At 39.2% G+C, this 60,948-nt stretch overlaps 2 protein-coding genes across 2 annotated transcripts; one reads left to right on the forward strand and one right to left on the reverse strand.

Annotated features, from left to right (window-relative positions):
- Positions 1-350: 350 nt before the first annotated feature.
- Positions 351-4,264, reverse strand: LOC123841643 (olfactory receptor 2C1-like). The gene is given in 3 exon segments (XM_045871198.2): positions 351-934; positions 937-1,134; positions 4,183-4,264. Coding segments are annotated over 3 exon segments (864 nt in total).
- Positions 4,265-49,018: 44,754 nt separating this feature from the next.
- On the forward strand, positions 49,019-49,963 carry LOC123852001 (putative olfactory receptor 2W6). Its single transcript, XM_045886176.1, has one exon. The coding sequence runs from the start codon at positions 49,019-49,021 to the stop codon at positions 49,961-49,963; it is 945 nt and encodes a 314-aa protein (XP_045742132.1).
- Positions 49,964-60,948: the final 10,985 nt, after the last annotated feature.

Here is a 60,948-nt window from a genome sequence, read left to right on the forward strand (position 1 = left end):
CTGTCTGTATTCATCCTTTCTGATGGCTGAGTAATATTCCATTGTATATATGGACCACATCTTTATCCAATCATCTGTTGAAGGGCGTCTTGGCTCTTTCCATGGTTTGGCTATTGTGGACATTGATGCTATGAACATTGGGGTGCAGGTGCCCCTTTTTTTCAGTATATCTGTGTCTTTGGGGTAAATACCCAGTAGTGCAATTGCTGAGTCATAGGGTATATCTGTTTTTAATTTTTTGTTGAACCTTCATTTGGAAAGAGACTTGCCCATATTTACTGAGTTGTGCATGTGGTTGGCCCAGGAGACAAACAGAGATTACCTGTCTTTTTTATGACTTCTATCCTTTTTCAGGATTTTACCTCACTCTGGGGTTGTAGGATCCTCTTGCATGCTCTCTTCACATCTTTGTTTCTCAGGGTGTAGATGAGTGGGTTGAGCAGTGGGGTGATAACACAGTAGAAGAAGGCCATGAATCTGGCCTGGGTGCTATTGGCAGGGGGCTGGAGGTACATGTAGGTGGCTGGTCCAAAGTACATGATGACAACCTCCAAGTGGGAGCTGCAGGTGCTGAGGGCCTTGTACCTTCTGTCAGCTGAAGGTAACTTCAACACATCCTTGGCAATGAATGTGTAGGAGACTAGCACAAGCCGAGGAGCCTTCAGTGCAAAAAGGATGGCTCCCAGAGCCAGGGACTGGTCATTAGCAGTGATGTCACCACAGGCCAGCCTGATCAGGACAGGTACTTCGCAGAAGAAGTGGTTGAGTGTATGGTGACCACAGTGGTGGAGCTGGAGAATGAGTGTAGCTTGGAGCATTGAGTTGGCCCGGCCGCTGGACCAGGCAGCAGTTGCCAGTTGCAAACACACCCGGGGCCTCATGATGAGAGTGTACTGGAGGGGCCGACAGATAGCCATGTAGCGATCAAAAGCCTTACCTCCAGTACAGCACATTCAGTGCATCCTGTCCAGTGGAAGGGGTAGGCCTGGGTGATGCGGCCCCAGGAAGCAATGGTCTTCTCTGCCCCCCAGAGGTTGGCCAGCAGCTGGGGTACAATGGTGCAGGTGACACAAAGGTCCAGCACAGAGAGATTGTCCAGGAAGAAGTACATGGGAGTCTGGAGTCTGGGCTCCACTATGCAAAGAAAGATGATGGAGGGCGCCTGGGTGGCTCAGTCGGTTGAGCGACTGCCTTCGGCTCAGGTCATGATCCCAGGGTCCTGGGATCGAGTCCCGCATCGGGCTCCCTGCTCTGCGGGGAGCCTGCTTCTCCCTCTCCCACTCCCCCTGCTTGTGTTCCCTCTCTCGCTGTGTGTGTGTCAAATAAATAAATAAAATCTTTAAAAAAAAAAAAAAAAGAAAGATGATGGAGCTGTTCCCCATCAGGATGAGGATGTAAGAGACCAGGGCCACTCCAAAGAGCGGCATTTCTTAGCCATGGATAATCTGAGAAGCACAGCAACACAATTGTGCTGGGGAAACTCACATTTTCTCTTTCCATGGTACCCACCATATGTATGGCTGGAAAGAGAGAGACCCAGTTTAGAGGGTTAAGTGTGACTTTTGTATTTTTTAAAAATTTTGGATCTGTACTTTATTTGACACTTATTAAAGCTGTATAAAAACCATGCAGTTTATTTATAATTTTGTACCTTAACTATATTTGAAGACTACACAAAAATTTCACAAAACTTTCTTAGATGGAAAGACATGTGAAATAGGAGGCTTTAAAAATTTTTAGGTACAGAATTTTGCAAAGATTATTTTGGTTTCTAGGGTTATGAGCACTAGCTTGAAATAAGACTGACAAAAATGTGCAAATGAGTAGAATTTCAACAAATGAAAAACTACAAATGCTTAGCTAAAAGCTAAAATATCTTGAAATACTATTATGTAGCAATGGGAATTTATAAAACAGAAAAAAAGGTTATTTTTAAAAACTCTTTCATGAATAACAGGCTCTCAGTAATATTGTATAAAAACATTCAGGAATAAAGTTTCTCAAATTCTGTTCATCATCAAAATTATGTTTCCAGTAGTGACTGAAGGTGTGATTTGTAAATAATTGCTTATTGTCCTACATGGGAAGTCTCAATGTCCCCCTTTGGGGAGAGGGGGAGAAGAAAATCAATTGTCAAATTTAAATTCAAGTAAAAGATCCTGGTACTGATATCATGAACACAGAGTAGAGTGTTGCAATAATGTACAAGTCCACATACTTTTAATTGTACCTCTAAAATGGAAATGTAAACTTTAGGTTTGTTCAGTTTAAGATCTTCTATTGGGAAGTGAGTACCTCATCCTTCAAAGTTCAGGAAAATATCAATATGGATTTTTTCTTCTCCAGTGATGACTTTTGATATTCAATAAACACCATCCTGAAACCTTCAACTATGTTGATGGGATAATCCTCATAATTGTATGAGAAGTTTTTAAAAGATGGGTCTGATTCTGTATAAATACTGCCTTAGCAGTTGGTACTGAAGTAGGGATAGAGCTGGAATATCCTAAATATGATGAGAAACTCTTCTTTGAACCCAGTCAGCCCAAGTCTTTGTGACATCCTTCACTCATGTCATAAAGAATGTGGCATGCAATCTTTTGAATCTGGCATATTTCTTTCAAAAAAAATAAAGGAAACACTATCTGTTTGTTTTTTTTTTTTCAGTCCAGTTAGGTTAATTTTCTCTGTCCTCAACTCTGTTGTTGTATAGTGTAGTGGTTGGGTGCAGTGAGTGCTGAACTTGGGTCTCAATCACTTGTGACATGGACAGTCAACCTCTCCACATTTTGATTTCCTCATTTAAAAAGTGAGAATAAAAATAGTCCTTATCTTACATGGTTATTTGAAAAACTTAAAAGAATTTTTCTATAAATCTGCCTCTATCTATCTATCATCTATTTATCATGTGTCTATCATCTATCTATCATCTATCTATCTATCATTTATCTATCATCTATCATCTATCTATCAATCATCTATCATCTATCTATCATCTCTCTCTATCATCTATCTATCATCTACCTATCTATCTATCATTATCTAACATCTATCATCTATCTATCTATCTATCTATCTATCTATCTATCATCTATCATCTACCTATATCTATCATTATCTATCATCTGTCTATCTATCAATCATCTATCATCTATCTATCTATCTATCTATCTATCTATCTATCTATCTATCTATCTATCATCTATCTATCATCTATCTATCTATCATCTGTCATCTATCATCATCATCTATCATCTATTTATCTATTATCTATCAATCATCTATCACCTATCTATCATCTATCTATCTATCAACTATCTATCCATTATCATCTGTCAATCCAATATCTACCATCTCTTTTTCATCATCATCATCTATCACACAATGAGGCCTATTTAAGTGTTAGCTACTGTTATAGAACCTCCGTCTATATCTATGCCTACTCTTCCTTTCACCCTCTTCTCGCTCCTGTTTTCCCTTCTCCTCTTAGTCTCTCTCATTCTCTGTGTGTGTCTGTCTCTCCCTTCCCACATCTCTGTTTCTCTCTTAGTCCACTCATAAAATGCACTGCTGTCATGCCATCAAGAATGGAGCATGTAATCCTTTGAATGTGGCACATTTCTCTCAGAAAAGTCTTTAAAGGAACCACTGCATCATGTTTCCTTTTAGTCCAGTCCAGTTAAGGACCCGTGGATACTTGGATAGACAAGATAGAGGTTGGAGGGCAATCACAGCTATGTAACAGTACAGACTTTTTCTCTGGGGAAGAGGCCATCAGCTCCTTTTTTGTTTGTTTGTTTTGTGCAACTGTGTTCCTTTTGTCTTTTGTCTAACTCTGGTCTTCCTAATTTTCACTAATTTTATTTTCTCCTTATTCTTTCATTTATCTCTCCCTTATTTCATCTTTTCCTTCTTTTCAACTCATCTTTTAAATTTTCCTCTGTGTTCCCCCACATTCTTTCCAAAATGGCATGATCTCTGATCTTATTTGTAGGCTGTGAATTTTCAAGACGCATTATTTCATTTTCCTCTCAAATCCCTACCTCTTACAAGACATTTCTTTTTTCTGGAATGTTCTAATATCCAAAATTTAGCACCTCTCAAATTCAGCCTACCATTACTCAGTTGTGAGGTGAACTTCCCCCTCAATTCCTTTATCCAATGCCATCATGATTGTTTTACCCTTCGACAAATTACAGTTATCCCCAGGATAGGTCAGAGAGGCAGGTACAGTGTAGTGTAGCTCAAAAGCCCTGAGTGCCATGTTGCTCCAGTACTTTCCTCTCACTAATCTGTTCCTACTTCTCAAACTACCTAATTTTTATTTTATGGTGCAAAATTTTACTAGGATGACTCATGAAACAGAGTTGTCACATAACAATTGCAAGTATTATAGAAGTTTATTAGAATAATTCTTTTTGGAAGATTCATGACCTTTTTTGGAAATAGGATAAATTAGATTGGAGAGGGGAAGAGACCCTGAAAAAGGTGGATAGATTCCTTTTTCTGAAGTCAAAGTTTGGGTGATTGTCTTTAGTTGCATCCTGAATTAATCTTTCTTTCCTTGTGGTTCCAGCTTTGGTATTTAAATAGGAAATGTCTACCAATGAGTCTTCAGTATTAGTGAAGAACATTGAAACTATTAATAGTGACTACATATTTCTATATATCACCTTCCTTATTCTACCAGCCCTAGGTTTTATTTATTTATATTTTTAGTTACCATTTGTGTGTGTGTGTGTGTGTGTGTGATGAGAACTTTTAAGATCTATCCTCTTGGAAAGTTTCAAGTATATAATTGTTAAGTATATATTGTTAAGTATAATCACAATGCTGCATATCACAACCCCAAAACTTACTCATCTTCTAAATGGAAATTTGTACTTTTTGACCAACATCTCCCCATTTTCCCCATCCCCAGCTCCTGGACGCCACCATTCTACTCCCTGTTACAACAAGTTTCATTTTGTAAAGTAAGATAATACAGTAATTTTCTTTGGCAAATTTCACTGAGCATAATGCCTTCAAGTTTCATCTATGTTGTCACAAATGGCTGGATTTTCTTTTTGCTGGCTGAATAATATTCCATTTTATTTATTTATTTTTTTTACAAAAGTATACATATATATGAATTTATACATAACATATGATTTATATCACATTTTCTTTATCCATTCATCTGTCGATGGACATCTTGGCTCTTTCCACAGTTTGGCTATTGTGGACATTGCTGCTATAAACATTGGGGTGCACATACCCTTTCGGATCCCTACCTTTGTATCTTTGGGGTAAATACCCAGTAGTGCAATTGCTGGATTGTATGGTAGCTCTATTTTCAACTTTTTGAGGAACCGCCATACTGTTTTCCAGAGTGGCTGCACCAGCTTGCATTTCCACCAACAGTGTAGGAAGGTTCCCCTTTCTCCACATCCCGGCCAACATCTGTCATTTCCTGACTTGTTAATTTTAGCCATTCTGACTGGTGTGAGGTGGTATCTCATTGAGGTTTTGATTTGGATTTCCCTGATGCCAAGCAATGTTGAGCACTTTTTCTTGTGTCTGTTGGCCATTTGGATGTCTTCTTTGGAAAAGTGTCTGTTCATGTCTTCTGCCCATTTCTTGATTGGATTCTTTATTCTTTGGGTGTTGAATTTGATAAGTTCTTTTTTTTTAAGAGAGAGGGAGTACAAGCAGGGGGAGCGGTAGAGGGAGAGGGAGAAGCAGGCTATCCACTGAGCAGGGAGCCCGACGTGGGGCTCGATCCCAGAACTCCAGGATCATGACCTGAGCTGAAGGCAGATGCTTAATAGACTGAGCCACCCAGGTGCCCCTGATAAGTTCTTTATAGATTTTGGATACTAGCCCTTTATCTGATATGTCATTTGCAAATATCTTCTCCCATTCTGTCAGTTGTATTTTGGTTTTGACTGTTTCCTTTGCTTTGCAAAAGCTTTTTATCTTGATGAAGTCCCAATAGTTCATTTTTGCCCTTGCTTCCCTTGCCTTTGGCAATGTTTCTAGGAAGAAGTTGCTTCGGCTGAGGTCGAAGAGGTTGCTGCCTGTGTTCTTCTTTAGGATGTTGATGGACTCCTGTCTCACATTGAGGTCTTTCACCCATTTGGAGTCTATTTTTGTGTGTGGTGTAAGGAAATGGTCCAGTTTCATTCTTCTGCATGTGGCTGTCCAATGTTCCCAACACCATTTGTTGAAGAGACTGTCTTTTTTCCATTGGACGTTCTTTCCTGCTTTGTCAAAGATGAGTTGACCATAGAGTTGAGGGTCCATTTCCGGGCTCTCTATTCTGTTCCATTGATCTATGTGTCTGTTTTTGTGCCAGTACCATACTGTCTTGATGATGACAGCTTTGTAATAGAGCTGGAAGTCCGAAATTGTGATGCCGCCAGCTTTGCTCTTCTTTTTCAACATTCCTTGGCTATTCGGGGTCTTTTCTGGTTCCATACAAACTTTAGGATTATTGGTTCCATTTCTTTGAAAAAAGTGGATGGTATTTTGATGGTGATTGCATTGAATGTGTAGATTGCTCTAGGTAGCATTGACATCTTCACAATATTTGTTCTTCCAATCCATGAGCATGGAATGTTTTTCCATTTCTTTGTGTCTTCCTCAATTTCTTTCATGAGTATTTTATAGTTATCTGAGTACAGATCCTTTGCCTCCTTGGTTAGATTTATTCCTAGGTATCTTATGGTTTTGGGTGCAATTGTAAGTGGGATCAACTCCTTAATTTCTCTTTCTTCTGTCTTGTTGTTGGTGTATAGGAATGCTACTGATTTCTGTGCATTGATTTTATATCCTGCCACTTGACTGAATTCCTGTATGAGTTCTAGCAGAATTGGGGTGGAGTCTTTTGGGTTTTCCACATAAAGTATCATATCATCTGCCAAGAGTGAGAGTTTGACTTCTTCTTTGCTGATTTGGATGCCTTTTATTTCTTTTTGTTGTCTGATTGCTGTGGCTAGGACTTCCAATACTATGTTGAATAGCAGTGGTGATAGTGGACATCCCTGCTGCGTTCCTGACCTTAGGGGGAAAGCTCTCAGTTTTTCCCCATTGAGAATGACATTCGCTGTAGGTTTTTCATAGATGGCTTTTATGATATTGAGGTATGTACCCTCTATGCCTATACTCTGAAGAGTTTTGATCAAGAAAGGATGCTGTACTTTGTCAAAAGCTTTTTCTGCATCTATTGAGAGGATCATATGATTCTTGTTCTTTCTTTTGTTAATGTATTGTATCACGTTGATTGATTTGCGGATGTTGAATGAACCTTGCAGCCCAGGGATAAATCCCACTTGGTCGTGGTGAATAATCCTTTTAATGTACTGTTGGATCCTATTGGCTAGTATTTTGGTGAGATTTTTTGCATCCATGTTCATCAGGGATATTGGTCTGTAGTTCTCCTTTTTGATGGGGTCTTTGTCTGGTTTTGGGATCAAGGTAATGCTGGCCTCATAAAATGAGTTGGGAAGTTATCCTTCCATTTCTATTTTTTGGAACAGTTTCAGAAGAATAGGTATTAATTCTTCTTGAAATGTTTGGTAGAATTCCCCTGGGAAGCCATCTGGCCCTGGGCTTTTGTTTTTTGGGAGATTTTTGATGACTGCTTCAATTTCCTTAGTGGTTATAGGTCTGTTCAGGTTTTCTATTTCTTCCTGGTTCAGTTTTGGTAGTTGATACATCTCTAGGAATGCATCATTTCTTCCAGGTTATCTAATTTGCTGGCATAGAGTTGCTCATAATATGTTCTTAGAATTGTTTGTATTTCTTTGGTGTTGGTTGTGATCTCTCCTCTTTCATTCATGATTTTGTTGATTTGGGTCATTTCTCGTTTCTTTTTGATTAGTCTGGCCAGGGGTTTATCAATCTTGTTAATTGTTTCAAAGAACCAGCTCCTAGTTTCATTGATTTCTGCTGTGATCATTATTTCTCTTCTCCTGCTGGGGTTAGGCTTTATTTGCTATTCTTTCTCCAGCTCCTTTAGGTGTAGGGCTAGGTTGTGTACTTGAGACCTTTCTTGTTTATTGAGAAAGGCTTGTATTGCTATATACTTTCCTCTTAGGATTGCCTTTGTTGCATCCCAAAGATTTTGAACAGTTGTGTTTTCATTTTCATTGGTTTCCACGAATTTTTTTTAATTCTTCTTTAATTTCCTGGTTGACCCATTCATTCTGTAGTAGGATGCTCTTTAGCCTCCATGTATTTGAGTTCTTTCCGACTTTCCTCTTGTGATTGAGTTCTAGTTTCAAAGCACTGTGGTCTGAAAATAGGCCGGGAATGATCCCAGTCTTTTGGTACTGGTTGAGACCTGATTTATGACCTAGGATGTGTTTGATTCTGGAGAATGTTCCGTGGGCACTAGAGAAGAATGTGTTTTCTGTTGCTTTGGGATGGAATGTTCTGAATATGTCTGTGAAGTCCATTTGGTCCAGTGTGTCATTTAAAGTCTTTATTTCCTTGTTGATCTTTTGCTTAGACGATCTGTCCATTTCACTGAGGGGGGTTTTAAAGTCCCCCACTATTATTGTATTGTTGTCAATGTGTTTCTTTGCTTTTGTTATTAATTGCCTTATATAATTGGCTGCTCCCATGTTAGGGGCATAGATATTTGCAATTGTTAGATCTTCTCTTTAAGTAGGATATAGTGTCCTGCCTCATCTCTTATTACAGTCTTTGGTTTAAAATCTAATTTGTCTGATATAAGGATTGCCACCCCAGCTTTCTTTTGGTGTCCATTAGCATGGTAAATAGTTTTCCACCCCCTCACTTTCAATTTGGGGGTGTCTTTGGGCCTAAAATGAGTCTCTTGCAGACAGCATATTGATGGGTCTTGTTTTTTAATCCAATCTGATAGCCTGTGTCTTTTAATTGGGGCATTTAGCCCATTTACATTCAGGGTAACTATTGCAAGATATGAATTTAGTGCCATTGTATTGCCTGTAAGGTGACTGTTACTGTATATTGTCTGTGTTCCTTTCTGGTCTATGTTGCTTTCAGGCTCTCTCTTTGCTTAGAGGACCCCTTTCAATATTTCTTGTAGGGCTGGTTTCGTGTTTGCCAATTCCTTTAGTTTTTGTTTGTCCTGGAAGCTTTTCATCTCTCCTTCTATTTTCAATGACAGCCTAGCTGGATATAGTGTTCTTGGCTGCATTTTTTTCTCATTTAGTGCTCTGAATATAACCTGCCTGTCTTTTCCGGCCTGCCAGGTCTCTGTTGATAGGTCTGTTGCCAATCTAATGTTTCTACCATTGTAGGTTACATATCTCTTCTCCCGAGCTGCTTTCAGGATTTTCTCTTTGTCTCTGAGACTCGTAAATTTTACTATTAGATGTCGGGGTGTTGACCTATTTTTATTGATTTTGAGAGGGCTTCTCTGTGCCTCCTGGATTTTGATGCCTGTTTCCTTCCACAAATTAGGGAAGTTTTCTGTTATAATTTGCTCCATTATACTTTCTGCACCTCTCTCTCTTTCTTCTTCTTCTGGGATCCCAATTTTTCTAATGTTGTTTCGTCTTATGGTATCGCTTATCTCTCGAATTCTGCCCTCGTGATCCAGTAGTTGTTTATCTCTCCTTTTCTCAGCTTCTTTATTTTGCTTATTTGGTCTTCTATATCACTGATTCACTCTTCTGCTTAATTTATCGTAGCAGTTAGCACCCCCATATTTGATTGCACCTCATTAATAGCCTTTTTGATTTCTACTTGGTTAGATTTTCGTTCTTTTTCTTCTCCAGAAGGGTTTCTTTAATAACGTCCATGCTTTTTTCAAGCCCAGCTAGTATCTTTAAAGTGATGATTCTGAACTCTAGATCTGACATCGTACTAATGTCCGTATTGAGTAGGTCCCTGGCAGTCAGTAGTACCTCTTGTCTTTTTGTTGAGGTGATTTTTTTCCATCTTGTCATTTTGTCCAGAGGAGAATAGATTAATGAGAGAACAAAATGCTAACAGGGTAACAACGTTCCCAGAAAATATACTCTAAACAAATCAGAAAAGACCTGAAGCAGTGGGAAAAGAAAGGGAAAGAGAGAAAAAAGAAAAAGGAAAAAAAAAAGGAAAAGAAAAAGATAAAGATAAAAACAAACAAAAACAGAAAAAGACAACAACAAAAAAACAGAATGTGATCAAATATGATCAGGCTGGTATATAGATCAGTGCCACACCCTAGATTTTGGGTGTATTTGGTCTGTTAGAAGAAAGTGCCTCCCAAAATTTTAAAGAAAGAAAAACTTATATATGTACAAAAATAAGGGTTGATATGATGAAGGGATGGAATATGACTGTAAAGATGGAAATTATAAAAAATTTTATAAAAGGAATTGATAAGAAGTTGTTTGAAAAAAGAAAGAGGATTTAAAAAAAAAGAAAAAAAAAGGAGAGAATGTGATCAGGCAGGGGAGTAGAAAAAAACCATACAATGGAGATTTAGGGTATATTTTGATCTGTTAGAAGAAACGATCTCAAAATTTTAAAGAGAACAACTTATATATATATGCCAAAAATACGGGTACTATGAAGGGATAGGATATGACTCTAAAAATGAAAAATAAAAATGAAAAATAAATTTTTTTTTTAAATGGATTGATAAGATGTTGGTTGAAAAAGGAAAAAAAAAATTCAAAAAAAGACAGTTAAAAAAAAAAAAACTTTGAAAGACTAAAGAATCATGGTAAAAAAGCCCTGAATTCTATGTGCAGTATTCCCCTAGCGCTGGAGTTCTGCCGTTCTCATTGATCGGTAAACTTGGTCTTGGCTGGCTGTTCTCGCTGATCTTCTGGGGAGGGGCCTGTTGCATTGATTCTCAAATGTCTCTGCCGGAGGCGGAATTGCCCCGCCCTCGCCCCCTCCCGGCTAAGTCATCTGCTCGGGTTTGCTCTCCGGGGCTTTTGTTCCCTGCGAGCTTTCCGTCCAGCTTTGGAGGCGGAGAGTGAAAATGGCGGCCTCCCAATCTCTGCCCCGGAGGAGCCGAGAACTCGGGGCCCCGCTCCTCAGTGAGCCCCCAGAGAAAAGCCGTCAGTCACTCCCGTCTCCCCGGTCTCCAGCCACACTCCGTGCTCACCCGGCCTGTGACCGTGCGCCTCTATCTCTGGCACCCGACCCCGGGTGGAGTCTCCAAACCCAGCAGATCCCTGCGGTGCCCTCCCGCGCGGCTCCTCCCGGGGAAGAAGGTGAGTCTCCCCGGATCTGCCGCTTGTTGGGTCCCTGCTGGAGGAGCAGTGGCCCGACTGTGCCGCGGATCACGGTCAATGGCAACCCCGAGCTGAGAGCCCGCGCCTTGCCTCCGTCTCTGCAGCCGGCTTCCCCGCTCTGATACCTGGGAGCTCTGCCGCACTCAGGCACCCCCGGTCTTTCTGTGACCCCGAGGGTCCTGAGACCACACTGTCCCGGAGGGTTCCACCCCCCGCTTAGCCACAGGAGTGAGGTCCCTCAGAGGTGCAGACTTCTAAAAGTTCCGATTTTGTGCTCCGCGGCTCTATCACTTGCCAGAAGCGGCCGACAGAGACCCCTCCCCCGCCATCTATCCTCCGGAATATCGGCTCGGGTTCACTTCTCCGCACATCCTACCTTCCAGAAAGTGGTCGCTTTTCTGTTCAAAGAGTTGTTGCTCTTCTTTTCTTCGATCTCCTGTTGAGTTTGTAGGTGTTCAGATTGGTTTGATCCCTATCCAGCTGAATTCCTGAGAGGAGATGAAATCCAGGTCTCCTAGTCCTCCACCATCTTGTTCCGCCCCTGGTAATTGTATTTTTAACTTTTGAGGAACCTCCATACTGTTTTCCAGTGTGGCTGCACCAGTTTTCATTCCCACCAACAGTATAAGAAGGTTCCCTTTTCTCTGCATCCTCGCCAACATTTGTTGTTTCCTGACTTGTTAATTTGAGCCATTCTGACTGGTGTGAGGTGGTATCTCATTGTGGTTTTGATTTAAATTTCCCTGATGGCTAGTGATGCTGAGTACCTAGGTTTTATTTTGGATATGGCAGATTTGCTCTTTTATTCTCGTCTTCCAAACTGTGTCCCTTCTACTTTTACTTACTTTGCTTTTAAAAAATGAACTAACTAATTATAATGATTGGGAATTTCTTTGCTTCTCACATGGAGAATAATCTTTTTTTTTTTTTTTCCCTTTTGGATCTTGATCAAGACAATGTCTTAAAGAACGAACTTTTATCTTCCTTGCTTGGAAGTATCAAAGATTGCCTGGACAAAAAGCACTTCTCCATAGACAAAGCAGAGAACATTTTACAAACATGATCAGTGTATCTATTTGACAACAGTACTGTTATCATAATTGTTTGCTCTTCTCATGGTACTTTAGTTTTCCTCATGAAAATTCGCCTGACACAACCAATAAATTAACTTTGTCTAAATCATTATCACCTTTTTAAAATTTTGTCTCTCTCTCCCCTCCTTATTCTTTCTTTTATCCTTTTCAGCTCAAGTGGTTTTTGTTTTTGTTTTTGTTTTTGTTTTGTCTTTTACTATAGAATACAGTTTGGCTATACAGCAAATATTTTCATAAGCTTCCAAATTTCAAGGATATTTTATTCCACAAAAGATAAGAGTATACATAATCTGGGTTTAGTAAAACAAATACCATGAAGGTGAAATAAAGCTTTAATGAAGGATGGAAAATGAAAAACTGAGTGAAGGTTTTGGAAAATGCTAGAAGTTATAGTATTATTTCTATTTATGCTTAAAATGAAAATGGACAAAGGGGTAACAGAATCATTGTTAAATACAATCATTGTAATTGGAAAAATGAGTTCAAGTAGGGACTATTTCTGTACCATATTGTCAAGCAACTAGGAATGAGCACCTTGCATTTTGACATATGTTTAAATCTTTAGACTCATAGATATTACAGCTCAGTGTATCGAGTTAACTTGCAAATGCCCAAAGTTGTGGACAATTCTTGAGGATCAGAAAAAGTACCACCACATAGGACAGGCAAATGGAATGCCAAGTTTCAGGAGGAGAGAAAGCAGAATCTTGGGATTGAATATCATTAAGTGTGATGATAAACCCTGGAGATACCCAGAGGAGATCATTCTCTTTATTTAAAAATACTATTTTGTAAGCATTTCAAGAAAGTGTGTAATCAGTAGTAGCAAATATAGGTTAATTTTAATAAAACATGAAAAATACTGTGATTCAGGAAATTGGGCTTGGGATTCTGTTTCGGGGGTGGGCACTGTGTATAAGGTTGGAACACCCATTGTAGGGTGGTGAGCACAGTGTTTTTAACTGGAGTAAATATTTCTGAATCCACATTCTGCCTGTCACTATTCTGGTAGAATGAGGAACTGAGTGAACTGAGAACTTTGGGAGAGGAATATCAGCTCTTTGAACCTCAGCCTTCTTGCGTGAAAATGCAAAAAATAATGTTCACCCTTTAGGATTTGGAGAGGATCAAGTGCCCTAAAGGATGCATGGAAATAGAAGGTATACTGAAATAAATGATTTGCCCATTCTCAGAAATGATTATTTTACTAAATAATAATAATAATAATAAACAAACAAGAAGCAAAAGCACAACAGCACCCATTAAACTGTATGGGAAGAGCATAAATTTGTTATCATGGTTCAATTCCTGCTTCCTGTATTTTAACAACTAGAGAGCCCTCTACTATTTCCTCATCTCCAGATTGAGGATCACCACGCTTAATTTGCACACAATTTGCACAAAATAAATTGGTGCTAAATAACTGGTAAACATAAGTAGTAAATGGAAAAAAACTGAGGCACAGGGGATTATGAAACCTGCAGGAGAAATCAGAGCTCTTACAGGATAAAATCAGAGTCTACACCTGGAGCTCAGATGCCTGACCCTTTCACTCCTCTGCCTCATGAAAAACATGTAAATCTATGGTGATGCAAAGCTGTCAGCCATGCCTAATCCACCCTACCCCAACAGGCAAGAAGTTGATTCTGAATAAAAATATAGCACTTAAATAGAATTTTGCTTAAAAATTCAATGTCGACATTATAGGATGGGGGAAGGAACTTGGTTGAGAAATTTCTTATTTTGGAAAAATTCAGTCTTTAATAACATGCTTTAAATGAAGAAAAAATGGAAAAGTTATGAGAAAATTTAATAAATCAGCTTCATTAATGGAAATATGGGCCAGATTGTAAAAATCTAAAGGTACCATGCCTTTGAAGCTGCCAAACCACATCTATTTTTTGTTTGTTCAAACAACATTTTTTAAAATTGTGTCATTGATACACTGGGGTATTCTGCGGGGGAGGTTGAGTAGGAATCTAGAAATGTGCTATAGAAAAATCTATTTGAAGGATTTGTTATCGGTACAGTACTGTTATATAGGATAATATCTTTCCTTAAATGCATTCTTACTTGAAAAAGAAGTAGATATATACTGAGGTGTTTTTTGTTTTTTTCAGTAGGAAAACTATATCAAATATGGGAAAGTTACAGAGGGGTCACATTTGGATAAATAAAAGGAACTTTAAAAATACTTTTCTCCATGCAACAATACCATTGGAAGTAATTTGGTTGGGTCACTGGTTTTTGAGAATACTACAAAAAGAAGACATCTTCATGAAATTCAAGAATGAGTTAAAACGATCCACTGGATCCCCTTGTTGCCATATATTGAGACTTCCTATTAATAACTGAGATTGTTATATACAACCTAATCCATCCTTCATGCTGTTCTACCCAAGTAATATTCCTGGGAGTAATATCATCTTTGAGTAATATTTGGAAATTGCAATGTTTATTTATTTTTTCTCTCCGTTGCTTAAATCCTCAGAAACCCTCCAAACACCAGGTGTGCACCCAGTGTTATCTCTGTTCTGGTTTATCTGTCATCACATGCTTCCTCTCTCACCAACCTCACCCCCTTCATCATGTTTGAAAAACACCACCCCCTGGGGTGCCTGGGTGGCTCAGTCATTAAGCCTCTGCCTTTGGCTCAGGTCGTGATCCCAGGACCGATTGAGCCCCGCATTGGGCTCCCTGCTCCCAGGAAGCCTCCTTCTCCCTCTTCCACTCCCCCTGCTTGTGTTCCTTCTCTTGCTGTCTCTCTCTCTCTGTCAAATAAATAAATAAAATCTTAAAAAAAAAGAAAGAAAAGCACCACCCCAGCTTCTGTTCTTTTGCATGAGCTAACTTCTTTCTCTCCTACATTAACCTGTTGGGGTTCTGTTTATCCTATACAGCCTGGGTCAAGCATCATTTCTGGAAACGTCCGCTGATCTCCTCTTCTTTATGTCCATATTCATCTTCCTATTCTGCCACTACAGTAACTTGCTCTCCTTCAGCCTGAGAACATTTTAGGAGCTTGCCCTATGTTTGGATCACTTGCTTCTCCAGCACCTAGATTAGTTTTGGCCTTGGCCTGAAGCAAGTATTTAATAAATGTATAAAGGAATAGCTAGATTCTGTGCTTAATCAGAATGAGATATCTGCTTCCATAATGTCAATTTAATTCCATTTTCAACTCTTGTTCCACATAAATGCTCATGTTAGGCTGATATTGTTGACTTATTAAAACTTGGGTACAGTCACTGGAGACTCCATTCTCTTGTAAGTGATGTATCTTTCTCCCATCATAGTAATGTTTTTCTATTTCTTTTCTCAATTTCTTTTCTCAAATTCTACTCAACATTCTAGACTTGGTTCAAATTTTATTTTTTCCTAAGACATTTGTCTCTGCCGTCATGTAAGATATGAGGTGACAGAACTTTTATATCCTGTGCTCTTAATGTTTTTTCTGTAATGCCTTGTGCAATGTTTGATGCCTGACATGTGCTTGGATGATTATTCTTCTCTATCTTTCCTCTGGGGGTATTTTGGCTCTTGTCTTTTCCTCTGTCACTGACTTCTTGAAATATATACTTTCTCGAGCCTTAATGTGTTCCTGGCCCTGAAAATTATTGTGGTGATGGTGATAAGGAGGCCATCATTAGGTATGAGTGTACTATCTTCTTAATACTATTATTTGGGGTACTATGTGTTATTTCTTTTATTTATTCATTCATTTAATTATTTATTTGAGAGAGTGAGTGGGAGGAGGAGGAGAAGGAGAGGGGCAAGCAGGCTCCTCACTGAGTGCAGAGCCCCACACGGGGCTCCATCTCATGACTCAGAGATCATGACCTGAACTGAAATCAAGAGTCAGACGCTTAACCGACTGAGCCACCCAGGTGCCCCTCTGTGTTACTTCTTATCACCAAGAATAGCCCACCCTCACTGGGTATGTGAGATAACCTCCTTTTGAATCCTCTTTGAAATTCATCGGAAGAAAAATGAGTGCTAACATAAGTACTTAAACCTAACCTGGTCTCTCCCACTGATTTTACTGTGAGTTGAAGAAGGAAGGGGTGTAGAAAGGGGAGGAACTGGTGCTTGGATATTGAGACTGGGTTGGAAAGAGGCAGATTCTTTTTAGAGGGCTTGGCATTCAATGGAGAGAGGGATAGGATTAACCTGAATTCAGCCACAACAGCGAGAACTTGCTGACACTGGAGGGGGCCTCCTGTGATTTATTCTCTCAGATCCTCTGAGACCCAGGCTACAAAACATCATGTAGGTAATTAATTCAAGGGCTAAGTTTGTAAAAAGGAGCATTCTATAGGGATTTCTGCTCCTTCTAATTTATTGTCTTCAGAATATCTTCCCCCTGGAGAATATGCCTCAGTGAGCTGAGGGGAAGACCATGAAACAATAAAATTGTCCTAGAATAGGACTGAAATAAAGTCTGTGGCCACATTAGGGTATTTCTCTGGGCTGCTTAGGAAAGATGTGCAGAGGGGCAGACTGCTGCCCATCATAGTGGAGCTTTCTGTTATAAAATTTCACATGTGCAATTCAGTACATATTAAATATAAATTAATCAGTTCAGTAGAAAATCAAGTATCTCTAAATTTTAGATAAACATTTATATTTTCTTGCCATAGGGGAGCTTTATTACATCTTTATGAAATACCATATTTTACAATACAGTTTTTCTTGAAAAAAATTTTTTTTGTACAGTATAAACCCATGATTTCATTTCATTTCCCCCACATTGCTGTCATCATCACCCTTCAGAGAGCTCCAGAGAAGATAAACCTGACTGGCTTTGTTTTTGAACACCTTACTGATTGCAAAGATTTCCCACACCAAGAGATGCTGGTCATGAGCTGATGCAAATCCAGCTTGGAGAGAGAATTGTCACAAATTTTTGCACTTGGACCTTGCCCACATGGAAGAAGTATTTACCCATCTCCTTCTACATTCACCTTATTTCATTGAAAAATAACCCAGATTTGATTCACAAAAGAGGTCATTCTTCACGTCCCACGGATCTACAGCATCTTTCTAGCATTCTCTGGATCACATTCAGGTGGTTGGTTGTAAAGAGTACAGACAATTTTACACATGGAGGAATCTGGGCTCCTACCAGGGTATCAGTAATCACAGCTTTAGCAAGAAGGAATGACAAAAATAGATTTTGCAAATATATTGTTTGAGATGAAAGAACAAAAGAAAACTGTTAATGAAATGTATCATCTTGATAATGAAATCAGAAGCCTTTGAAAAAAAGAGTAAATTCTTCATTTTTCCAACAGTCTGCTGGATTTGCCAATTATCTTTCAGTAATAACTTTCTTAGTGTTAACAGTAAGCTTTTGTGGTATCAAAACTCCTCTGTATCCTGAAAATATTAATATCCCTGAAAGGCAATATTTTCACATTTCAGAAAGAGATGTAAGCTTGCTTCCAGAATTATTAAAGGACAAACATGTTTCTGCTCTGCTGTAGGTTGCATATTGTACACATGCATTATTTTATTTAGAATTTTAAAATAATCAGGGGACAGAATGTTTTACCAAGTTTTATTCTTCTAGGAATTTAGCCATTTCTTCCTGGTTATCCAATTAGTTGATATATATACTTGTTCAGAATAGTTTCTTATGACCCTGTGTATTTCTGTGATATCAGTTGTAATATCCCCACTTTCATTTCTGATTTTATGAGTCTTCTCTCTTTATTAAAAATTCAGATATAATCGATGTATAATATTGGTTTCAGGTATACAACATAATAATTTGATATTTGCATATATTGTGAAATGATTACCAGAATAACTCTAGTTAACATCCATCACCTTACATAGTTACATATATTTTTCTTGTGAATGAAAGCTTTTAGGTTTTACTCTTTTAGTAACATCCAAATATACAATTCAGTATTATTACCTAGCGTCACCATGCTGTACACTATATCCTTATGACTAATTTATTTTATAGCTGAAGTTTGTACTTTTTAACCTGCTTTCCATCTCATCTACCCTTGCCTCTGGAAACCAGCTATCTGTTCTCTGTCTCCATGAGCTCATTTTTGTTTTGTTTTGTTTTAGATTCCACAAATAAGCGAGACCATAAGGTATTTGTCTTTCTCTGTCTAACTTATTTCACTTAGCATAATGTCCTCAAGGTCCATCCATGTTGTTGCAAATGGTAAGATTTTATTCTTTTTTTTTTATGGCTAAATGGTATTCCATTGTGTGTATATATACCACATTTTCTTTATCCATTTATCCATTGGTGGACACTTAGGCTGTTTCCATATCTTGGTTATTATAAATTATATTGCTTTGAACATGGGGGTGCATATATACTTTTTGAGTTAGTGTTTTCATTTTCTTCAAATAAATAACAAGAAGTAGAATTGCTGGATCAAAAGATAGTTCTATTTTTCAATTTTTTGAGGAACCTCCACCCTGTTTTCCGCAGCAGCTGCACCAGTCTGCATTCCCACCAACAAGTTAAGAGGGTTCCCCTTTCTCCACATCCCCAGCAACATTTGTCATTTCCTGACTTGTTAATTTTAGCCATTCTGACTGGTGTGAGGTGGTATCTCATTGTGGTTTTGACTTGTATTTTGCCGATGATGAGTGATGTTGAGCATCTTTTCATGTTTCTGTTGGATATCTGTATATCTTCTTTGGAAAAAAAATGTCTATTCAGATTCTCTGCCAATTTTTTAATTGGATTTTTTTTTGCTATTGAATTAATTAGTGATGTTTATATATTTTAGATATTAACCCCTTATCAGATATGTGATTTGCAAATATTTGTTTTCCCATTTGTTAGGCTTGCTTTTCATCCTGTTAATGATTTCCTTTGCTGTGCAGAAGCTTTTTGTTTGATGTAGTCTCACTTGCTCATTCTTGCTTTTATTGTCAAATCCAAAAAATCATTGCCAAGACTGATGTCAAGCAGATTACTCCCTGATTTCTTCTAGAAGGTTTATGATTTCAGGTCTTATGTTAAGATTTTTGATCCATTTTGAGTTTATCTTTGTGTATGGTGTAAGAGAATGGCCCAGTTTTATTCTTCTGCATGTGGCTGTCCCATTTTCCCTGCACCATTTGTTGAAGAGATCGTCCTTTTCCCATTGGATATTCTTGGCTTTTTTCATAAATTAACTGACTGTATATGTGTGGGTTTATTCTGGGCTCTCTGTTCTGCCCCATTGATTTATGCATCTATTTTTAAGCCAGATCCATAGTGGTTTTTTTTTTTTATTACTGTAGTTTGTAATATAGCTTGAAATTAGGGAGCATGATGCCTCCAACTTTGTTCTTTTTCTCAAGATCATTTTGACTATTTGGGGTCTTCTATGGTTTCATACAAATTTTAGGATTATTCTGTTTCTGGGCTGAGTCTTCCCTTTTTTATTTAGTTTAGGTAAAGGTTTGTCAATTTTGTTTATCTTTTTCAAAAGCAGGTCTCAGTGTCATTCATTTGGGTTTTTAAAATTGTTTTTCTGCTATTTTTTTTTCTTTTTCTGTTCTGATCTGTGTTATTTCCTTTCTTCTGCTAACTTTGGGCTTAGTTTGTTCTTTTTTCAGTTCCTTGAGGACTAAAGTCAGGTTGTTTGCTTGAGATCTTTCTCTTATCTTAATATACATGTATTACTATAATTTCTCTCTAACAACTTTTTTTTTTTAAAGATTTTATTTATTTATTTGACAGAGAGAGAGGTAGTGAGAGAGGGAACACAAGCAGGGGGAGTGGGAGAGGGAGAAGCAGGCTTCCTGCTGAGCAGGGAGCCTGATGCGGGGCTCGATCCCAGAACCCTGGGATCATGACCTGAGCCGAAGGCAGACGCTTAACGACTGAGCCACCCAGGCACCCTTTTTTTTTTTTTTTAAAGATTTTATTTATTCTCTAACAACTTCTTTAGCAGTCCTAAGTTTTGACATATTGTGTTTTCATCTTCACTTGTTTTGAGATTAAAAAAAAATCCTTTCTGATTTCTTTGACCTATTGGTTGTTCAGGAGTGTGTTTTCTCCAAGTTTGTAAAATTTCCAGCTTTCCTCTGTTTGATTTCTAGTTTCATAGCATTGTGGCCAGAAAATACCTTTGACATGCTTACAGTCTTCTTATGTTTGATGAGACTTGTTTGGGGCCCTAGTATATGTTTTTTTATGGAGGATGTTCTGTGTGCACCTGAGAAGAATGTGTGTTCTGGTGCTGCTGACTGGAATGTTCTGCATGGGTCTGTGGGGTCTACTTGGTTTAATGTATGCTTCCTTGTTGAATTTCTGTCTGGAGACTGAGGTATTGAAGTCCCCTACTCTTATTGTATTGTGGACTATTTTCCCCCTCAAGTTTGCTTAATATATTCAGGTGCTCTGATGTTGGGTGCCTATATTAACAATTGTATCTTCTTGATTAGTTGTCCCTTTTAACATCTTACAATGACCTTCTTTTTCTCTTGTTCCTGTTTTTGGCTTATGGTTTATGTAGTCTGATATAAATGTTCTACCTCTGCGTTCACTTTGTTCTCACTTGCATGGGATGTTTGTTTTCGATCCCTGGATTTTCAGTCTATGTGCATACTTAAATTTGAGTAACTGTCTTATAGGCAGCATAATTTGGCTCTTTTTAAAATCCACCTAGTCACTCTGTGACTTTTGATTGGAGAATTCAATCCATTTGCATTTATAATAATAACTGTTTTGCATTTATAATAATCATTGATATGTAAGAACTTACTAATGCCATCTTCTTAATTGCTTTCTGGCTGTTTTTTATGTTCTTTTGTTTTTTTTTCCACCTACCATTATAGATGGATGATTTTCTGTGGTGGTATGTATGCTCTGATTTCCTGTCTTTGTATTTTGTAAGTCCACTCTAGGTTTTTGCTTTGTGGTTACCATGTGCCTTACATAAAATATCTTAATGATATAACAATTCATCATATGCTGATAGCTACTTTGATTTTTTTTTTACAAAGACTCTATATGTCTCTCCTATGTTATGTTTTTAATGGCACGACTTAACTCTTTTTGTATTGTGTATTTGTTAAGAAATTATAGTAGCTATAGTTATTTTTAATACTTTTTTCCTTTAACCTTTATAATATAGTTAAGTAGTTAACACATTATCATATTATAAAATTAAAGTTTTCTGAATTTATTTACCTTTACTAATGTGCTATGTGGGTTTTTTGTAAGTTTTCATGTTACTACTTCACTTCTTTTCATTTTACTTTGAAGAACTGCTTTCAGCATTTTTTATAAGGAAAGTCCAATGGTAATGGACTCTTTCCACCTTTGCTTTCTGGGAATGCCTTTATTGTTTCTTCATTTCTGAAAGATAACTTTGTCAGAGTATTCTATGCTAGATGTTTTTCTTTTTTTTGTTCTAACACTTTGAACGTGTTTTCCCACTCTCTCCTACCTTATAAGATTCCTGCTGAAAAATCTAATGGTAGGTCAGGACTTGCTTTACCATTCTCTCCTTGCCTTTGATTTTTGGCAGTTTCATTATCATGTGTCTTAGAGAAGATGAGATTGTTTTAATGTGAAATAATTAGGTGATCTATAATTTCATGAGCTTAGAGGTCCAATTTTGTCTCCAGGGTTGGGAAGTTTTCAGCCACTACTTCTTTAAATACTTTTCCCCCCCTTCTCCCACTCCTCCTTCTGGAACTCCAATGATTCTGGTATTGGTTCTTTTGATGGTATCTCATAGATTACATAGACTCTGCTCTTTTTCATTCTTTTTTCTCATTCTGCTATGAATGGGTTATTTCAAAGTTCTATATTCTAACTCACTGATTCTGTCTTCTACCTGATGTTGTCTGTTGTTGATACTTTGTTAATGCTTTTTATTTCATTCTTCATTTTATTCACTGAATTCAGTAGCTCCAGAATTTCTGATTGGTTCTTTTTTAAATGATTTCTATCTCTTTGTTATATTTCTCTTTTAGTTTGTGTATTTGTTTCCTGATATTGTTGACTTACCTGCTGGTGTTTTCTTGTAGCTCATGGGGTTTCCTCTGAACAACTATGCAACTATTTGAATTCTTTATTGGTTAGATAGCAGGATATATATATATATATATCTTATACATATATATAATATATTTTTTATATAATTTTTTCTTTTAATTTAATTTTATTATGTTATGTTAATCACCATACATTACATTATTAGTTTTTGATGTGGTGATCCACGATCCATTGTTTTTGTATAACACCCAGTGCTCCATGCAGTACATGCCTTCCTTAATACCCATCACCAGGCTAACCAATCCCTCCTCCCCCCTCCCCTCTAAAACCCTGTTTGTTTCTCAGAATCTATAGTCTCTCTTGTTTCATCTCTCCCTCCGATGCCCCCTCTCTTCACTTTCCCCTTCCTCCTCCTAATGTCCTCCATGCTATTCCTCATGTCCCACAAATAAGTGAAACCATATGATAATTGACTTTCTCTGCTTGACTTATTTCACTTATCATAATCTCCTCCAGTCCCATCCATGTTGATGTAAAAGTTGGGTATTCATCCTTTCTGATGGCTGAATAATATTCCATTGTATATATGGACCACATCTTTATCCATTCACCTGTTGAAGGGCATCTCGGCTCTTTCCACAGTTTGGCTATTGCGGACATTGCTGCTATGAACACTGGGGTGCATATGGCCCTTCTTTTCACTACATCTGTGTCTTTGGGGTAAATACCCGGAAGTGCAATTCCTGGGTCATAGGGTAGCTTTATTTTTAAATTTTTGAGGAACCTCCACACTGTTTTCCAAAGTGGCTGTACCAACTTGCATTCCCACCAACAGTGTAAGAGGGTTCCTCTTTCTCCACAACCTGTCCAACATTTGTTGTTTCTTTCCCTGTCCATTTTTGCCATACTAACTGGTGTAAGGTGGTATCTCAGTGTGGTTTTGATTTGGATTTCCCTGATAGCTAATGATGATGAACACTTTTTCATGTGTCTGTTAGCCATTTGTATGTCTTCTTCAGAGAAGTGTCTGTTTATGTCTTCTGCCCATTTTTTGACTTGATTATTTGTTTTTTGGGTGTTGAGTTTGAGAAGTTCTTTATAGATCTTGGATACCAGCCCTTTATCTGTAGTGTCCTTTGCAAATATCTTCTCCCATTCTGTGGGTTACCTCTTTGTTTTGTTGACCGTTTCCTTTGCCTTGCAGAAGATTTTTATCTTGATGAAGTCCCAAAAGTTCATTTTCGCTTTTGTGTCACTAGCTTTTGGAGATGTATCTTGAAAGAAGTTGCTGTGGCCGATGTCAAAGAGGTTACTGCCTGTGTTCTCCTCTAGGATTTTGATGGATTCCTGTCTCACATTGAGGTCTTTCATCCATTTTGAGTTTATCTTCATGTAAGGTGTTAGAGAATGGTTGAGTTTCATTCTTCTGCATGTGGCTGTCCAATTTTCCTAGTACCATTTATGGAAGAGACTGTCTTAATTCCATTGCATATTTTTTCCTGCTTTGTCAAAGATTATTTGACCATAGAGTTGAGGGTCCATATCTGGGCTCTCTATTCTGTTCCATTGGTCTATATGTCTGTTTTTGTGCCAGTACCAAGCTGTCTTGGTGATCACAGCTTTGTAATATAGCTTGAAATTGGGCAACGTGATGCCCCCAGCTTTGTTTTCTTTTTTCAACATTTCCTTGGTGATTCAGTGTCTTTCTGATTCCATACAAATTTTAGGATTGTTTGTTCCAGCACTTTGAAAAATGTCATTGGAACTTTGATCGGGATGGCATTGAAGGTATAGACTGCTCTGGGTAGCATAGACATTTTAACAATGTTTATTCTTCTGATCCATGAGCATGGAATATTTTGCCATCTTTTTGTGTCTTCTTCAATTTCTTTCATGAGTGTTCTGTAGTTCCTAGAGTGTCGATCCTTTACCTCTTTGGTTAGGTTTATTCCCAGGTATCTTCTGGGTTTTGGTGCTATTGTAAATGGAATCATTTCTTTAATTTCTCTTTCTACAGCTGAATTGTTAATGTATAAGAAAGCAACTGATTTCTGGGCATTGATTTTGTATCCTGCCACATTACTGAATTGCTGGATGAGTTCTAGTAATTTGGGGTGGAGTCTTTTGGGTTTTCCATATAAAGTATCATGTCGTCTGTGAAAAGAGAGAGTTTGACTTCTTCTTTGCCAATTTGAATACCTTCTATGTCCTTTTGTTGTCTAATTGCTGTTGCTAGGACTTCTAGTACTATGTTGAACAATACTGGTGAGAGTGGGCATCCTTGACGTGTTCCTGATCTTAAGGGAAAGGCTCTCAGCTTTTCCCCAGTGAGGATGATATTCGCTGTGGGTTTTCACAGATGGATTGTATGAACTTGAGGAATGTTCTATCCATCCCTATACTCTGAAGAGTTTTAATCAGGAAAGGCTGCTGTATTTTGTCAAATGCTTTTTCTGCATCAATTGAGAGGACCATGTTGTTATCTCTCCGCTTATTAATGTGGTCTGTCACATTGATTGATTTGCGAATGTTGAAGCAGCCTTGCATCCTGGGGATAAATCCCACTTGGTTGTGGTGGATGATCCTTTTAATGTATTGCTGGATCCTATTAGCTAGGATTTTGTTGAGGATTTGGAATCCATGTTCATGAGAGATATTGGATTGAAATTCTCCTTTTTGATTGGGTCTTTGCCTGGTTTGGTGATTAAGGTAATGCTGTCCTTATGGAATGAGTCTGGAAGCTTTCCTTCTGTTTTTATTTTTTTAAACAGCTTCAGTAGAATAGGTATTATTTCTCTGAATGTTTGGTAGAATTCCCCAGGGAATCCATCAGGCCCTGGACTCTTGTTTTTTGGGAGGTTTTTGATCACTGCTCTAATCTTGTTACTGGTTATTGGCCTATTCAGGTTGTCAATTTCTTCCTGTTTCAGCCTTGGCAGCTTATAGGTTTCCAGGAAGGCCTCCATTTCATCCAGATTGCTCAGTTTATTGGCATATAGTTGTTGATAATAATTTCTAATTATTGTTTCTATTTCCTTGGTGTTAGTCGTCATCTTTCCCCTTTCATTCATCATTTTATTAATTTGGGTCCTTTCTCATTTCTTTTGGGTAAGTCTGGCCAGTGGTTTATTGATCTTATTAATTCTTTCAAAGAACCAGGTTCTAGTTTTGTTGATCTGATCTACTGTGTTTCTGGTTTTTAATTCATTGATATCTGCTCTAATCTTAATTATTTCTCTTCTAATGTGTAGCTTAGGCATCGTTCGTTGCTTTTTCTCTAGTTCTTTAAGGTGTAGAGTTAGCTGGTGAATTAGGGATTTTTCTGTTTTTTTGAGTGAGGCTTGGATGGCTATGTATTTCTCCCCTAGGACCACCTTTGCAGTATCCCATAGGTTTTGGACCGATGTGCTTTCATTCTCATTGGTTTCCATGCAGGGTTTAAATTCTTTGTCGATTTCCTTATTGACCCAAACATTCTTGAGCAGAGTGTCTTTAGTTTCCAAATGTTTGAATTTCTGCTAAATTTTTTCTTGTGATTGAGTTCCAGTTTTAAAGCATTATGGTCTGAGAATATGCAGGGAATGATCTCAATCTTTTGGTTTCGGTTGAGACCTGATTTGTGACCCAGTATGTGGTCTATTCTGGAGAAAGTTCTATGTGCGCTCGAGAAGAATGAGTATTCTGTTATTTCAGGGTGCAATATTCTGTATATATCTATGAGGTCCATCTGGTCCGGTGTGTCATTCAAAGCTCTTGTTTCTTTGTTGATTTTCTGCTTAGATGATCTGCCCATTGCTGAGAGTGGAGTATTGAGGTCTCCTACAATTAATGTATTATTATCAATATGACTCTTTATTTTGGTTAACAGTTGGCTTATGTAGATGGCTCCTCCCATGTTGGGGGCATAGATAAATTTACAATTGTTAGATCTTCTTGTTGGATAGACCCTTTAAGAATGATATATTGTCCTTCTGTGTCTCTAACTACAGTCTTTAGTTTAAAATCTAATTTGTCTGATATAAACATTGCTACCCCAGCTTTCTTTTGAGGTCTGCTGGCATGGAAGATGGATCTCCATCCCTTCACTTTCAGTCTGGATGTATCTTTAGGTTCATAATGAGCCTCTTGAGGACAGCATATGGATGTGTCCTGTCTTTTTATCCAATCTGCAACCCTGTGCCGTTTTATGGGAGCATTTAGGCTGTTCACGTTAAAAGTGATTATTGAAAGATATGAATTAATTGTCATCATGTTGCCTGGGAAGACTTTTTAAAAAAATTATTATATTATGTTAATCACCATATATTACCTCATTAGTTTTTGATGTAGTGTTCCATGATTCATTGTTTGCATATAACACCCAGGGCTCCATGCAGAACGTGCCCTCTTTAATACCCATCACCAGGCTAACCCATCCTCCCACACCCCTCCCCTCTAGAATCTTCAGTTTGTTTTTCAGAGTCCATAGTCTCTCATGGTTCATTTCCCTAACCGATTCCCCCCCTTCATTCTTCCCCTCCTGCTATCTTCTTCTTCTTCTTCTTCTTTTAACATATAATGTATTATTTGTTTCAGAGGTACAGATCTGTGATTCATCAGTCTTACACAATTCACAATACTCACCATAGCACATACCCTCCCCAATGTCTATCAGCCAGGCATCCCAACCCTCACACCCCCCACCACTCCAGCAACCCTCAGTTTGTTTCCTGAGATTAAGAATTCTTCATATCAGTGAGTCACATGAAACATGTCTTTCTCTGACTGACTTATTTCTCTCAGCACAATACCCTACAGTTCCATCCACGTCATTGCAAATGGCAAGATTTCATTCTCTTTGATGGCTGCAAAATATTCCATTGTATATATATACCACCTCTTCTTTATCCATTCATCCGGGAAGACTTTGTTTTTTTGATTGTCCCTGTTGTATAAACTTCTATTGTATATCACTCTTGGGGTCTTTCTCCTTTCATAGAACACCCATTAATATTTCTTTTTTTTAAAAGTTTTTATTGTTTTGTTAATCACCATACATTACATCATTAGTTTTTGATGTAGTGTTCCATGATTCATTGTTTGCATATACACCCAGTGCTCCGTGCAGAACATGCCCTATTTAATACCCATCACCATGTCTTTCTCTGATTGACATATTTTGCTCAGCATAAAAACCTCCAGTTCCATCCATGTCGCTGCAAATGGAAAGATCTCATTCCTTTTGATGGCTGCATAATATTCCATTGTATATACATACCACCTCTTCTTTATCCATTCATCTGTCGATGGACATCTTTGCTCTTTCCACAGTTTAGCTATTGTGGACATTGCTGCTATAAATATCAGCGTGCACGTGCCCCTTCGGATCCCTACTTTTGTATCTCTGGGGTAAATACCCAGGAGTGCAATTGCTGGATTGTATGGTAGCTCTATTTTCAACTTTTTGAGGAACCTCCATCCTGTTTTCCAGAGTGGCTGCACCAGCTTGCATTCCCACCAACAGTGTAGGAGGGTTCCCCTTTCTCCGCATCCCCGCCAACATCTGTCGTTTCCTGACTTGTTAATTTTAGCCATTCTGACCGATGTGAGGTGGTATCTCATTGAGGTTTTGATTTGGATTTCCCTGATGCCGAGCGATGTTGAGCACTTTTTCATGTGTCTGTTGGCCATTTGGATGTCTTCTTTGGAAAAATGTCTGTTCATGTCATCTGTCCATTTCTTGATTGGATTATTGTTTTTCGTGTGTTGAATTTGATAAGTTCTTTACAGATTTTGGATACAAGCCCTTTATCTGATATATCATTTGCAAATATCTTCTCCCATTCTGTCGGTTGTTTTTTGGTTTTGTTGACTGTTTCTTTTGCTGTGCAAAAGCTTTTTATCTTGATGAAGTCCCAATAGTTCAATTTTGCCCTGCTTCCTTTGCCTTTGGCAATGTTTCTAGGAAGAAGTTGCTGCAGCTGAGGTCGAAGAGGTTGCTGCCTGTGTTCTCCTTTAGGATTTTGATGGACTCCTGTCTCACATTGAGGCCTTTCAACCATTTGGAGTCTATTTTTGTGTGTGGTGTAAGAAAATGGTCCAGTTTCATTCTTCTGCATGTGGCTATCCAATTTTCCCAACACCATTTGTTGAAGAAACTGTCTTTTTTCCATTGGACATTCCTTCCTGCTTTGTCGAAGATTAGTTGACTGTAGAGTTTAGGGTCCATTTCTGGGCTCTCCATTCTGTTCCATTGATCTATGTGTCTGTTTTTGTGCCAGTACCATACTGTCTTGATGATGACAGCTTTGTAATAGAGCTGGAAGTCTGGAATTGTGATGCCGCCAGCTTTGCTCTTCTTTTTCAACATTCCTCTGGCTATGCGGGGTCTTTTCTGGTTCCATACAAATTTTAGGATTATTTGTTCCATTTCTTTGAAAAAAGTGGATGGTATTTTGATGGTGATTGCATTGAATGTCTAGATTGCTCTAGGTAGCATTGATATCTTTACAATATTTGTTCTTCCAATCCATGAGCATGGAACGTTTTTCCATTTCTTTGTGTCTTCCTCAATTTCTTTCATGAGTATTTTATAGTTTTCTGAGTCTCTTTGGTTAGATTTATTCCTAGGTATCTTATGGTTTTGGGTGCAATTGTAAATGGGATCGACTCCTTAATTTCTCTTTCTTCTGTCTTGTTGTTGGTGTATAGGAATGCCACTGATTTCTGTGCATTGATTTTATATCCTGCCACTTGACTGAATTCCTGTATGAGTTCTAGCAGTTTTGGGGTGTGGTCTTTTGGGTTTTCCACATAAAGTATCATATCATCTGCAAAGCTTGAGAGTTTGACTTCTTTGCTGATTTTGATGCCTTTTATTTCTTTTTGTTGTCTGATTATTGTGGCTAGGACTTTTAAGACTATGTTGAGTAGCAGTGGTGATAGTGTACACCCCTGCTGTGTTCCTGACCTTAGGGGGAAAGCTCTCAGTTTTTCCCCATTGAGAATGATATTCACTGTGGGTTTTTCATAGATGGTTTTTATGATATTGAGGTATATACCCTCTATCCCTATACTCTGAAGAGTTTTGGTCAAGAAAGGATGCTGTACTTTATCAAATGCTTTTTCTGCATCTATTGAGAGGATCATATGGTCCTTGTTCTTTGTTTTGTTAATGTATTGTATCATGTTAATTGATTTGCGGATGTTGAGCCAAGCTTGCAGCCCAGGGATGAATCCCACTTGGTCGTTGTTAATAATTCTTTTAATGTACTGTTGGATCCTATTGGCTAGTATTTTGGTGAGAATTTTTGCATCCCTGTTCATCGGAGATATTGGTCTGTAATTCTCCTTTTTGATGGGGTCTTTGTCTGGTTTTGGGATCAAGGTAATGGTGGCCTCATAAAATGAGTTTGGAAGTTTTCCTTCCATTTCTATTTTGGAACAGTTTCAGTAGAATAGTATTAATTCTTCTTGAAATGTTTGGTAGAATTCCGCTGGGAAGCCATCTGGCCCTGGGGTTTTATTTGTTGGGAGATTTTTGATGACTGCTTCAATTTCCTTAGTGGCTATAGGTCTGTTCAGGTTTTCTATTTCTTCCTGGTTCAGTTTTGGTAGTTGATACATCTCTAGGAATGCATACATTTCTTCCAGGTTATCTAATTTGCTGGCATAGGGTTGCTCATAGTATGTTCTTATAATTGTTTGTATTTCTTTGGTGTTGGTTGTGATCTCTCCCTTTCATTCATGATTTTGTTGATTTGGGTCATTTCTCTTTTCCCATTGGTAAGTGTGGCCAGGGGTTTATCAATTTTGTTATTTCTTTCAAAGAACCAGCTCCTGGTTTTGTTGATCTGTTCTACTTTTTTTTTTTTTTTTTTTGGTTTCTATTTCATTCATTTCAGCTCTGATCTTTATTATTTCTCTTCTCCTGCTGGGTTTAGGCTTTCTTTGCTCTTCTCTCTCCAGCTCCTTTAGGTGTGGGGTTAGGTTGTGTATTTGAGACATTTCTTGTTTCTTGAGAAAGGCTTGTATTGCTATATACTTTCCTTTTAGGATTGCCTTTGTTGCATCCCAAGGATTTTGAACAGTTGTGTTTTCATTCTCATTGGTTTCCACGAATTTTTAAAATTCTTCTTTAATTTCCTGGTTGACTCATTCATTCTGTAGTAGGATGCTCTTTAGCCTCCATGTATTTGAGTTCTTTCTGACTTTCCTCTTGTGATTGAGTTCTAGTTTCAAAGCACTGTGGTCTGAAAATAGGCAGGGAATGATCCCAATCTTTTGGTACTAGGTGAGACCTGATTTATGACCTAGGATATGATTGATTCTGGTGAATGTTTCATGGGCACTAGAGAAGAATGTGTATTCCGTTGCTTTGGGATGGAATGTTCTGAATATGTCTGTGAAGTCCATTTGGTCCAGTGTGTCATTTAAACTCTTTATTTCCTTGTTGATCTTTTGCTTAGCTGATCTGTCCATTTCAGTGAGGGGGGTGTTAAAGTCTCCCACTATTATTGTATTGTTGTCGATGTGTTTCTTTGCTTTTGTTATTAATTGCCTTATATAATTGGCTGCTCCCATGTTAGGGGCATAGATATTTACAATAGTTAGATCTTCTTGTTGGATAGACCCTTTAAGTAGGATATAGTGTCTTTTCTCATCTCTTATTATTGTCTTTGGTTTAAAAACTAATTAGTCTGGGGGGCCTGGGTGGCTCAGTTGGTTAAGCAACTGCCTTCGGCTCAGGTCATGATCCTGGAGTCCCGGGATCGAGTCCTGCATCGGGCTCCCTGCTTGGCAGGGAGTCTGTTTCTGCCTCTGACACTCCTCCCTCTTATGCTCTCTGTCTCTCATTCTCTCTGTCTCAAATAAATAAATAAAATATTAAAAAAAAATCTAATTAGTCTGATACAAGGATTCCCACTCCTGTTTTCTTTTTGTGTCCCTTAGTATGGTAAATGGTTTTTCTCCCCCTCACTTTCAATCTGGGGGTGTCTTTGGGTCTAAAATGAGTCTTGCAAACAGCATATTGATGGGTCTTGGTTTTTAATCCAATCTGATAGCCTGTGTCTTTTGATTGGGGCATTTAGCCCATTTACATTCAGGGTAACTATTGCAAGATATGAATTTAGTGCCATTGTATTGCCTGTAAGGTGACTGATACTGCTTATTGTCTGTGTTCCTTTCTGGTCTATGTTACTTTTAGGGTCTCTCTTTGCTTAGAGGACTCCTTTCAAGATTTCTTGTAGGGCTGGTTTTGTGTTTGCAAATTCCTTTAGTTTTTGTTTGTCCTGGAAGCTTTTTATCTCTCCTTCTATTTTCAATGACAGCCTAGCTGGATATAGTATTCTTGGCTCCATATTTTTCTCGTTTACTGCTCTGAATATATCATGCAGTCCTTTCTGGCCTGCCAGGTCTCTGTGGATAGGTCTGTTGCCAATCTAATGTTTCTACCATTGTAGGTTACATATCTCTTCTCCCGAGCTGCTTTCAGGATTTTCTCTTTGTCTATGAGACTCGTAAGTTTTACTATTAGATGTCGGGGTGTTGACCTATTTTTCTTGATTTTGAGAGGGGTTCTCTGTGCCTCCTGGATTTTGATGTCTGTTTCCTTCCCCCAAATTAGGGAAGTTCTCTGCTATAACTTGTTGCAATATACCTTCTGCCCCCCTCTCTCTTTCTTCTTCTTCTGGGATCCCAATTATTCTAATGTTGTTTCATCGTATGGTATCACTTATCTCTTGAACTCTGCCCTCGTGATCCAGAAGTTATTTGTCTCTCTTTTTCTCAGCTTCTTTGTTTTCCATCATTTGGTCTTCTGTATCACTAATTCTCTCTTCTGCCTCATTTATCCTAGCAGTTAGCACCCCCATTTTTAAAAAAAGATTTATTTATTTATTTATTCATGAGAGACAGAGAGAGAGAGAGAGACAGAGGCAGAGGGAGAAGCAGGCTCCCCACAGAGCAGGGAGCCCGATGCGGGACTTGATCCCAGGACCCTGGGATCATGACCTGAGCCGAAGGCAGATGCTTAACCGACTGAGCCACCCAGGCATCCCGTTAGCGCCCCTATTTTTGATTGCACCTCATTAATAGCCTTTTTGATTTTGACTTGGTTAGATTTTAGTTCTTTTATTTCTCCAGAAAGGGTTTCTCTAAGAACTTCCATGCTTTTTTCAAGCCCATCTAGTATCTTTAAAATCATGATTCTGAACTCTAGATCCAACATCGTAGTAATGTCCGTATTGAGTAGGTCCCTGGCTGTCGGTACTACCTGTTATTCTTTTTGTTGAGGTGATTTTTTCCATCCTGTCATTTTGTTCAGAGGCGAATAGCTGAATGAGAGAACAAAATGCTAACAGGGTAACAACATCCCCACAAAATATACTCTAAACAAATCAGAAAAGACCTGAAGTCTGGGGAAAAGAAAGGGAAAGAAAGAAAAAAGAAAAAAAAAAAAGAAAAAGAAAAAGATAAAGCAAACAAAAACAGAACAAAACAAAACAAAAAACAACAGAATATGGTCAAATATCATCAGGCTGGTGCATTGATCTGTACCACACACTAGATTTTCGGTGTATTTTGGTCTGTTAGAAGAAAGTGCCTCCCAAAATTTTAAAGAAAGAAAAACATATATGTACAAAAATAAGGGTTGATATGATGAAGGGATGGAATATGACTGTAAAGATGGAAATTATAAAAAATGTTATAAAAGGAATTGATAAGAAGTTCTTTGAAAGAAGAGAAAAGAGGATTTAAAATAAAAAGAAAAAAAAGGGAGAGAATGTGATCAGGTAGGAAACTAGAACAGAGCCATACACTAGAAATTTAGGGTATATTTTGATCTGTTAGAAGAAACTGTATCTCAAAATTTTAAAGAGAGAACAACTTTTATATATATGCCAAAAATAAGGGTAACGACTATGAAGGGATAGAATATGACTCTAAAAATGAAAAATAAAAATTTTTTTAAAAAAAGGATTGATAAGATTTTGGTTGAAAAAGGGAAAAAGAAAAATTCAAAAAAAGACAGTTAAAAAAAATAACTTTGAAAGACTAAAGAATCATGGTAAAAAAGCCATGGATTCTATGTGCAGTATTCCCCTAGCACTGGAGTTCTGCCGTTCTCATTGATCAGTAAACTTGGTCTTGGCTGGCTGTTCTCGCTGATCTTCTGGGGGAGGGGCCTGTTGCTGTGGTTCCCAAATGTCTTTGCTGGAGGCGGAATTGCCCCGCCTTTGCCCGGTTCGGGCTAAGTAATTTGCTCGGGTTTGCTCTCGGGAGCTTTTGTTCCCTGCAAGCTTTCTGTACAGCTTTGCAGGAAGAGAGTGAAAATGGCGGCCTCCCAATCTCTGCCCTGGAGGAGCCAAGAACTCAGGGTCCCAGTCCTCAGTGAGCCCCCAGAGAAAAGCAGTCAATCACTCCCATTTCCCCTGTCTCCGGCCGCACTCCGTGCTCACCTGGCCTGTGACCAAGCATTTCTATCTCTGGCACCCGAGCTGGTGTGGAGTCTCCAAACCCAGCAGATCCCTGCGGTGCGCTCCCGCGCCACTCCTCCCGGGGAAGAAAGGTGAGTCTCCCCGGATCTGCCGCTTGTTCGGTCCCTGCTGGAGGAGCAGCGGATCACGGTTTATGGCAACCGGGAGCTGAGAGTCCGCGCCTGGGCTCCTTCTCTGCAGCCAGCTTCCCCGCTCCGATACCTGGGAGCTCTGCCGCACTCAGGCACCCCTGGCCTTTCTGTGACCCCGAGGGTCCTGAGACCACACTGTCCCACGAGGGTTCCACCCCCTGCTTAGCCACTGGAGCAACTTCCCTCAGTGGAGCCGGTTTCTAAAAGTTCCGATTTTGTGCTCTGTGGCTCTATCACTTGCCAGAAGCAGTTGACGGAGGCACCTCCCCCGCCATCTATCCTCCCAAATATCGCCTCGGATTCACTTCTCTGCACGTCCTACCTTCCAGTAAGTGGTTGCTTTTCTGTTCAGAGAGTTTTTGCTATTCTTTTCTTCAATCTCCTGTTGAGTTTGTAGGTGTTCAGAATGGTTTGATCCCTATCCAGCTGACTTCCTGAAAGGAGACGAAATCCAGGTCTCCTACTCCTCCGCCATCTTGCTCCACCCCTCCCCCTTAATATTTCTCGCAGGGCCAGCTTAGTAGTCACATATTCTTTCAGCTTCTGCTGGTCTTGCTATCTCTGCATCTCTCCATCCATTCTAAATGAAAGCCTTGCTGGATAAAGTATTCTTGGCTGCATGTTCTTCTCATTTAGTACCCTTAATATGTCTTGCCAGGCCTTTCTGGCTTGCCAGGTCTCTGTGGATAGGTCTGACATTATTCTGATTTTCCTTCCTCTGTCCGTAAGGAATCTCTTTCCCCTCACTGCCCTTAAGATGGTTTCCTTGGTTCCAAGATTTGCGAGTTTTACTATTACATGCCGAGGTGTTGGCCTGGTTTCCTTGATCTTGGGAAGGGTCCTCTCGCCTCTAGGACATGAGTGTTTGTTTTATTCCCCAGATTAGGGAAGTTCTCAGCTACAATTTGCTCACATACATCTTATAGTCCTTTCTCTCTCTCCACCCCCTCTGGGATTCCAATTATTCTGACATTGGAATGCTCCATGGTGTCACTTATTTCTCTGATTCTATTTTCATGGATTCTGAGTTGTTTTTCCCTGGCCTCCTCTTTTCCCTTTTTATCTATTATATTGTCTTCAAGGTCGCTTATTTGTTTTTCTGCCTCAGTTACCCTAACTGTTAGATTATCTAGATTAGATTGGATCTCGTTGGTAGCATTTTTAAGTTCTGCCAATTCAGCTTTCATTTCTGCCCTTAGAGACTCTATGTTGCCATTAATTGATTTCTCCATTCTAGCTATTATCTTCACAATTGCGAGCCTGAATTCCATCTCCGACATCTTGGTTATATCTGCATCCATTTGTAAATCTGCAGCATAAGTCATAATCTCTGAGTCTTTTCTGTTTGGGGGGCTCCTCCTCCTAGTCATTCTGTTGATGGGTGTTTGAGGAAATGTATAGAGTCGAAATTATTGACCAGAACCCAAGCAAGATGCACCTGTTTTCTTGGGACGTTAGGGTTGCTGGCCTCTTGTTTTCCTAGCCTGTCTTCTGGGGGAGTGGCCTGTTGTGCTGTTACTCAGGCAACCCTGTTTGGTCGGAGTTGTCCTGCCCCCTGTGGTGGGGGATGGGCTCAGTGAAAATCGATTTTTGGGGGGCTTTTGTGCTTTGGCGGCTTTCCCTGGCGGCTTTCCATGTCTCTTCTGTGAGTCAGAGCAGAAGAGACCGTTTTCAACCCTCTGCCTCAGAGCAGAGAGACTGCAGTCCATTCTTCAGTGAGCTGTCCGGGCCACACTGTCTCCGTTTCTGTCCATGTTGCTATAAACTGTAGCATCCCGGGTTGTGCGCCCCTCCACAAAGCTCCCAGTCCTGCCTCCAGGTTGGGCCTGTCTCTGCCCTTTGTGCTTCTGAAACCGCCAGCTGCCCCCAGTTTGCACATGGGGCCCTCCTGCTTCAGTTTCCGTCTGGGTGGCTGCCCTAAAATCCTTTCCCCAGTGCTACAGTTCTGGGAGTCTGTGCCCCGTGTCCAGCGCGGGAGGCTTTCACTCACTGGTGGTGTAGGATCCCCATGGCCAGGCTCCCTCCCGCTGCCGTTTATCTTCTATCTGCCTGTGGAATCATGGCTCCCCGCTTTGTACCTCAAAACTAACTGCCTGCGATATTCTGTTTGTAGAGATTCAGGTCTTCTTACATCTCAGGCTGGTTTCGTGGGTGCTCAGAGTGGTCTGGTAGATATCCAGCTCAAATCTGGGGACCAGTTGGAATAGGGTCCCCTCATCCTCTACCATCTTTTCCCAATCCCTATAATTTATTTTTTTAAGTAATCTCTCCACCCAACGTGGGGCTTGAACTCATGACTCCGAGATCAAGAGTTGCATGCTCTACTGACTGATTTTATTTTTTGTGTTTTGTTATTGCACTATTAGTATGAACTTTCGGTAATGTTATATTTTCTTGATTCCTCATGTTCTTTGGAGTTTTGTATTTGTCCTTGCACTTTTGAAGTAGTAGTCATCTCCTCTAATTTTTACTAGCTGCCTTCAGGTGAGAGATATTTTGTTGGTCCTACTTATATTTGGGATTTCCTGTGATTTTGGACAGAGACACCTGCTCCACACTTCATACTTCTTTTTGTGGCATGATTCTTAAGCTTGTATGTCTTTTCTCAATCTTCCATCTCAGCAGGCTGGCTGCCAGAACCTTCTTTTTGGTTTTCCTGAAGGTGGTGCTATAGGTCAAGGTTGTGGTTTGTCCCTTGCTCACACACCCTGGCTTGTTTCCTGCATGGACTTCCTGTCTAGCCAAGCTTTCTCTTACTGCCATTTTCAGAAGGTGGCACAAGCAGCTGGCCACAGAGTGGGCAGAAGTGTGGGTTTGGCACTCAGGGCTTCAGGGGTGCCTTCGACCAGTTGGGAAGAATCCTTGGGTGAGGTTTTCCCAGCAGCTTAGGGCTAGGCTTCCTGCTGAAGCCTAGAATGCAGCCAGCAGGACCCATATTGGTTTAATGCCCTCTGATATTCTTATCTGCCTGCTTCCTGATCTGTCTCCTCCCAGCCCTCATTTTTACACTCTGGGTACTGTGGGGGACAGATGCCTTTCTTCAGCATTGTTGCATATAGCTGGTGAAATAGGCACTCGCTCACTGCTCTCCCTTCCTCCCTGTGGGAGGGGTCCTTGGCCTCTCCTTTTTTCACACTATACTGCCAAAGTGGTGGTGGTGGGGGTAATACTTGCAAAGTTTCTCTCACCAGCTTGAATACATTCCAGTTCTCATGGTTTTTGGTCCCTTGGAGTATTGGAACTACTCTAGAAACCTGGAATTCTACAAAGTCTCTCTCATCCTTGGGTATCTGTCCAATTCAGTGTTTTACAGGTGATGTGGCTGAAAGCATTGGATTGGTTCCTAGTTACACAGCCCATTCCCAGATCTGTCTCCCTATTACCTGATGCACAAGGGGTGAGACTCTTCCCAGGCCCCTGGCCTATGGGGCTAGATCCCACAGCTCCCACACAGGTACTTTTGTTCATAAAGACCAAATTTTTGATGTTAACAGGGGACAAAGCAAGGGACATCTTATACCACCACAATCCTACAAGACAATATTGTTAATTGTAGTCACCATGCTGAATATTTGATCTCCAGAACTTATTCATCTTATAACTGAAACTGTACCTTTTGACCAACATTTCACTATTTCTCCCTCCCCATTCCTCTGCCAATGACCATTCTATCCTCTGCTTCTTTTTTTTTTTAAAGATTTATTTATTTATTTATTTGAGAGAGAGAATGAGAGAGAGAGAGCAGGAGGGGGGGAGGGTCAGAGGGAGAAACAGACTCCCTGCCGAGCAGGGAGCCCGATGCGGGACTCGATCCTGGGACTCCAGGATCATGACCTGAGCCAAAGGCAGTCGCTTAACCAACTGAGCCACCCAGGCGCCCTATCCTCTGCTTCTATATGCTGTATTATTTTCGATTCCACATACAAGTGGGATCATGCAATATTAGTTTTACTATGTCTGGATTATTTCACTTAGCATAACATCTTCTAGGTTCATCCAAGTTGTTACAAATAGCAGGATTTCCCTTTATTTTAAGGCTGTATAATATTCCACTGGATATGTACATCACATTTTCTTCCTTCATTTATTCACTAGGTTGTTTCTATACCTTAGTTACCATGAATAACTCTCTAATGAGCATAGGATTGGAGATAGTTCTTCAAGGTAATGATCTTATTTTCTTTGGATATGTACTCAATCCAGTTGAATTGATGAATCATATGGTAGTTATATTTTTAGTTTTTTGAGGAAGCGTCATACTGTTTTCTTCTTTTTTTAAAGTTTTTATTTAAATTCCAGTTAGTTAACATACAGTGTAATATTAGTTTCAGGTGTAGAATTTAGTGATTGAATACTTCCATACAACACTGAGTGCTCATCACAACAGGTGCACTCCTTAATCCCCATCACCTATTTAATCCACCCTCCACCTACTTCCCCTCTTGTGACCTTGAGTTTGTCCTCTACAGTTCAGAGTCTGTTTTTTTATTGTTTTTAGTATTTTCCATAATGACTGTGCCAAGTTAGAGTCCCACTGGCTGTACAAGGATTCTCTTTTCTCCACAGCTTAGTTAAGGTGTGTTATCCCTTATAATTTCTATAGTAGCCATCTGAATAGTTGTGAGGTGATATCTCACTGTGGTTTTTATTTGTATTTTGATGATTAGTAATGTTTAACATCTTTTTGTGTACCTATTTGCCATTCATATGTCTTCTTTTGGTATGAGGGTGATGCTGGTCTCATAAAATGAGTTTGGAAGTGTTCCCTGTTCTGTTTTGGGGAAAAGTTTAAGAAAACTTGATGCAAATTCTTTGAATGTTTGGTAGTATTCACCTGGGAAGCCATCTGGTCCTAGGATTTTCTTTTCTGGGAGGTTCTTGATTACTGAATCCATCACCTTCATTACTGATCTATTCAGGCTTTCCATTTCTTCTTGATTCAGTCTTGGTAGATTGTGTGCTTCTAGGAATTTATTATTTTCTTCTAGGCCATCTATTTTTGGGGCTTATAATTGTTCACAATTGTGTTTATTATCTTTTTAAAAAAATTTCTGAGCCTTCTGTTATAATGTATCCCCTTTCTTTTCTGATTTTATTTGCATCTTTTGTCTTTTTTTTCTTAGTCAATATGTTATTTTTATTCTCTATTTGATTTATTCCTGCTATCATATTTATTATCTCCTTTCTTTCTGGTAAGTTTGAGTTTAGTTCTTCATTTTCTAATATCGTTAGCTATAAAGTTTTTGTTTATTTGAGATCTTTTAAAGTATAGAATTTATATATTTTTCTTTTTAAATATAGAATTTTATATACTTATATATAAATAAATAAATATATATACTTATATATATTTTATTGCTATGAACTTCCCTCTTAGAACTGCTTTTGCTGCATCTCATAAGTTTTGACATATTGTCTGTCTCAGTCCATTTGAGCTACTATAACAAAATACCACAGACTGAGTAATTTATAAGCCACACATTTACTTCTCACACTTCTGACTGTTGGAAGTCTGAGGGTAGGGTGCCAGCATGGTTGACTGAGGGCCTTCTTCTGGCTGCAGACTTCTCCTTGTGTCCTCACATGGTAGAAAGGGCTAGGGAGCTCTGTGGGGTCTCTTTTATGAGGGCCCTAATCCCATTTGTGGAAGTTCCACCCTCATGAGCTACCATCTCCCAACTTCTGCACCTCTTAATATCATCATGTTGAGGGGACAGGACTTCAACATATGCATTGTGGAGGAATACATTGCTAAAATAGAACATAAACTCAAAATGGATGAAAGACCTAAATGTGAGACAGGAAACCATTAAAAACCTGGAGGAGAACACAGGCGGAAACCTCTTTGACCTCAGCCACAGCAACTTACTAGACATGTCGCTGGAGGCAAGGGAAACAAAAACAAAAATGAACTATTGGGACTTCATCGAGATAAAAATCTTCTGCACAGTGAAGGAAACGGTCAACAAAACTAAAAGACAACCTATAGAATGGGAGAAGATATTTGCAAATGACTTATCAGATAAAGGGAAATAAAAAAGGAATAAAAAATATCTCCAGACAAATGAAAATGAAAACAATGCTATGGGCTGTATATTTCTGTCTCCTCCCACAAAAAAAAAAAAAAATTAAAAAAAATTCTAATGTTGGAGGCTATGCCCAATGTGATTACACTAGGAGGTGAGAATGTTGGGGTTTCAGTTATTCTAAGGTTTTTTTGTTCCACTGTGTTTCTGAAACTTCTTAAGTAGACTCCTGAGCTCTCTCAGAGCTGTGTTTGTGGATAGCTGTCTGATTGTTGCTATTTGTAGGAGGACTGAATTTGGCTCTCCTGCCCAGCTATCTTTGTGATATCACTTGGCTTTGCCTTGCCCATTTGGATTAGTTATGTGTTTTTACTGTTAGTATTTCGGAGTTATTTATGTATACTGGGATACGAGATATGTAATATATTGCAAATATTTCCTCCCAGTCTCTGGCTTGTATTTTTATTCTCTTAATGGGATCTTTTACTGAATGAAAGTTTTAATTTGGATTAAGCCCAGTTATTAATCTTTCTTTTATGAACTATACTTTTGATATCATATGTGGGAACTTTCTGTATGATCTGTGATCCATTTGCATTTGTGTTTATGATCCATAACTTTTGCATAGGCTATGTGTGACTTAAATGGATTTTTTTTTTCACCAGTGGATGTCCAGTTGTTCCACCAACTATTGTTGAAAAGGCTACTTTTCCTCCATTGATTTGTTTCTGCATTTTTGTGAAAAATCAGTCAGGCATGTTTTGTGACAGCCTATTTCTGGGTTTTCTATTGTGTGCTATTAATCTCTGTGTTTATCCCTTCTCTAATAATTCCTAGATTTGGTTACTATACCTTTAATAAATCTTGATATCGGGTAGACTGATTCTTCCCTTTTTATTTTTCATTTTTTTCAGAATTGTTTTGGTGTTTTGCCTCTCTAGTTTAAGGACATCCAAAGACAACACTGAAAGAGTGAAGAGGCATGCCTCAAATTGGATAAAAATATTTGTATTACACATAACTGGCAAAGAGCTAATAGCCAGAACACATTAAAAATTTCTACAAATGGGGTCCCTGGGTGGCTCAGTCAGTTAAGCATCTGACTCTTGATTTCGTCTCAGGTTGTGATCTCGAGGTTGTGGGATGGAGTCTCTGCATCAGGCTCCATGTTTCAGGATGGACTCTGCTTGAGATTCTCTCTCCCTTTCCCTCTGACCCCCACACTCTCTCTCTAAAAAACTATTCTACAAATAGATAAGAAAAAAAAAAAAAAAGGAACAATCCCCAATAGAAGAATGGACAAAATACTTAAAGAGACACTTGTTAAAAGAGGATGTACAAATAGTCAGTGAATATAGAAGGTGTCCTACTTACTCATTAGTAACCAGTGATATGCACCTTAAAACACACTGAGGTGTCACTAACATGTCCGAGGTCTAAAATTTAAGCCTTGACAAATTACACACTAGGGGAGACAGAGCACAGGAACTCCACTCACTGTTGGTGGGAATATAATTGATATTTTGAAAAATATTTTGAAAAACTGTTGAACATTTTTCTTACTAAATATGAACATATGCATTTTCTAAGATCATAATTTTAGGTATATATTTGTCAGGTGTAAGTGCACATCTATACCAAAAGACATGTATGGTAATACCCATAACCTTATTAGTAACAGTCCCAGACAGGAAGCAATCTGATAACTGTCCACAGGAAGTGAACAAATTAAGTGTGATGTATTCATAAAATCGGTACTATATACAATGAAAATTGATAAAAGCAAAATTGAGCAAAATAATATAGAAATAGATATACTTATGGTATGATTACACTTACATAAAATTCAAAAGAAAGAAAAAACTACTCTATAGAGTCAGAGCAGGTAAGGTTTATCTTTGAGGGGGGGGGAAGGGAACGGTTCATGAGGGGCTTTGGGATGCTGGAAATTTCTTTTCCTTCCTTCCTTCCTTCCTTCCTTCCTTCCTTCCTTCCTTCCTTCCTTCCTTCCGTCCTCTCTCTCTCTCTCTCTCTCTCTCCCTTCCTTCCTTCCTTCCCTTGGATGGTTACATGGGTGTATCCATTTTCTAATGTAAGCATATTTCTCTATGTAAGATACATTCCAATGAAAAAGGTAAATATAGGCTTTCAAATATGTACTACCTCTATTTCTTTACCCACTCTCCCAAGAGAACTAGGAAGAGGGAATGAAACAGAATGGAGGAGTGAGAGGTAGATGTAATTTTGGGGGTGAATTGAGTCAGAATGGTATTACAGAGGCAAAAAATATGCAAAAGAGAATATGATTGCCAATAACTACAAAATTAATGTTAATGATCTACGGATGAGTTATAAAAAAAAATCATACTCCATTCTCATTTCTGGATACCATCTTGGATGTCATTTTCCAAGTCCAGCTTTGAACTTGGGTTCTCCCCAGTGAGTACCATATGAGAGAATGCATAGCTTGGTCCACTTTTACCACTTTTTTGTTTCTGAAGATGTGTCCAGATAAATCACAAAATGATTTAGCAGTGATTTATAACTAATGTCTATGGAATTTTCACTGTGTATGAGAACTGTGAGAAACATTTTATTTTATTATTTTCTTTTCTTTGAGATTTACTTATTTATTTAAGAGAGGAGGAGGGGCAGAGAGGGAGGGAGAGAAAGAACCTCAAGCATCCTCCCCACTGAGTGTGGAGCCCAACATGGGGCTGGATCTCATGACCCTGAGATCACAACCTGAGCTGAAACCAAGAGTTGGACGTTAATTGACTGAGCAACCCAGGTGCCCCTTGTGAGAAACATTTTGCATGGAATTATCTTGTCATTTCATCATCACAACAATCACTTGAGTTACATTTTATTAATGTTTCCATTTTACTGATAAAAAAAGGAAGCTTGAAGAGGTTAGACAACTCGTCAAAATTATAAAGCTATTGAGAAGCAAAGTTGGAATTGAAACCCCAGTTGGTCCTTTTCTAAAGCTTTTACAGCCAAGCAATGAAAAATTATTGGCCAATTTAGCTGTTTCACATTATTCTTCTCTTAAAATATTCCATCCTAAGCGAGCGGGCTTCTGTGACCTTTTCCTGATTACCTTCCCTCTCAACTAACCAGGTTTTCCAGGTAGAGGCATGAGGTAATGTCGATCATTCTCTTTGTGAGTTGCTTCAAAATTTTCCTCTCTTCAGGAACATCTCAAGAAAAGGAAGTAAGTAGAAGCATTTATAGCTCATTATATTAGCTGATATCATTAAAATCCCCCTGAGACATCAATAGGAAACTTTGAACTTAGAGTTAATAAAAATGCACTCTATACTTCAAAACACAAAGATATCTCACATGGATAATAAAATTTCCCAAGATAATCTGTTTAATTGATCCAATTGAAATCTTTTTTTATGACATAATATCTTTAGATTGTTACTCAAACATTACAAGCTCATTTAGAGGGGACTTTAAGGATAAAGAGATGTAGGCATAGAGCAGTGGTTCTCAAATTTGCCATGCAAAAAATATTTATGTCTTTAATCCATGCCCATTTCTTCAATAAATGGTGTTGGGAAATTGTGTAATCATATGCAAAAAAAAAAAAATGAAATTGGATCCCTAACTTATGCCATTTAGAAAAAATAGCTTGAAATGGATTAAAGACATAAAATGTAAGACTTGACACTAGAAAACTTCTATGAGAAAACATAGGAAAAAGGTTCCTTGATATTGTTCTTGACAACAATATTTTTGGATATGACACTGAAAGCATAGGGGTGCCTGGGTGGCTCAGTCGGTTAAACATCTGCCTTCAGCTCAGGGCATGATTTCAGGGTCCTGGGATGGAGTCCCGCATCAGGCTCCCTGCTCAGAGAGGAGTCTGCTTTTCCCTCTCCCTCTGCCCCTCCTTCCACTTGTGCTCTGTCTCTTTCTCTCTATCTCACAAAAAGTAAGTAAAATCTTAAAAGAAAGAAAGCATAAGTAACAGGCAAAATCAACAAGTCAGACTACATCAAACTAAAAAGCCTCTTCACAGCAAAAGAAACAAATGACAAAATGAAAAGACAATCTACAGAATGGGAAAAAAAATATTTGCAAACCATATATATGATAAGGTGTTAAAATCCAAAATATATAAGGAATTCATACAACTCAACAGCAAAAAAGACCCCTCAAAAACACTCCCCCCAAAAAAGCCAAAAACAAAAACAAAAAACAAACAAAAAGTCAAATAACATGTTTAAAATATGCATAAAGCGCCTGAACATTTTTCCAAAGAAGACATTCAAGACATAGCCATTAGAAAGAAGGAAATCCTGACAATGTGACAACATGGATGGACCTTGAGAACATGAAATAAATCAGGCAGAGAAAGACAAACAATGCATGATCTCACTTATATGTGGAATCTAAAAAGCAACAGCAAAAAAGCCATACTCATAGAGGCATAGGAAGAGCAAAGGGCTGGGGGTGGGGTGGGAGAAAAGGATATTGGCCAAAGGGTCCAAACTTTCAGTTAAAAGATGAATAAGTTCTGGAGACTCTAATATAGACCACAAAGACTATAGTAACAAAACTGTATTATACTTTAAAGATGCTAAGAGAGTAGAACTTAAATGTTCTTACCACACACATGCACAAAGTTAATTATATGGGATGATGGAGGGACTAGTCAACCCCATTGTGGTCATCATTTCACAATGTATGTCAAATTATCATGATGTGCACCTTAAACTTACACAATGCTATATTTCAATTATATCTCAATAAACCTGGAAGACATGAAGACCCATGTAATAGAAAAAAAAATTTGGAATTCTAACAAACTCCCAGGATAGCTGATGATGCTGATCCCAGGATTACACTTTGGGAATTGTTGACCTGGAGATATTAAGGGCTTGCCCATGTTTTGTGGCTTCCTACAAGGAAAGTCAGGGCCAACCGTAGGGGCCACCTATCAGTCAGCTCTCTGACTTTTTCTTTGTCTCATTATTTTTATTACTGTTCAAAGACCAGATAATTTTCTAAAATTCCTGTAAATTCTAAATATGTGTAGGATTGTGCTTTTAAGAATTTTACATCTGTAATGGGAATGTTAAGTACTTAATTGCTGAGATCTCACATATATACCCAAACTAAAACAAACAGAAGCAATCACAAATACATGTATCCGAAAACCAAGATGCAGACTTCAAAGGAATTAAGAAGATTTATTAACAATTATAATATTACATCAAAATTATTGGTGCCCAAAGTTAAACTATGTTATGTGAATCTCAATCTATTTATAAGTAGGTACAAGGAACTAACATATGCCAAGAGTTGTGGATTCTTCTAGAGTGTTTGGGAGGTCTGCAGGGGGCAAGAAAAAGCAGCCTTGGCCCCTGGGAAGACATAGGCACAGTGACTGTGGACAGGAGAGGATAGACATCATTGGGCCACTTGAACTGGACTGGACTGGCTAGACAACATGGATGGACCTTGAGAACATGAAATAAATCAGGCAGAGAAAGACAAACAATGCATGCCTCACAATATGGTGCCATGCACATAGAAGCTGTACTATACACTGGGTGTAGAAGAAGAAAAAGTGAATTTTCTCTCAGCATCTCAATATGACAATGACCAACCTGAGAGTTTCCTACGTTTTCTCCTGCTCCATTCTTCTCCATGTTGGAGGGTGCAGATTCAACTATTTGGGCTTGCTTGTCTCCCTACAATTTCATGGTTTTACTTTTGTGAGTCCAGGACCAAATGAAGAAATTGATCTGCTTTTATTTTTACATGAAGCCCCCAAATCAATTCTCTCTTCATGAAAACCCGAGTCTCTTGATTGGGAGCTTTCCATGATGCCTCCCTGAGGCCTTTATACATGGGGGACTGGGCCAACCTCTGGATGAGAACACTAGTCCCTAATGTCCTAGCTCTGTAAACAAGCTGTTATCTGTCCCCAAGCCCCCAGACTATTCCAAATTCCCAAGGGGACAGGATATCACATTTGCCTTTTCATCCCCTTAGTATGCACCAATAAAATGACATTTATGTAAATTCTTAAAGCTCTTAGAAATAATATGCTTCCCTTTCTCCCTGGGGGTCACCTGCCATCTCCTTAGCCCTAGGGTACCTGTATATATGTGTGTGACATAAAACATGCTGATTTGAAATGTGAAATGTGGCACTCTGCCACTCCCCCCCACCCCCCACCGCCCTTAGCTGCAGAAGAGATGCCCCCTCAGGTTGCTCTGGAGAGCTTCAGCCCATAGTCAGCTATTCATCTATGCAGTGCTACTTAAAGATTCATTACCACTTCGATGGGGCAGACCTTATTTCTGTGCTCAATCCCTCATCAGAGTTTTTGTTGGAATTTCTTTTGGAAGACCCAGAAACTAAAAGGGAGCAGAATTAGTTGCCTTCTCCCCAAGAAAACTCCTGGCTGATCTCTGGAATTGAAGTAAGGAGAGCTGACAGAATCTGGGAAAAACAAGAGTGAGGACATGGATAGGAGGTTTGTGGTAGCGATGAGTTTCAGTCCTGTATCTTCAGTCCTTTATATGTGGATATATAACTGTCTTGTGTGCTAGTTCTATTAAGGTTTATATCTATTTGGGCACCTGAAGGAATTGAGGTTTCTCAATCCCACTTTGCACATTAACTCCAGTTTGGAACAGAGTTACTGCATCCAATTCAGAAATGATTGAATGTACCAAATTTGAACAAGTTCATCTATGACAAGTAGAAAAGGAGAGAGTACATTCTACTTGCTTCCCCATTCCTAGCTAGGCCAATCCAAAGCCATCCCCTGACCTTGATGCACACACATCAGATCATCTTTTCTGATTTCCCCAATGAACAGAACACCTCTGTGTCATTCTGTTTTGGCACAGTGACCAGTCAAGCATTGCAAGGCTTCTCCAGCAATGCTGAGAATGATCACAGGCTTTTCTCCATAATGATGGATTTAGTATTTAGTATTGTTTAAGCCTATGTGCAGATTAGTGGAAGAAGCAGTAGGAAATGACCACCTTTAAACAAGTTTAAAATGATAAGAACAGGGGCGGGAGAAAGAGTGGGAACTTTGAGCTAACGGGTAGGACTGGCATTATGGGCCTCCCTAACACCGAGATCCTAAGCCTGCCCACCTTGCAGGGCTGCTCTAACCATGGCTTGGAACTGTAGGTGGAGAAGCTCTGGGAAACATCTGATCTATTGTAAATGTGGAAAGAATGATGGCTTTTAGGATAGACAAAAAATAGCTCTACTGCTTTGTATGAAGTCCCACTCAGTGGGCACAGAATATCATTCAGCAGGTTCTCCTCGGAGTGCTGGTGCAGAGTTGGTCAGAGAATCAAGCCCAACGAATCAATCCAGCTTCATACCTTTAGGCCAAAGCTGTCAAAATTGGTGTAGACTTGTAACGTCATGTGTTCACAAAGTGACTACAGGTTTTGGAATAGCAGTATCCCTTTTAAGTTTCCATTTCCAGCAGCTCCATTTCATCGTTCAGACTAAGGATATGAGCTAACGCACATGAAAAAAACAAGTACGGTAATTTATACTTGAAATACCTGTGGGGTCACACAGAGGACAGCCTCTGGATATTGGACATGAGAATGAGCATCAGGTCACCTTGCAATGAAGGAATAGCTTTGAGAAATGTCACCTAGAATAAACATACTATAAAGAGATAAATGTGATAACTTTGCAATTTTGCTGAGTCAGGCCCTCAGTGATGCATGTTGCTAAGCAATTTGTGTTGAGTTTCTCCTTGCCACTCATGGGACTCTCTTGAGCTTGGATGAAAGCCGTGACAGGTCTGTGGATACAGACATGCAAGTGATTCTTTCCAGCCAACACCAGCAGAGTGTGTGTGGGAATGTCTCTCTGAGTACTCTGTTCACACAGGGAGGTCACACAGTCTTTGGTTCTTGGCTGGCTGTTTCTCATCATTCTCCGCCCCCTTCTGTGTCTTCATGGAGATTTACTGGGGGTCCTATGCCTGGAGCAGTAACTGGGGACTTGCAGAATTCCTGCTTGCAAACCCAGCTTGGTAGAGTTCATAAATTCTTCACAGTCACACTAGACAGATGCTGAGAGCAGCCGCATAGAGACACACACTGCAGAATGTTTCCGTACTCTTGTTCCTGCAGCTTCCTCCTTGCACGTTGCGTGAAGCCATTTCTTAATGGCCATTGGCATTTTCCATCCCCACAGCTGATACGAGCCCGGTGGACTCTAGTGCTATAAGGCTGAGACCCAGCAAAGCGCTTGCCATGAGCTATGGGAAACATGTAGAGCTGAGACTATTCAGGGCCTGTGGTAATACCACCAGCCCTGTAGAGCCGTGAGGTCTGGGTGGGGTGTGACAGGACCTGGCCTACTTTCCAGCGTGCACCAGGAGAAGCCAAGGCATGGAGAGAGGACTGTGTATCAGGACACACATGTGTAGATATGCCTTTGCAGACACAGAGTACAGTCTATCATCTCAACTCTTTCTGATAGTGAGTGTCAAATGTTACTGCCTTTAATCTCAATAAAATTACCTGTTGTTAAGGAACTGTGTGACATGCATATTTGTGAACTCCCTGAATGCCATCCATGAGTTTCGGTCTTTGTGTCCACGCAAGTACTACTTTCTCTCCTGGAAACATATTTTGCTCAATCTGCCACATGCAAAATTCTTACTTGTTATTTGGAAAACAACCAAAGAAACCCCAAAACCAAAAAGACCCTCTCAGGTACAGCAGTGTCCCTGAACCTAAACTCTTCTACAGGGGCTTCTCTGATCAACTGGGAATAATTTGAAGCACATTCAGCTTTTTAACAAATCTTTTAGAGAACTTTTACTTCCTCCTTTCTTTCTTATTATTTACAATCATTCACCAAGGAGGCTAACTTCTTGAGTTACCCTCCTCTTCCTTCCAGGAGAATCAGACACACTGCTTTGCATAATATAGGTATCAATAAGTGTATGCTAGGAAAGTGTGGAAGAGCAGATGACTCTCCTAACTTCATGGACCCACACATGGAAATTGGAGAGTGCTGGGTAGCATCTTCATTTGCTGTCTTATCCAATACTTGCTTGTGTGTTTCCGTGACAGCTGGCGAAGACTATGGGAAACGACAATAACAGCTACCAACAAGCATTCATCTTGCTGGGCTTTTCTGATCACCCTCGACTGGAGATAATTCTCTTTGCTTTTGTCTTGGTCTTCTACATCTTGACCCTTGTGGGCAACACTGCCATCATCTTGTTGTCAATCATGGATGCCAGGCTCCATACGCCAATGTACTTCTTCCTTGGGAACCTTTCTTTCTTGGACCTCTGCTTTACAACCAGCATTGTCCCCCAGCTGCTGTGGAACCTTTGGGGTCCAGAGAAGACCATCTCCTACCATGGATGTGTGGCCCAGCTCTATATCTACATGGTGTTGGGCTCAACTGAGTGTGTTCTCCTGGCTGTCATGTCCTATGATCGCTACGTGGCCGTCTGCCAGCCGCTGCACTACACTGTGGTCATGCACCCACATCTCTGCCTGCAGCTGGTGACTGTGTCCTGGTTCTGTGGCTTTCTAAACTCATTTATCATGTGTCCCCAGACAATGCAACTCTCCCGATGTGGGCGCAACACAGTGGACCACTTTCTGTGTGAGATGCCTACTCTTATTGCCATGTCCTGTGAAGACACCATGTTTGTGGAAGCATTTGCCTTTGCCCTGGGTGTCGCCCTTCTCCTGGTGCCCCTCTCCCTGATCCTCATCTCCTACGGCATGATTGCTGCCACTTTGCTGAGGATCAAGTCAGCCACCGGGTGCAAGAAAGCATTCAACACCTGCTCTTCCCACCTAACCGTGGTGTCCCTTTTCTATGGGACCATCATCTACATGTACCTGCAGCCAGCCAATAGCTATTCCCAAGACCAAGGCAAGTTCCTTACCCTCTTCTACACCATCATCAGTCCCAGTATCAACCCCTTGATCTACACTCTGAGGAACAAGGATGTAAAGGGGGTGATAAAGAGGCTCCTGAGGGGAGAGAAGGGGGCCTGGGAAGCCTGAGGGAGAAGAATGCTGGGGTAATGGATGATGTTCTGGGGTCTCTCTCTTAGATATATATGTGACGATGTGGAGAGCACACTTTCAGAGTAGAGGGAGCACAGCTGGGCATGATGATTTTGAGTGTGACCTCATCCCCAGCCCTCTGGATGTGAAGTAGTTTTCTTCAGTTTAAAGGCATCTATTTTAGGAAATCCCTCCTTTTATCCATCTTTGGGCTTCATCCACAACTGCAGGGGATTGGGAGCACTAATTCAAAGCACACAGTCTGCAGATTAAGTCATGAGATGTCAAATAAAAATAAGAGAACACCAGCAGCCTCCTCTTGAAGCTCCTTTATTTATGACTATGGTGGTTTTTCAGAGGTGGGCAAAACAACATCAGTCAAATTACAGGACTCTGCCTAGATGTAGGTTGTTTCTTCTTAAGTGAGGAGTTTCCTATTTTTGTTTTTTGTTATTTGGCTTTTTAAGTTTTTATTTTAGTTCCAGTTAGTTAACATACGGTGTAATATTAGTTTCATGTGTACAATATAGTGATTCAACAATTCCATACAACACCCAGTGCTCATCACAAGTGCATTCACCATCCCTTATTTAACTCATCCCCCCCCCCCCCACCTCCCCTCCGGTAACCATCAGTGTGTTCTCTATAGTCAAGAGTCTTGATTTGCCACCCCCTCTCTCTGTCCCTTTTTTTCTTTCTCTTTCTCCCTTTGCTCATTTGCTTTTTTTTCTTGCTTTTCTTTTTCTTTCTTTCTTTCTTTCTTTCTTTCTTTCTTTCTTTCTTTCTTTCTTTCTTTTCTTTCTTTCTTCTTTCTTTCTTTCTTTCAAGGATTTTATTTATTTATTTGAAGGAGAGAGACAGCATGAGAAGGAAGAGGGGTACAGGGAGAGGGAGAAGCAGACTCCCTGCTGAGTGGGGAGCCAGATACCTCTTGTGATTTTAGCTTCCATGCAGTTAAATTTTGAACTCTTTAGGAGCCATATGTGGCCTTTCTTTATGATTAAAAAAGAGCATTTAGGGGCCCTTGGGTGGCTCAATCAGTTAAGCTTCTGACTCATGATTTTGGCTCAGGTCATGATGTCAGAGTTATTAGCCCTGCATTGGGCTCCACACTCAGTGGGGAATGTGTTTGAGATTCTCTCCCTCTGCCCCTATCTGCCCCTACCCCCACTCATGCTCACTCACTCTCTCTAAAGTAAATAAATAAATCTTTAAAAAAAAAAAGAACATTTAAGTTTCCATTTTAAGGTCAAGAAATCACCCAGGTAGCATCATCTTGGAAATAAAAGATGGAATAAATTTTGTCTATTTTTGTCTATTGCCTGTCTTTTTCTTCATCCTTATTCTCTTTGTTGAGACTCTGTGACATGAAAATCACTAGCAAAGCATCCACACACATGAAATGAGTTTATTTCCTATTGTACTTTTCATCCCTATGATTTATTTATTTTATGACTGGAGGTTTGTACCTCCTAATCTCCTTCACCTATTTCACCCATCCCCCCACCAACCTCTTCTCTAGCAACCACCAGTTTGTTCTCTGTATTTATGAGTCTGTTTCTGTTTTGTTTGTTCATTTGTTTTGATTTTTAGATTCCACTTACAAATGAAATCATATGATATTTGCCTTTCTCTGTCTGACCTGCTTTTAATAAAAACAAAAAATATTCAAACAACCTTCTCTACTTAGAGCTTGAATAGTAAGATCAACTCTTGCCACTATAATTCTCCTTTATTCCTTTTGACACATTAATATTTTCTTTAGATATTCAAATCCTATCAGTCAAGTTAAGAAAATATTCCTTTGGCAGTTGTCCTTCTATGATGATTTTTTAAAAATTTAATTTAATTTTATTATGTTATGTTAGTCACCATACATCATTAGTTTCTGATGTAGTGTTCTATGATTCATTGTTTTCGTATAACCCCCAGTGCTCCATGCAATACATGCCCTCCTTAGTACCCACCACCAGGCTAACCCATCCCCTCACCCACCTCCCCTCTAAAACCCTCAGTTTGTTACTTGGAATCCATAGTCTTTCATGGTTCATCTCGCCCTCCGATTCCCCCCGCTCATTTTCCCCTTCCTTCTCCTAATGTCCTCCATGCTATTCCTTATGTTCCATAAATAAGTGAAACCATATGATAATTGACTTTCTCTGCTTGACTTATTTCACTTAGCATAATCTCCTCCAGTCCCATTCATGTTGATGTAAAAGTTGGGTATTCATCCTTTCTAATGGCTGAGTAATATTCCATTGTATATATGGACCACATCTTCTTTATCCATTCATCTGTTGAGGGCATCTTGGCTCTTTCCACAGTTTGGCTATTGTGGACATTGCCGCTATGAACATTGGGGTGCATATGGCCCTTCTTTTCACTACATCTGTGTCTTTGGGATAAATACCCAGGAGTGCAGTTGCTGGGTCATAGGGTAGCTCTATTTTTAATTTTCTGAGACATCTCCATAGAGAGACTATGGACTCTGAGAAACAAACTGAGGGTTCTAGAGGGGAGGGGGATGGGGGGATGGGTTAGCCTGGTGATGGGTATTAAAGAGGGCACATAGTGAATGGAGCACTGGGTGTTATGCACAAACAATGAATCATGGAACACTGCATCAAAAACTAATGATGTAATGTATGGTTTTAACATAACATAATAAAATAAAAAAAAAGAAAAAATGGGCAGAAGACATGAACAGACACTTCTCAAAAGAAGACAAACAAATGGCTAACGAACACATGAAAAAATGTTCATCATCATTAGCCTCTATGATGATTTTTAATTCTTATTTATTTTTGTTTATTATTTATTTATTTTTGTGGGCATGCCTGAGTGGGGGGCTTGGGGGAGGGGCAAAGGGAGAAGGAGAAAGAGAATTCCAAGCAGGCTCCATGTCCAGCATAGAACCTAACGCTGAGATCATGACCTGAGCCAAAATCAAGGGTTGGACACTTAACTAACTGGGCCATCCAGGCACCCCACTCTATGATGATTATTTTTACCCTTCTCCTTACTTATTCTTTCATATTTTAATGTTTACAAGATAGTAACAAGTGGAATTTATTGAACATTGTCTATGGCACTATGCTAAGCCCTTTTCCTATTTTATCTGAGCTAATATTTATAATAACTCTGAGAAGTAAACACTATTAATATTCTCTAGATAAGAAATCTGAGTCTAAGAGGGTTTAGTATAAGAGGCTTGATTTGGGGTTGAATTCCTGTTTCCTGGATTGGCACTGACATTGTCAAATGATTCTGAGTCAGACCCCAGTGACTCAGACATGAGAAGGATAGAAGTAGGTTGGTGAGGGAAAACACTCCATTAATACCACCCTCCATGTCTTAACCTTTCAAACTGAAATAACCAGACAGATTTATCTTATTTATCTCTTCTGAAGTCACTCCATTAAGGACACTTACCACCCACTTCTGTGCAGCAAAGCCAGGGGAAACTAGATGATGCCCCAGTGATGGCCTGGAGGCTAAGACCCAGTTCTGCTGCTTGAGGCTGCACTGTGCTCTCCTGGGCATAAGGGCCTGGGCCAGGATGCCAGAGGAAAGGAGAGGGGGCTTGTGGAGTAGGGGAGTGGGCCAGTGTGCTGTCCTCAGTCATCCTGCCTTTGCCCTCATCTTTGGCAATCTATTTTACCCAGCCTGACATAGGTTTGTTGCCTTCACAACTCTTTTCCAGATTATGCAAAACCCATATGAATCTTGTCCTGAAGACTTATCAATAAGAATCCCTGGAAATTTGTCTCTAACATTTAAATTTTTTTTAAAGATTATTTATTTATTTATTTATTTGAGAGAAAGAGAGAGAGAGAGAAACAGCATGAGAGGGAGGAGGGTCAGAGGGAGAAGCAGGCTCCCCGCCGAGCAGGGAGCCTGATGCGGGACTCGATCCCGGGACTCCAGGATCATGACCTGAGCCGAAGGCAGTCGCTTAACCAACTGAGCCACCCAGGTGCCCTCTAACATTTAATTTTTAATAACAAAAGCTTTGTTGGTATTTCTAATGTAGGTATTTAATCAAACTTGGAATTCCATTACCAATACTAAGCCATCACCACAGCTTATAACTTTGGCAAATTTGAAAATTCCTCAATAAGCTTTTCAGTGCTGACAGCATCTGGGTCTTTCTTCTCAAATCAAAGACATTTAATCAATGTCTACTAGCTTGAACCATATTTTCATTGAAGCCGCTATTCTTCCTGCAATTGTGGGATCCTCTCACAAGAAAATATGAATCTTTTACATCTCTAAGTGTAGCTCCCTGCCCTCTTGATGTGAATTTGCTTCAGGAGGGTGAAGAAAATAAATTCCAAATATACACTGCTATCACTGAGCACAGGGCTGATGGATTTGACATTCTGTCACCTTTAGAAGAAGAAAAACATCAGATTCCAGGAGGATTTGCATATGGAACAGACTCTTAGTCACATGTAGATCTGCAGAGATCAACTTGCATACTATTTAAAATACTCAGAAATTTAAATGAATTTTTAAAAGTATTTTTCTACTATTTCTCCCAAAAGGATGCTTGGCACAGTGATAAATACATAATAAATCCTTTGTAAAATATGTTGATTTATAACAAGAGTAAAGAATGGTATATAAAGCACAAGCAAGCTTTATTAGAGCCTACCATTTTATAATTAGAAATTACTACTCACTGCAAATATTTGTGATACTATATCTGATACATCAAAACTCTGGTTTTGAGAAGATAAATGGGAGTATTAATAATGATTAATAATCATTTATTTAGTCGTTTGGCATTTTGTCCACCTTTTCTTATTTAGCTGAGGATCTATGACATGCCGCACATGATGCTGGGACCATGGAGCTACAAATATGAAACACAAAGAAAAGGACAGTGTAGTCTGACATTGATAATGTGCTATGGGATGAATTTGGGTGGGCACTTCACTTGATTGTTGAAGTTTGGTTTTCTGCAGAAGATGATGGCTGTTCAGTGTTTGAAAGATGAATAAATTAGAAAGTAAAAGAATGGAAAGAAGGTGCTGTAGTAAAGAACAAAAAGTATGTGCTAAAGCAAGGACAGGATGGAACCTGTCCTGAGCTCAGCAGTTTGAGGTATTTGGGTACAGGATCCCTAAGGGGAATGGTTGTGGGTAAATATGCAGGTGTGTACAAGAGCCAGGTCTTTAAACACTCTCAAGTAATACTCAGTTGGGGAACTAGGATTTTATTTTTCCTGCAATGGAAAGGAAATTAATGTACTTAGGAAAGAGAGTGACACCAATAGGGTACATTTTAGGTAGATCATTTGCTGCAATTTAAAGCATGACATAGAAAGTAAAAAGAGGAAAAGCATTTCAGTAATCCAAGTGAGAGTTTATAAGAGTTTGATGAAGGAAATGGGTGAAGATGAAGCAGAGAAATTGTATTTTGGAGATGTTAGGGGAATAGACTCAGGACTGGGGATCTGACTGGAAATGAGCAATGAGCAACTGAGAATACCCTATATCCAATCCCTGGTGATAGCTTTGCTTTTCTGGATGTAGAAGGAACACAATGGAACTGGTGGTTGAAGAGCACAATTTCAGTCACAGCAACTGACAGCATAGTTTTCTCCCAAATCAGAAGGAAGGATCTCAGAAATTATTTTAAGACCAGGCAAAAAAAAAAAAAAATCCCATAAAAATAACCATGTCAGATTCATCCTGCCCTTTGAAGAAGGAACTCCTGGCCCAGAAGGTCTCACTCTCATCAAGCTTTTGCTCACAGACCCCCAGCTGTGGAAGTGAGTCATTAAGTTTGGTGTGATCACATGTGAGTCAGGCCCCTGAGCTGACAGTTGCTAGTGGGGTTTCCTTGTGGTCTCCATCAGAATGAGCCACAGGCCCAGGCAGAAGTGATGATAACCCACTGAGAGATCTGTGTCACAGTCAACCTGTTTGAAATCTTACTGCACTGGACAAAGTTGGAGACCATTTGATCCCTCAGGTCCTGCCTCATCTGTCTGACTTAATTCTGTCTGAGAGCAGGAAACTACCTGATGGGTCAGAGGGTCAACAGCTGGTGAATTAAGTCAGTAATCTGTCTGTTTAAACTTATTCTTTTAAATTACTCACATTGTTTGAATTAATCATTCCACTCCTCTACTTTGTCACTGGAGACATAACTACACATAACAATCCAAGCACTGTTTTGCCAGTCCACTCAGGCAAAGGAAATAGGAGGGTTAAGATCATCTAGGTTAACAAATGTTTCTCTGAAATATGTTGTCTTCAATTTTCTAGGCCATTATTTCTGTTTTTCATATCCTAATGGCCTTGGAAATACTATATTCCAGACAGAAGAATGAATCTAAAATTTGATAATCATTTCTACTTGATAGCTGATGTGGGGAACAAAGGCAAAAGAAAAATAATTAAATTTCCTTACTACTTAGAGCCACTGACAAGTCCTTGAGACAGTCAGAGTGACATTCCTCTGGGAACTCGGCTGCCTCGATGTTGATACTTTGCTAAGGGCAAAAAACAATCTGAGCTTAACATTTATCTGTCCTCTAGGATCCTGTGAGTCTGTAATGTATATGGACATTCCTTTGGAAACTTCCTTTATCTCTACTCCCAAGATACGTGTTGGCAATCATCCTCCAAACATATGACGCACTGATATACAACTGAAGGGTCTCATGATTAAGGTTTTATTAGACGGTAATAAATGACCTTTTCCCAACAATAGCTAGCCCCCTCAAGGTCCTGGAAACTTTGCTTCTAAATTCCTTAGAGACTCACACTATCCCCAACCCCCTCCCAACTTGAAAGGATACAATGGGCTCTTTCTGCCCACAGGTCCTGTCCCCATTCTTTAATAAAATCACTTTTTTGCACCAAAAACAACTCAAGAATTCTTTCTTGACCATTTGCTCCAAACCCAACATTTCCACATCAATAGCTTTTCAAATAAGAGTAAAAGAATCCCTACCCCCCCAAAAAAAACAAAAACCCCCAAAAAACAAAAACCAAAAAAAACCCCACCTTATTTGGATTGTTTTAAATTTTATTTTTTAATTTGTCATAAAGTCATACTGTAATTTTTGGCAAACAGTTCTATGAATTTTTTTTTTAAAGATTTTATCCATTTAATTTGACAGAGAGAGACACAGCGAGAGAGGGAATACAAGCAGGTGAATGGGAGAGGGAGAGGCAGGCTTCCCACGGAACAGGGAACCTGATGCGGGACTCGATCCCAGGATCCTGGGATCATGACCTGAGCCGAAGGCAGACGCTTAACGACTGAGCCACCCAGGCGCCCCAGTTCTATGAATTTTATACACATATATAGATATATGTAATTACCATCAAGATCAGAATTTAAAAGTTTTATCACCACCCGAAAACTTCCTTGTCTTATGCCTTGACTGTCTTCCCAAGCCTAAACTTTGGCAATCACCATATTTTTGTCTTTTTGAGTTTTGAACAATCTACAAATAAAATGATAAGATACCTTGGTTGGTTTTAAAATTGGCTTCTTTATGGATAAAGAAGATGTCATATAATGGAATATTACTCAGCCATCAAAAAGAATGAAATCTTGCCATTTGCACTGACATGGGTGGAACTGGAGGGTATTATGCTGAGTGAAATAAGTCAATCAGTGAAAGACAATTATCATGTGATTTCACTCATGTGGAATTTAAGAAACAAAACAGAGGCGTATAGGAGAAGGGAAGAAAAAATAAAATAAGATGAAAACAGAGAGGGAGACAAACCATGAGAAACTCTTAACTGTAGGGATCAAACTGGGGCTGCTGGAGAGGAGGTGGGGGGGGATGGGGTAACTAGGTGATGGGCATTAAGGAGAGCACGTGATGTGATGAGCACTGGGTGTTGTATGCAACTGATGAATCACTGAATTCTACCTCTGAAACTAGTAATACACTCTATGTTAATTAATTGAATTTAAATACTTTTAAAAGAGATTTTATTTATTTATTTGAGAGAGAGAGTGAGGGAGAGAACATGAGTGGGGGGAGGGTCAGAGGGAGAAGCAGACTCCCCGCTGAGTAGGGATCCCAAAGTGGGACTTGATCCTGAGGCTCTGGGATCATGACCTGAGACAAAGGCAGACACTCAACAGACTGAGCCACCCAGGTGCCCCTGAATTTAAATAAATTAAAAAAAGAAAAGAAAACAACAGAAAAAGGAAAAAAAAGAAGATCGACTTCTTTCAATGAGCAAAATGTCTTTGAGAATTATACAAATTGTTGTGTCAGTAGTACATCCTATGTTTTGCCGAGTAGAATTGCACTGTGGGGGTGACATCAGTTTGCTTATCCACTCACTGGCTGAAGCATATTTGGGATGTTTCTAGTGCTGGGTAATTATAAATGTTATGAACTTTTGACTACAGGTTTCCAAAGGAACATAATATTTCATTTCCCAGGGTTAAGTACTCAGAAGTGGGACTACAGGGTCCTAGGGTAAATATATATTTATTTTAAAAAGTGCAAAACCATTTTCCATAATGGTATACCATTTTGCATTTTTACAATCAGTGTATAAGAATTCCAGTTGCCAACTTCATCAGCACTTGGTAGTGTCAGTTTGAGTTAGACTAATAGGTGTGCAAGGACATTTCATCATGGCTTTAATTTTCCTAATGTCTACTGAGGTGGAACATCCTTTCATGTGCTTATTGGGTGCCTAAATGAGGCATCTCTCCATCACATAGGAGACCCCAAATGTGGGGTGATGATTGGGTGGAAACTGGTTCATGCAGTGAAAGAATTCACCTGAGGCAGAACAAAGGAGATAGAAGTTTACTGAATACAATGCAAGGGAGTGGTGGGTAAGACAGTGGAGGAGAGGTCTCCAGTGAGGCAGTGGTGGGGACTGTAGTTAAGGGGGAATGTAAGGAGGTATGGAATCTTCTTTTTCTTCTTTTTTTTGGTACCTGTTCTGGGTTGTAAGTAGCCTGTTGGTCAGCTAGGATGTGTGGAGAGTCTGAGGTGGGTCACCTGATGGTCCCATCTGTATTCCATTGCTCAAGCCTATTTGCCTAAAAGTGGCCTCTATACTTATGTTTACCAATATATCCTTTTCATTAAATCAGTCTCTTGTTTTGCCCATTTTCAGAATTGGGTTAATCACTTTTTCTTTCTGAAGAGTTTCGAGTGTAGTTTTAAAAAATTTTTAAATGTACTTAAATTTATAATTTTTGAGAGAGAGTGTGCATGTGTATGCATGGGTGGGTGGGGAGGTGAGGAGCAGAGGGAGAGGGAGGGAAAGAGACTCCTAAGCAAGCTCCATGCTCAGTACAGAGCCTGATCTGGGGCTGTTCTCACAACCGTGAGCTCATGATCTGAGCTGACGTCAAGAGTCCAACTTAACCAACTGAGCCACCCAAGTGCCCCAATTTCTGAGTGTTCTTTAACAATTACGGAAGGAAGTCACTTGATGAATATATAATTTGCAAATATTTGATCCCAGCCTCTAACTTGACCTTTTATTTTCTCAACAGTGTCTTTCTGAAAGCAAAAGTTTTCATTTGGATTGAATCCAATGTATCATTTTTTTCTAGTATATTTGATTTTCTGGTGTCACGTCTAAGAGTTTTTTGTCTAACTCCAGGCCAAAAAGATTTTTCTCTATTGTTTTCTGCTAAAAGTTTTATGATTTTGCATTTTACATTTGTATCTGTAATCCATCTGAGTTATTTTTATGGAAGGTGTGGAGTTTAGTTGGATGACCATAATTTTTTGTGTTTGGATGTCCAGTTCCAACAATTTGTTGAAAATGCTTGATGAATTGCTTCTGTGTATTTGTCAAAAATCGGTTGGCTACATTTCTGTGGGTCCATTTTTGGGCTCCTGTTCTCTTCTGTTGACCTATGTGTTTATCCCTTAACTAATGCCATATTGTCTTGATCATTTCAGCTTGACAATAAATCTTAAGAACAGGCACTGTGATTTCTTCAACTTTAACTTACTTTTAAAATTTGATCTAAATTTTCCTTTTCCTTTCCATATAAAAACAGAATTAACCTGCCTGTATCACCAAAAATGTCGCTGAAATTTTTATTGGAATTGCACTAAATCAATGGATCAAATAGAAGTGAATTGGCATCTCTACCATGTTGAGTCTTCTTATCCATGAACATGGCAACGTCTCCATGTAAAGTTGTCTTTTTTTATTGTTTCAGCAACTTTTTCAGTTTTTAGCATACAGATGCTTTTTACCATATTCTAGATTCTGTGATAGAAATATTTCACATCAATCAGAGAAAGATAATTATATGATTTCACTCATATGTGGAATTTAAGAAACAAAACAGAGGGACATAGGGGAAGGGAAGGAAAAAAATAAATTGAAATCAGAGAAGGAGACAAACCATGAGAGACTCTTAACTGTAGGGACTAAACTGAGGGTTCCTGGAGGGGGGGATGAATGGGGGGATGAGGTAACTGGGTGATGGGCATTAAGGAGAGCACATGATGTAATGAGCAGTGGGTGTTACATGCAACTGATGAATCACTAATTTCTACCTCTCAAACTAATAATACACTATATATCAATTAATTGAATTAAAATAAAATAAAATAAAAATAAAAATCCCAAACAAGAAATGAACAAAAAAAGAAATATTTATTTTGAGTGTTTTGGACATTTTTCCTTACTTGATAACAAAAACTTTATGAATTCATTGTCTTTAAGCAAGAACAAAATAAGAGCTTTGATCTAAGTAAATGATTTTACCCATCTGCAAAAGAACTTGTGACTGAGGAGAGCTGGCAAGAGAGGCCTGATTCTGAGATATGATGAGACTGTGAATCCTGAAAGAAGGTGGGAGCAGAGATTGAAGGATGGGAGGAAACCTAGTTTGTCCATAGTCACACAGCCTGTGGGTGGTAGAGTCCGGAAATGAATTGAAACCTATAGGAATCTTGCCTGGCTTTTCCCTGTTCTACCATTGGATGAGGCTATAGTGAGCTCAGT

The sequence above is a fragment of the Mirounga angustirostris genome, unplaced genomic scaffold (assembly GCF_029215605.1).
Source record: "Mirounga angustirostris isolate CCGP_5_RB_7025 unplaced genomic scaffold, mMirAng1.0.hap1 SCAF_7, whole genome shotgun sequence".
NCBI lineage: Eukaryota > Metazoa > Chordata > Mammalia > Carnivora > Phocidae > Mirounga > Mirounga angustirostris.

Bases quoted from the DNA above. Each gene is read 5' to 3' on its own strand.
- LOC123852001 (XM_045886176.1), top strand. From the start codon at position 49,019: ATGGGAAACGACAATAACAGCTACCAACAAGCATTCATCTTGCTGGGC.